This window comes from Zingiber officinale, chromosome 6A (assembly GCF_018446385.1).
Source record: "Zingiber officinale cultivar Zhangliang chromosome 6A, Zo_v1.1, whole genome shotgun sequence".
Lineage (NCBI taxonomy): Eukaryota > Viridiplantae > Streptophyta > Magnoliopsida > Zingiberales > Zingiberaceae > Zingiber > Zingiber officinale.
In genome coordinates this window covers 89,299,412-89,371,500 of record NC_055997.1, presented here as the reverse complement: position 1 = coordinate 89,371,500, position 72,089 = coordinate 89,299,412, and the positions used below count along the sequence as shown (strand labels likewise).

At 40.7% G+C, this 72,089-nt stretch overlaps 2 protein-coding genes across 3 annotated transcripts; both read left to right on the top strand.

Annotated features, from left to right (window-relative positions):
• The first annotated feature begins 21,710 nt into the window (after positions 1 to 21,710).
• On the top strand, positions 21,711 to 38,970 carry LOC121996867 (electron transfer flavoprotein-ubiquinone oxidoreductase, mitochondrial-like). 2 transcript variants are annotated; one of them, XM_042551020.1, is made up of 18 exons: positions 21,711 to 22,212; positions 22,413 to 22,489; positions 23,996 to 24,102; positions 28,073 to 28,154; positions 28,227 to 28,335; positions 30,770 to 30,816; positions 30,922 to 30,996; positions 32,315 to 32,431; positions 33,074 to 33,142; positions 33,852 to 33,944; positions 34,294 to 34,396; positions 36,295 to 36,419; positions 36,568 to 36,617; positions 36,702 to 36,768; positions 36,881 to 36,960; positions 37,684 to 37,812; positions 37,896 to 37,962; positions 38,512 to 38,970. In XM_042551020.1, the coding sequence occupies exons 1-18, from the start codon at positions 21,801 to 21,803 to the stop codon at positions 38,593 to 38,595; spliced, it is 1,893 nt and encodes a 630-aa protein (XP_042406954.1). In that variant the 5' UTR covers positions 21,711 to 21,800; the 3' UTR covers positions 38,596 to 38,970. The 2 variants fall into 2 exon arrangements, with proteins under 2 accessions (XP_042406954.1, XP_042406956.1); XM_042551022.1 differs by having other exon boundaries at positions 22,096 to 22,228.
• An 8,768-nt stretch (positions 38,971 to 47,738) lies between these two features.
• Positions 47,739 to 48,311, top strand: LOC121994169 (calcium-binding protein KIC-like). The gene has a single exon (XM_042548300.1). The coding sequence runs from the start codon at positions 47,791 to 47,793 to the stop codon at positions 48,187 to 48,189; it is 399 nt and encodes a 132-aa protein (XP_042404234.1). The 5' UTR covers positions 47,739 to 47,790; the 3' UTR covers positions 48,190 to 48,311.
• Positions 48,312 to 72,089: the final 23,778 nt, after the last annotated feature.

Genomic DNA, 72,089 nt, shown 5'->3' with positions numbered 1-72,089 from the left:
TGGTCTTTAGGACTATAAAATAAACCACCTTTCGTTCCTTTGGGATATCCTACAAACACACGAACTTCTGTACGGGATTCTAACTTATCAGCATCTGGTTTCAGCACATGTGCTTGACTACCCCAAATTCGAATATGTCTTAGACTGGATTTTCGCCCATTCCACAATTCTATGGGAGTAGAAGAAACTGATTTAGAAGGTACTAAGTTCAGAACATACACTGCTGTTTCCAGAGCATATCCCCAAAACGAATTTGGTAATTCTGAATAACTCATCATCAATCTAACCATCTCCATAAGAGTCCTATTCCTTCGTTCTGCTACACCATTCTGTTGGGGTGTTCCAGGTGCAGACAATTGGGATTGAATCCCGGCCTCTGATAAGTAATTCCTAAACTCTCCTAAGAGGTATTCGCCACTACGATCAGATCGTAGTGTCTTGATACTTTTACCTAATCGTTTCTCCATATCAGTCTTGTATTCTTTGAACTTATCAAAGCACTCAGACTTGCGGCGCATTAGATAAATATATCCGTATCTTGAATAATCATCTATAAAAGAGACAAAATATTCAAAACCACCTCTTTCCTGGACAGACATAGGACCACACAAATCAGAATGAACCAATTCCAACACTTCTTTGGCTCTATACCCCTTGGCCTTGAATGACCTCTTGGTCATTTTACCTTCCAAGCAAGATTCACAAGTTGGAAAATTTTCCAACTCTAATGAACCCAAAAGTCTATCGGCTATTAGCCTCTGAATCCTACTTAAGTTAATATGACCAAGCCTTAGATGCCAAAGATATGCTTGGTTCATTTCCGAAGGTTCTTTTCTTTTATTTGAGTTAGAAGATGAGTTATAAATTTCCATGTTTTGCTTTGTGGAAGAAATTGGATTTAAAGTATACAAATTGCCAACTAATGTACCAGAACAGATAATCACTTTATTTCTCTTAATAACTACATCGTTACTGAAAGAAACTGAATATCCATCTAAAAACAGTTTAGAAACTTAAATTAAATTCTTTCTAAAACTGGGTACATAAAGACAATTTCTTAAAACCAAATTCCTATTTCTACTAAAAGATAAGTAGACGTCTCCCACTGCAACAGCTGCCACCTTAGTAGCATTGCCCATGTAGATGGTAGTTTCTCCTTCAGATAGTCGTCGGGTTTCCTAGAACCCCTGTAAGGAATTGCAGACATGATCAGTGGCTCCCGTATCTACACACCAGGTGCTGGTAGATAACACCGCTAAACATGTTTCAACAACTAGAGCATGAGATATACCTTTGTTTTGGTTCCTACGAGGACAGTCCGCCTTCCAATGTCCTGCCTGCTTGCAGATGAAGCACTTGCCCTTCGACTTCTTCACTCCAGCTTTAAATCCCGTACTCTGAGATTTATTCACTTTCTTTGCTGAATGGACTTGTTTCTTTTTCTTATTTCCTCTCGGTTTAGAAGTAGAACCATTTTCAGCATGGTGAATTTGAGCATTGTGACGAAATAATCCTTCTGCTGCTTGAAGTTTTGTCAGTAGTTCCGCTAATGAATAAGTCCTCTTATTCATATTATAGTTCAGGCGAAACTGCTCAAAACTTTTTGGTAGCGTTTGGAGGATCATATCGATCTGGGTTTCCCCATCAATTTCTCCTCCAAGGATCTGTATCTCGTTCAGATAAGCCATCATCTTTAGGATATGATCCCTCACAGGAGTACCCTCTTGCATGGTGGCTGTCATTATCTTTCTCATGGCTTCTTGCCTAGAAGCCCTATCCTGATGACCAAAGAGTTCTTTGAGATTGTTCATAATATCATAAACTGTCGGTAAATCTTGATGCTGATGTTGCAATACATTTGACATTGAAGCCAAAATGTAACACCGCGGCATCTCATCAGCTTTTACCCATTTCCTATGATATTCAATCTCCTCTTGGGTTGATTCACCAGTAGGTGCTTCAGGGCAAGCCTCAGTCAGTACAAATTTATAGCCCTCAGCAGTAAGAACAATGTCCAGGTTTCTTTTCCAATCTATGTAATTTGGTCCAGTAAGTTTATTCTGTTGAAGTATGATGGACAGTGAGTTGAAAGTCATCCTAAGAATCACAAATAACTTTTGGTCAGAACTCTAAATTTAGAATAATATTGATTCCTCAAACAATACTATTTTAAATTAACCAACACCTCAAAACACCGTGAATTTTGTATGCCACGTTAGTGTGGACGTATACAAATTCAACATTTGTAAAAGGAGGGTTTTAACCCATTAATTTTATTTTCTTGTCAACCTAACTTTTTGACAAATAAAATTAATAGTTGGTGTCTTTTGGTCACACAAATAATAGCAGTGACTCCGATGGGGAGGATACTATTAGATGTGTCTAAGTGTATACCATTACTTGACACTAAGTCCATTAATAAGATTATGCCCCTTCCGTTGGGGAAGATCACACGCTCTTAATTAACTTCCTATAGTCATCCAAAAATGGAAGTCAGTTCTAGTGATCCACAAACAAGCTCATCCGTTATGGAGGAAGGCACTCAGAGCCAACGCGCAAGCTTGTTTGCATCACTTACAAACCAGTAATGGAGACCATGGGATTTACTTAAAAATCCCTCTCCCACTTAGTTATTTATAAATGAGGAATTTTAACTATGCTAGCCTACTAAACATGTAAACTAATATACACACATAGCACAATATAAAAGCAATAAATAGAAAATCTAATTTTCAACTATTATGGCTTTTATCTCTAGTTGTCCTCCGTGTGTTGTCATCCCAAGCTGCTGCCATATTTGGCCACCGCCACCGGGTCTAGCTGTCGCATCCATCTTGCTCCTAGTTCCGCTGTGCCTCTGGTCCTTAGAAGGTTCCACGCTTTGCAAGATTCGATCCGCGACATAAATAGAATTTTACATTTTGATCCTATATTCCATAAAAGGAATGTACATGTATCTAGATCAAAAATAAAATCCTAATAAAACTAAATACAGCTCCTGCTGTATTTTTAATACAATCATGCACACACATATAAATGCCCTTGACATGTCCAAGGGTCCAATCACACACATAATAACTAAAAGCCATAATAGTTGGATCCTGCATCCACAAAGTTAGCACATCCTACTATTATCCTGCCTAAATTATGTATGACATGTGCATAATTAAACTAATACCAAATACACAGAGGCAAAACCCTAGCTCTGATACCAATTGTTGGTTGCTACTCGGAAAACCTAAAGGTTCCACTGTACAAAAATTTTGTACAAAGGTCTGAATCTTTTCCTAGCTACCATGTGTTCTTTTAAATTAAATTTTGGATTGCCTATGGAACTTAACACGTTTGATCCAAAACTTAATCTATTCGTTCTTTTAGGTTTTGACTTGGGTCTCCTGCGGAACTTAACACGTTCGACCCAAATCACCTTAAGTTATTAATTCCATTAAATATTAATTTCCATAATTGGTTCCCAATACTGACGTGGCGAGGCACACGACCTTCTTGGATATGGGAGCAACCACCACCGACTAGACAAAACCTTTTATAGAAATATAATATTTAATTTCCTAAAATAACTTTAGGTTAACCAAAAAGAACAATCAAATCACAAGGGAAAAAAAATAAAAGAACACAACTTCGAAAAACATATTCGAAATACTAGAACGTAAGCCTCTTGTATTTGGTATTATTTCCATAAATAACTAGCATGATGCGGAAAGGAAAAATTACTAGTTATACCTTCTAGAAAGACCTCTTGATCTTCTACCATATTCCTCTTCTAACCTTGGACGTTGTGTGGGCAACGATCTTCCGAGATGAGAAACCACCAACCACCTTCTTCTCCTCCTAGCTAGGTTCGGCCAACAATAAGGAAGCTTCACCAAGGAAGAAGATCAAAACACCAACCAAGCTCCAAGAGATGCTAGCTTTCTCTCCTTCTTCTTCTTCTTCTTCTCCAAGTAGTATCCGGCCACCACAAGAGCTCCAAGGAGAGAGAGAGGTTCGGCCACCACAAGAGGAAGAGAGGGAAAGGATGATGATGGCCGGCCACACCAAGGAACAAAAGAGGGAGAGAAATAATAGAGGTTGTGTCTCATGAAGGCACCCTCACCCCTTCTTTTATATTCCTTGGCCTAAGAAAATTAGGAAATTTAATTACAATAAAATTTCCTTAATTTCCTTGACATGATTTAATTGAGAAAAATAAAATAAAATTTTCCCAATTAAATTCTAATGGCCGGCCACATCATGAAATCAAATTAGACAAGTTTCAATCAACAATTAAAACTTCCTAATTTGTTTCCGGAAATTTTAAAATTAAAATTTCTCTTCAAAATCTCTTCATGGTTGATAAAAAGAAATTTTCATAATTTTAATTTTACAACATGTGAATAATTTTTAAAGAGAAAATAAAATATCTCACCAATCTACAAATAAGGAAAGAGATCTAATCTCTTTCTTTAATCTTTTGTAGATCTTTTACCAGAGAGATAATTTAATTTTAATTCTCTTTAATAAATTATATCTTCCACATAATAAAAATTAAAATTAAAATTCTTTTTTAATTTAATTTGACCGACCCCTCTAGCTTGGGTTCAAGCTAGGGCCGGCCACCATGCTTAGGCCGGCCCTAGCTTGGTTCCCAAGCTAGCTTGGCCGGCCCCCTTTAGGTGGGTATAGAAGGTGGGTATAGTACTCTATAAATAAGAGGCTACGATAGGGACCGAGAGGAGGAATTGATTTTGGTCTCCCGATAAAATTAAGCATCCCGTGTTCGCCCCGAACACACAACTTAATTTTATCAATAATAATTCATTCCACTAGAGAACTATTATTGAACTACCGCACCAATCCCAAATTACATTTTTGGGCTCCTTCTTATTATGAGTGTGTTAGTCTCCCTGTGTTTAAGATATCGAATGTCCACTAATTAAGTGAGTTACTGACAACTCATTTAATTAATATCTTAGTCCAAGAGTAGTACCACTCAACCTTATCATCATGTCGGACTAGGTCCACCTGCAGGGTTTAACATGACAATCCTTATGAGCTCCTCTTGAGGACATTATCAATCTAGTATCTCTAGGACACAGTTTCCTTCTATAATCAACAACACACACTATAAGTGATACCATTTCCCAACTTATCGGGCTTATTGATTCATCGAACTAAATCTCACCCATTGATAAATTAAAGAAATAAATATCAAATATATGTGCTTGTTATTATATTAGGATTAAGAGCACACACTTCCATAATAACCGAGGTCTTTGTTTCTTTATAAAGTCAGTATAAAAGAAACGACCTCAAATAGTCCTACTCAATACACTCTAAGTGTACTAGTGTAATTATACAGTCAAGATAAACTGATACCTAATTATACTACGACCTTCTAATGGTTTGTTCCTTTCCATTTTGGTCGTGAGCTACTGTTTATAATTTATAAGGTACTGATAACATCATCTTCTGCATGTGGCACCACATACTATGTTATCTACAGTATAAATTAATTGAACAACTACAACTAAATGTAGACAATTTGACCAAATGTGATTCTTTATTCATAATAAATGTTTACAAAGCTTAGGCTTTCAGTATACACTCCAACAAGATTATGATTCATTAAGTCAATTTAAACCAATGAATAGAGATTCATTAAATTAAATTGATTTGAATCAAAGGTTAGATTTGATCAACCATGGGAGATAAGAGGTCAAGTTTGACTTGATTTGAGAGGGAAGATGAAGGGTCAAGTTTGACTTGACCAAATGCCACGTCATGGTGACTTGGCATGGGTCGGCCAATGATAGTGTTCCACATCATCAAGGCTACATCTTTGTGTGCCACCTCATGAGGAAGACTAAGAGCCATGACTCTTGGTATTACATGGAGGTTTAAAACCTCTAATAAGTGGCCGACCACATTATGATGGTGTAAGTGTAATTGTGTGCTCATTGATTCTCTCTTCTTCTTCTTCCTCTCATCTCTTATCTCCTTCTCCTCCATTGCCGAGACTTCTCAAGGGTGCTAGTACACTCTAAGTGGTTCTCTCCACCTTTTGTACGTGTGGATACGTGTAGAGAGTGTACACTTGACACTCTACGAGATCCGACAACCGTTTGGACGAGCGCGATAAGCGAAGGGCATCGCTACAAGGGTATACTTCTTTTTCATGTAGATCCAAGGTAGATCTAGTGTAGACAAACATGTACATGTACAATTTTATTTATCTTTGCACAGATCCGTGGCTAGCTTCGGGGTTTTCGCAACGCAAAAAATAATTTTTGCGGCTCGAATTGCTAACAGTGGTATCAGAGCCACGTGCGAAGCATGTACATGTTTGTATTTGATTTTACGAAAAAGGATTTAGATCTGTAAGTTTCTGTAATTTTTCTATTTTTATGGATTTTGTGAGTATTTTTCTTGTAAAGGCGAAGCAACAAGTGCTTGGACACTTGTAGGCTTCAAATACCGAGAAAAACTTTCCGAAACGGCAAGGTCTCGCCCAAACAAAATTATTTTGTTTTGGGACAGCAACTTAAGGCGCTATTAGATTAAGATGGAACACTCGCAATATTTATTTCGCGAGAAGGGGTGCTGCCCCTAACCCCGCAAGGGGCATTGTCTCGCGATCGCGCCTGAAAATCGCTAAACGGGACTGCGGGAGAGATGTGACTCATAAAATTGATAAAATAGTAGTAAAATTATATAAATTTATGTAAAATACATAATTTAGAATTATGTATGATATTGTGATGGTCATGACCCAAAACCCTAATTTGATTGGTTTAAAATTATATTGTAATTCATAATATGGTCTGCGCATCATTTTTAATGTTGTGCGTGTTGTATATGATATGCGACATGCGCGTCGTACCTCCTTTATTTATGTTCCTGTTGTAAATAGACTTTAGACTCGAATGTAACTCGAGTTTCATATTTATAATGTACAAAATGAAGCGGTGGAAGGTCCACTCAAGAAGGAGTTACGAGCAGGATGTTGTCAACACATGACAGTCAAAGGAGGCGCTTAAAGAAGCCGTTATCCCTAGGTTGACAGTCCGATCTTCTCATTGGCTTGAGAAGATCGTAGTAGGGTCATGACCTCATCACAATTTAATTTTCTTGTATGTATGTGATGCATGTTAATGTAGGGTAATTAGTGCCCTAATGCGTATATGATACACATTCATTATTAGATTAGATCTTAATCAAGTCAACTCGAAATGCCTACCAATTTTTGATACACATCACTACCTCGATCATTTGTTGTTGTTGAATCTGCCAAAGCAGAGCAACGCATATTATCTTGGTAGGGTGCGGAGGGACAATCTTGGTCCCGCCTATCAAAGCTTGGGTGAGTACAAACTCAATTAGATTGAGTATAACTAGTTAACTCAATTGGATCGAGTAAAACTATAGGCATTTTCCAACGGTTGGATAAACAAGAGTTGCATAAAGATGCAATTGGTAATTAGTTATCTACCAATTATACTAAATCTTGGGCGATTTAGCCAAAGCTAACTCAAGGCGTAGTATGATGTGAATCTTGTCCCGCGAGAATTATAGCTAATTGGTATGAATCTAGTAGTGTGGTTTGACCACATCCATGACTTGATTCTACAAAAGCCCTATAATTCAGTGGGAGCATCATTTAGTTAAAGACATAATTAAATGATCAGTGGAATATGATATTTACTTTCTGCTTTATTTATGTTGTAGATTGTCATATCGACAAATACGAACACTTTCTCTCTGCGTTCTGTCCTTGACAATGACAAGCTCAATGGAGTTAATTTCCTGGACTGGTATAGGAATCTGAGAATCATTCTCAGACAAGAAAGAAAACTGTACGTTCTAGAGCAGCCCATTCCGGAGGCACCTCCTGCCATTGCCACGCGAGCTGACCGAGATGCTTATAAGAAGCATCAAGATAATGCATTAGATGTGTCATGCCTCATGCTCGCAACCATGAACTCTGAGCTTCAGAAGCAACACGAGTTGATGACTGCTTATGATATCGTTGAACATCTTCGTCAACTATATCAAGGACAAGCAAGGCACGAGAGTTTCGAGATCTCTAAGGCACTGTTTCAGTGCAAGATGCAAGATGGGACTCCCGTAGGTCCATATGTACTCAAGATGATTGGGTACATAGAGAACCTACAGATGTTGGGATTCCCACTTGGCCAAGAACTGGCCACTGACTTGATCTTGCAATCCTTGCCAAAAAAGTTACTGTCAATTTGTCATAAATGAACGAAACTGATAAGCCACTGCCTGAGCTGCTAAGCATGTTGCGAACTGCTGAGCTCAACCTTAAGAAGGTAAAGCTCAACTCCATTTTGATGGTGCAAAAGCATAAAGGCAAGGGCAAGCCTAAAAGCAATGGAAAGTCCCAAGCCAAGGGCAAAGGCAATGTAATGAAACCTAAAGGAGGGGTTGCTAAGGATGTTACTTGCTTCCACTGTGGTCAGACCGGACACTGGAAGAAGAACTGCAAAGGATACCTGGAAGATCTTAAGAAGAAGAGAAATGAGATTTCTACTTCATGTATATATGTTATAGAAGTCAATCTTTCTATTTCTTCATCGTGGGTACTAGATATCGGATGTACTTCTCTCATTTGTATTAATGTGCAGGTACTGAAAAATAGCAGGACATTGACGAAGGGCGAGGTGGACCTACGAGTAGGCAATGGAGCACGAGTTGCTGCTATTGTTGTAGGAATTTACTTTCTATCTCTGCCCTCTGGGCTTGTACTTAGAATTAGATGAATGTTGTTATGTGTCTGCTCTCACAAATAACATCATTTCATTTTCTTGTTTAGACAAGATAGGCTTTTCGTTTATAATAAAGAACAAATGTTGTTCCGTTTATTTAAACGATATGTTCTATTGTAGTGCACCTCTGATGAATGGACTCTACATTCTAGACTTAGAGAACCCCATCTATAACATAAGTACCAAAATGTTCAAGTCAAATGAAATGAATCGAACCTATCTCTGGCATTGTCGCTTAGGTCATATAAATGAGAATTGCTTATCCCAGCTCCATAAAGATGGTTTGCTGGACTCATTTGATTTTGAATCATATAAGACATGCGAGTCATGCCTACTGGGCAAGATGACCAAGACTCCCTTTAGTGGACACAGCGAAAGAGCAACTGACTTATTAGGACTTATACATAGTGATGTATGTGACCCTTTCAATGTCACTGCCAGAGGTGGTTATAGGTACTTCATTACATTTACTGATGACTTTAGTAGATATGGTTATGTGTATCTGATGATACATAAGTCACAATCCTTTGAAAAGTTTAAAGAATTCAAGAATGAAGTACAAACCAGCTTGGCAAGAGTATTAAAATACTTCAATCAGATCGAGGAGGTGAATACCTTAGCCATGAGTTTCGTGACTATCTAGCTGAGTGTGGAATTCTATCCTAATTCACTCCTCCTGGAACACCACAGTGGAATGGTGTATCCGAAAGGAGGAATCATGCCCTATTAGATATGGTACGATCTATGATGAGTCACACAAATCTTCCTATATTTTTTTGGGGATATACTCTAGACACAGGAGCCTTCACACTTAACCGTGTTCCATCCAAAGCTGTGATAAATACACCATATAAGATATGGACTGGGAGAGATGCCCAGATGTCTTTTATAAGGATTTGGGGTTGTGAGGCTTATGTTCGACGTCAAGTCTTGGATAAATTAGAACCCAAATCCGATAAGTGCTATTTTATAGGATATCCCAAGGAAACAAAGAGATATTATTTCTACATTCCCAGTCACCACAAAGTGTTTGTGGCTAAGACTGGGGGTTTTCTAGAAAAAGACTTTGTTTCTAGAAAAACTAGTGGGAGTACGTTCGATCTTGAAAAAGTTCAAGATATGGACCATAACACTGAAGCCTTGATGGAAGTTGAATTGGAACTGCAAAATATTGTGGATGATGAGATTGTTGCACAAGGAGTTGAGCAACAACAACCAGTTCAAGTAGACCTACCTCTTCGCAGGTCTGACAGGGTACGTTGTCAGCCTGAGAGATACTCATTTCTCTTTGTTAGAGTGTATACTAAAAGCCTAGCTTTTGGTATAAACATTTATCTAGAAATAAGAATCACATTGGTCAAATGTCTACATTTGTGATAAATGTAGTTGTTCAATTAATTTATATTGTAGATAACATGGTGTGTGGTGTCACACACAGAGGATCATGTTATCAGTACCTTATAAATTATAAACAGTAGCTCACGACCAAAATGGAAAGGAACAAACCATTAGAAGGTCGTAGTGTAATTAGGTATCAGTTTATTTTGACTGTATAATTACACTAGTACACTTAGAGTGTATTGAGTAGGACCATTTGAGGTCGTTTCTTTTATACTGATTTTATAAAGAAACAAAGACCTCGGTTATTATGGAAGTGTGTGCTCTTAATCCTAATATAATAACAAGCACATATATTTGATATTTATTTCTTTAATTTATCAATGGGTGAGATTTAGTTCGATGAATCAATAAGCCCGATAAGTTGGGAAATAATATCACTTATAGTGTGTGTGTTGTTGATTATAGAAGGAAACTGTGTCCTAGAGATACTAGGTTGATAATGTCCTCAAGAGGAGCTCATAAGGATTGTCATGTTAAACCCTGCAGGTGGACCTAGTCCGACATGATGATAAGGTTGAGTGGTACTACTCTTGGACTTAGATATTAATTAAATGAGTTGTCAGTAACTCACTTAATTAGTGGACATTCGATATCTTAAACACAGGGAGACTAACACACTCATAATAAGAAGGAGCCCAAAAATGTAATTTGGGATTGGTGCGGTAGTTCAATGATAGTTCTCTAGTGGAATGAATTATCATTGATAAAATTAAGTTGTGTGTTCGGGGCGAACATGGGATGCTTAATTTTATCGGGAGACCAAAACCAATTCCTCCTCTCGGTCCCTATCGTAGCCTCTTATTTATAGAGTACTATACCCACATATACCCACCTTCATACCCATGGTGTAGGGGCCGTCCAAGCTAGCTAGGGTTTAAGGTGGCCGGCCCTAGCTTGAACCCAAGCTAGTAGGGCCGGCCATAATTAATTAAAAGAAAATTTAATTTTAATGTTTATTATTATGTGGAAGATTTAATTTAAAAGAGAATTAAAATTAAAATATCTCTCTTGTAAAAGATTTACAAAAGATTAAAGAAAGAGATTAGATCTCTTTCCTTATTTGTAGATTGGAGGTATGTTTTATTTTCTCTTTAAAATTATTCACATGTTAATAAAATTAAAATTATAGATATTTCCTTTTATTAACCATGAAGAGATTTTAAAGAGAAATTTTATTTTTAAAATTTCCGGAAACAAATAAGGAAAGTTTTAATTGTTGATTGAAACTTATCCAATTTGCTTCCTATTGATTTGGCCGACCATCATTGTTTAATTGGGAAATATTATTTTATTTTTCTCAATTAAATCATGTCAAGGAAATTAAGGAAAATTTATTGTAATTAAATTTCCTAATTTACCTAGGCCAAGGAATATAAAAGAAGGGGTGAGGGTGCCTTCACAAGACACAACATCTATTATTCCTCTCCCTCTTTTGTTCCTTGGTGTGGCCGGCCATCATCTCCTTCTCTTCCTCTTGTGGTGGCCGAACCTCTCCCTCTCCTTTGGAGTTCTTGTGGTGGCCGGATACTACTCGGAGAAGAAGAAGAAGAAGGAGAGAAAGCTATCATCTCTTGGAGCTTGGTTAGTATTTTGGTTTTTCTCCTTGGTAAAGCTTTTCTTTTGTGGCCGAACCTTGCTTGGAGGAGAAGAAGGTGGTTGGTGGTTTCTCATCTTGGAAGATCGTTGCCCACACAACGTCCGAGGTTAGAAGAGGAATACGGTAGAAGATCAAGAGGTTTTTCTACAAGGTATAACTAGTAATTTCTATTTCCGCATCATGCTAGTTATTTATGGAAATAATACCAAATACAAGAGGCTTACGTTCTAGTATTTCGAATATGTTTTTTCGAAGTTGTGTTCTTTTGTTTCTTTCTTTTCCTTGTGATTTGATTGTTCTCTTTGGTTAACCTAAAGTTATTTTAGGAAATTAAATATTAGCTTTCTATTAAAGGTTTTGTCTAGTCGGTGGTGGTTGCTCCCATATCCAAGAAGGCCATGCGCCTCGCCACGTCAGTACTGGGAACCTTTTATGGAAATTAATATTTAATGGAATTAATAACTTAAGGAGACTTGGGTCGAACGTGTTAAGTTCCGCAGGAGATCCAAGTCAAAACCTAAAAGAACAAATAGATTAAGTTTTGGATCAAACGTGTTAAGTTCCGCAGGCGATCCAAAATTTAATTTAAAAGAACACATGGTAGCTAGGAAAAGGTTCAGACCTTTGTACAAAATTTTTGTACAGTGGAACCTATAGGTTTTCCGAGTAGCAACCAACACTCTTGTCTGACCATGATGACGTTATGCTCGTTGAGAATGAGTCTACCTCCTATCAGGATGTTGTGATGAGACTAGATTTTGAGAAATTGCTAGAGGCCATGAGATCCGAGATGGAATCCATGTACACCAACCTGTTGGATTTTTCGGGCCGTGAAAACCACTTTTCGCGTCGCGGAAACCCCGAATCACCCATGCCACTGGATCTCGTGCGAAGGATAGATTTCAAAAATACGAGTATGAGTTCCAAACTATGATCTACAGTAGATCTACAAAGGAAAAACATTTTATACCTTCGAAACGAAGCCCTTCGCAATCCCGCAAGTCCAAGGTACGCCGGATCTCGAAGTTGTCAACGTAGACAACTCTCTAGTGATATCCACACGAACAAGAAGTGTTCTCTAACACTCATGGATGGAGAAGAAGAGCACCACAAGTGTGCTAACACTTTCTAGGGCTCTCGGGTAGGATTTAAAAGGGGAGAAAGGAGAGAAAGAAAAGGAATCTCACATACTCCTCTAGGTACCCTCCTTTGTGACCTTCACTTCACCCTTTCTCTTGGAACTCAACACATTCCACTTCACCTTGCTTGAAACTCTCGGCCAAGTAGAGGAGAAGGAGGAGGAAGAGAGCTAAGGAGGAAGCAGCATTCAACACCACTTGAATTTCACAAAATGAAACCTACACACACATTAGTGTGGCCGGCCACATCTTGTAACTCCCCTCATTTAATGTGGCCGGCCACATTAAGTGAATGGAATGTGTAACCTCCATGAGGTGGCACACCATAATGAGGTGGAGATGATGTGGCAAGGTTAGTCATGCCATATAGGATGAGTCAACCTTCATGATGTGGCAATACATCAAGTCAAACTTGATGTTTCAACTTCCATTTGGTCAAGTCAAAATTGACCAATTCTCTTCCTTGTTGAGTTAAAACCAACATTTGGTTCAAGTCAATTTTAATTTAATGAATCTCAATTCATTAATATAAATTGACTCAATGAATCAAATTTAAATTAGACTCATTCAACAATTGAATCTAATTGAGTCTTACTCAATAAGTCTAATTTGAATTAATCCGAATCCAATCTTTGGTGCATCATATGAACCTAATCCAATTGGTTCATCATATGAACCTAATCTCCATCCACTTGTTCTTTGTATGTGACCCAATAGGTTCTTGTAACGTTGGCAATGTTTCTAAACTCCTTTAGAAACATAAGCAATGAGCGGTATCTAGCAATACATCATTGCTACCCAAGTTACAAGAATGCTTAAAAGGCATGACTCGCATGTCTCATATGATTCAAAATCAAATGAGTCCAGCAAACCATCTTTATGGAGCTGGGATAAGCGTTTGTCATTTATATGACCTAAGCAACAGTGCCAGAGATAGGTTTGGTTCATGTCATTTGACTTGAACCTCTTGGTACTTATGTTATAGATAGGGTTCTCAAGGTCTAGAATATATAGTCCGTTCATCAGAGGCACACTACAATAGAACATATCATTTAAATAAACTGAACAACATTTATTCTTTATTATAAATGAAAAACTTTTCTTGTCCAAACAAGAAACTGAAATTATGTTCTTAGTCAAGGCAGACACATAACAACAATCATCTAATTCTAGTACAAGCCCAGAGGGTAGAGATAGATAGTAAGTTCCTACAGCAATAGCAGCAACCCGTGCTCCATTGCCTACTCGTAGGTCTACCTCACCCTTTGTCAATGCCCTGCTATTTCTCAGTGCTTGTACATTAGTACAAATGTGTGAAGTACATCCGGTATCTAATACCCACGATGAAGAAATAGAGAGGTTGACTTCTATAACATATATACTTGAAGTAGAAATCTTATTTCTCTTCTTCGTAAGATCTTCCAGGTATTCTTTGGAGTTCCTCTTCCAGTGCCTTGCTTGTCCTTGATATAGGTGACAAAGATGTTCAACCATATCGTAAGCGCCCATCAACTCATGTTGCTTCTGAAGCAAAGAGTTCATGATCGCGAGCATAAGACAGGACACATCTAATGCGTCATCTTGATGCTTCTTGTAAGCATCTCGGTCTGCTCGCGTGGCAGTGGCAGGAGGAGCCTCCGGAATGGGCTGCTCCAGAACGTACAGTTTACGTTCTTGGGTGAGAACTATTCTCAGGTTCCTATACCAGTCCAGGAAATTTGCTCCGTTGAGCTTGTCCTTCTTAAGGACAGATCGCAGAGAGAAGGTGTTCGTAGTCGACGTCATGGTAATCTACAACAGAAATAAATGCAGAAATAAATATCATATTCTTAATCATTTAATTAGGCCTTTAACTAAATGATGCTCCCACTAAATTCTATAATTTTGTGGGACAATATCCACATCATACTAACCCTTGAGTTAGCTTTAGCTAATACGCCCAAGACTTAGTATGATCGGTAGGTAACAATTACCAATTACATCTCTATGCAACTCTTGTTTATAGGATCAATATCCGCATTTATATTAAAACTCGAGTTAGCTTTGGCTAATACGCCCGAGAGTTAATATATATGTGATTTTGACCTATCTTTCCAACCGTTGGAAGAATGCCTATAGTTATACTCGATCCAACCGAATTAACTAGGAATACTCAATCTAATTGAGTTGTACTCACCCATGCATTGATAGGCGAGACCAAGATTGTCCCTCCGTACCCTACCAAGATAGTATGTGTTGCTCTGCTTTGGCAGATTCAACAACAACATGCGATCGAGGTAGTGGTAGGTATCACGGCATGGTAGGCATTACGAGTTGGCGTGATTTAGATCTAATCTAAACGATGATGCGTATCATATACTCGATAGATCTAATCTAATCGAAGGGTGCATCATGTGCACGACTTAGATCTAATCTAATCGTTAGGCACTAATTAATTACTTAATTAACTAGCATGCATCACATACACACAAAAGCAATTAATTAAATAATTTTATGATTATGTCATGACCCTACTACGATCTTCTCAAGCCAATGAGAAGATCGGATGGTTAACCTAAGGTCAACAGCTTCTCAAGCTCCTTCCTTTGACCACCTCGTGTTGCTCGCGCCCTCCTCGTAACTCCGTCTCGAGTGGACCTTCCATCGCTTCAAAATTTACATTACATTTTGAAACTCGAGTTACATTCGAGTCTAAATCTAATTTACAACAAGAATAAAAGAGAAAGGCACGACGCGCAGGTCGCGAAAAATAAAAATACAACACGCACATCACATCACGGCACGCAAGCCGTATTATGAATTACAACACGAATTATCCAATCAAATTGGGTCTTTGGGCCATGACTTTCATAAAAATAATATATAATTCACAATTATATATTTCTATAATTTTCTGTAATTTTTTCTATAATTTTTATAATTTTTACGAGTACAATTTCCCGACGGTTCCGTTTAGCGGTTTTCGGGCGCAATCGCGGAACGAATCCCCTTGCGGGGCCAGGGGCGCTCGATCTAACCATCGCGAGGGTTCCATTGCGATCTAACAAATATAATGTTTTACTATCATTCCATTCCCTCAATTCCAAACTCATCAACCAAACACCCCTTTACTTATATTGGTGCCAAATAACTACGTATAATAGCGTCCTTGAATGGAAGGTTCTTATCTATATCAATCGATTGGTTGAATTGATAGTGAGATGATATAGAGAACACTACTCTTAATCATTTCTAGTCAAGTATTGACATTCAGGGATAATGTTAATGCGCTGAGACTAGCATGTAGGTCAACTCGATGACTTGATCTCACAAGTCATGGATATTAGATATCAAGTTGACACATGGGTATGTATTGGAGAATGTATACTGAATGACCCGCTATGAGAAAGTATCATGGATCGTTATATGAGTGTCATATACTTTCTCATGTGACTATTAGTATGACTATCAGTCCTTGGACCTGAAGTCACCATGGTTCCCTACATAAGGAGTTGCATATTTTAGCTTCGTCAAACGTCACTCGTAAATGGGTGGATTATAAAGACGACTACTGGATATGTAACAAATTATGCGAAGGGATGTGAGCGATATAGATGGGATCTATCCCTCCTATATGACAGGAGTGATATCATGATTCTTGATAGAGTAAGACCACTAAGTGCATGACCATGCCCAAATAAGTCAATATGAGATATTGAGCTTATTTGATTATAGTGAGTCTACTTGGAGTTCAAGACAAAGATTGATTAGAGGATGACACGGTTTATGCCTCAATTGATCAATTTAGATGTCAAGGATAGAAGGACATTGTCACATATTGTGAGAGTCACAATTAATAGTCACAATGGTGATGTTGGATCTTAACATTCTTGTAACTTGGGTAGTAATAATGTGTTGCTAGATACCGCTCATTACTTATATTTCTAAATGGGTTTAGGAGCATTACCAACATTACAAGAACCTATAGGGTCACACACAAAGGGCAATCAGATGGAGATTGAGTTCATATGATGGACCAAGAGGATTAGGTTCATATGATGAACCAAATTGGATTAAGAGTAATCCAAATTAAACTAATTGAGTTGGACTCAATTTGATTCATATGTCGAATGAGTCTAATTTAGATTATGATTCATTGAGTCAATTTAAACCAATGAATAGAGATTCATTAAATTAAATTGATTTGAATCAAATGTTAGATTTGATCAACCATGGGAGATAAGAGGTCAAGTTTGACTTGACTTGAGAGGGAAGATGATGGGTCAAGTTTGACTTGACCAAATGTCACGTCATGGTGACTTGGCATGGGCCGACCAATGATGGTGTTCCATATCATCAAGGCTACATCATTACGTGCCACCTCATGAGGAAGACCAAGAGTCATGACTCTTGGTATTACATGGAGGTTTGAAACCTCTAATAAGTGGTCGGCCACATTATGATGATGTAAGTGTAATTGTATGCTCATTGATTCTCTCTTCTTCTTCTTCTTCTTCCTCTTATCTCTTCTCTCCTTCTCCTCCATTGCAGAGACTTCTCAAGGGTGCTAGCACACTCTAAGTGGTTCTCTCCACCTTTTGTACGTGTGGATACGTCTAGAGGAGTGTACACTTGACACTCTACGAGACCCGACAACTGTTTGGACGAGCGGGATAAGTGAAGGGCATCACTACAAGGGTATACTTCTTTTTCATGTAGATCTAAGGTAGATCTAGTGTAGACAAACATGTACATGTATAATTTGTTGGTTGCTACTCGGAAAACCTAGAGGTTCCACTGTACAAAACTTTTGTACAAAGGTCTGAACCTTTTCCTAGCTACCATGTGTTCTTTTAAATTAAATTTTGGATCGCCTGCGGAACTTAACACGTTTGATCCAAAACTTAATCTATTCGTTCTTTTAGGTTTTGACTTGGGTCTCCTGCAGAACTTAACACGTTCGACCCAAATCACCTTAAGTTATTAATTCCATTAAATATTAATTTCCATAATTGGTTCCCAGTACTGACGTGGCGAGGCACACGACCTTCTTGGATATGGGAGCAACCACCACCGACTAGACAAAACCTTTTACGGAAAGCTAATATTTAATTTCCTAAAATAACTTTAGGTTAACCGAAAAGAACAATCAAATCACAAGGAAAAATAAATCAAAAGAACACAACATTGAAAAACATATTCGAAATACTAGAATCGTAAGTCTCTTGTATTTGGTATTATTTCTAAAAATAACTAGTATGATGCGGAAAGTAAAATTACTAGTTATACCTTCTAGAAAAACCTCTTGATCTTCTACCGTATTCCTCTTCTAACCTCGGACGTTGTGTGGGCAACGATCTTCCGAGATGAGAAACCACCAATGAACCTTCTTCTCCTCCTAGCTAGGTTCAGCCAACACAAAGAAAGCTTCACCAAGGATGAAAGAAAAACACCAATCAAGCTCCAAGGGATGCAAGCTTTCTCTCCTTCTTCTTCTTCTTCTCCAAGTAGTATCCGGCCATCACAAAAGCTCCAAAGGAAGAGAGAGAGGTTCGGCCACCACAAAGAGGAAGAGGAAAAGAGAGGATGGTCGGCCACACCAAGGAATAAGAGAGGGAGAGAAATAATAGAAGTTGTACCTCATGAAGGCACCCCTACCCCTTCTTTTATATTCCTTGGCTTTGTCAAATAAGGAAATTTATTTATAATAAAATTTCCTTAACTTAATTTGACAATAATTAATTAAGAAAAAATAAATAAAATTTCCTAATTAATTGAATTGTGGCCGGCCACCTCATGGAGAACAAATAAGCCAATTTTTAATCAATAATTAAAACTTCCTTATTTGTTTTTGGAAATTTTAAAAAAATAAAATTTTCCTTTAAAATCCCTTCATGGTTGATAAAAAGAAATTTCTATAATTTTAATTTTCAATCATGTGAATAATTTTTAAAGAGAAAAAATAAAATATCTTTCCAATCTACAAATAAGGAAAGAGATATAATCTCTTTTTTTTAATCTTTTGTAGATCCTTTTACGAGAGATATTTTAATTTTAATTCTCTTTAATAAATTATATCTTCCACAAAATAAAAATTAAAATTAAAAATCCTTTTTAATTTAATTATGGCCAGCCCTCTCTAGCTTGGGTTCAAGCTAGGGCCGACCACCCTAAACCATGCTTAGGCCGGCCCTAGCTTGATTCCAAGCTAGCTTGGCCGGCCCCCTTTAGGTGGGTATAGAAGGTGGGTATAGGTGGGTATAGTACTCTATAAATAAGAGGTTACGATAGGGACCGAGAGGAGGAATTGGTTTTGGTCTCCCGATAAAATTAAGCATCCCGTGTTCGCCCCGAACACACAACTTAATTTTATCAATAATAATTCATTCCACTAGAGAACTATTATTGAACTACCGCACCAATCCCAAATTACATTTTTGGGCTCCTTCTTATTATGAGTGTGTTAGTCTCCCTGTGTTTAAGATATCAAATGTCTACTAATTAAGTGAGTTACTGACAACTCATTTAATTAATATTTTAGTCCAAGAGTAGTACCACTCAACCTTATCATCATGTCGGACTAGGTCCACCTGCAGGATTTAACATGACAATCCTTATGAGCTCCTCTTGAGGACATTATCAATCTAGTATCTCTAGGACACAGTTTCCTTCTATAATCAACAACACACACTATAAGTGATACCATTTCCCAACTTATCGGGCTTATTGATTCATCGAACTAAATCTTACCCATAGATAAATTAAAGAAATAAATATCAAATATATGTGCTTGTTATTATATTAGGATTAAGAGCACACACTTCCATAATAACCGAGGTCTTTGTTTCTTTATAAAGTCAGTATAAAAGAAACGACCTCAAATGGTCCTACTCATTACACTCTAAGTGTACTAGTGTAATTATATAGTCAAGATAAACTAATACCTAATTACACTACGACCTTCTAATGGTTTGTTCCTTTCCATTTTGGTCGTGAGCTACTGTTTATAATTTATAAGGTACTGATAACATCATCTTCTGCATGTGACACCATATACTATGTTATCTACAATATAAATTAATTGAACAACTACAAACAAATGTAGATAAATTGACCAAATGTGATTCTTTATTTAACATAAATGTTTACAAAAGCTTAGGCTTTCAGTATACACTCCAACATAATTTTATTTATCTTCGCACGGATCCGTGACTAGCTTCGGGGTTTCCGCAATACAAAAAGCGATTTTTGCGGCTCGAATTGATAACAGAATGCACTGGTAAAACCCCCTCTTTTAAATTACATTGGAGGTGTCTCGGTTCCTCTGGGCCGCCATCCTGATCTTTGATCTAATCTTCAGAGTTTGGCGTTTATCCTCTTGGAGGAGTCTCCAATCGTCTGAGGGTGCCTCCAACACTTCAACTCGAGGTGCCTCTAGCATTGAACTTTTATCCTCGTAGCTTGTCGGCTCTGGGGCTCCTCTAACCATCCGAGGTGCCTCCAGTCCCTTACTCAGGGCGCCTCCAATTAGTTGAGGTGCTCGAGCATTGTTCATCCAAACTTCAATTTTGCTCTAAGCTCTTGCAAAACATGTTAGTGTAAAATACTTACAAAACAGAGTTAGCACATATAATAATAAAATTATGAATCAAATCCGATCTTACCAAGACCAAGATTTAATCTTGATCTCAACTTAAATTTTTAAAATAGATTTAAGTTGAACCAGCGTCTACAGTCTCACTAGGACTCGCCCCCACTGGATCTCTTTTCTATTTGCTTACCTCCACTTACTATTTATAAACTTTCTCGGCTCTATGATCTCTTAACTAACCAAGTCTTCCTATAAGATACCCCATCTGAACTTTTGTCAGATCTTGTTGATTCAATTGGACTTCCTATCAAATATCATGTCCTCTCTAACCTATCTGGACTTCTTTCCAGTTATCTAGTCTCCCTGACTTAACTGGACTTAAACTTGGTGCCTAGTCCTCTAAACTCATCAAGTCTTTTAGGTTGCACACTTGGTAAACATATTAGAATACATAAAATCTAACTTTAATCTTTTATCATGCATCAAAACCTGAATTTGATTATAATGTTGATTACACCAACAAGGATTGTCTGATCTCGACTTAAAAATCTCTATTGGTTTCTTTAGTCGGATCAACACTTAAGGTTGTTCCAACTGGGATGCATCCTCATTGTCTCCTGAAAGGAAAAATCTCTCTAGGATTTACCTTACTTAGCTATCAAATATTTGACCTAACTGATCTATTTGGACTTCTACTTTTACTCAATGTCTAATCGATCCATCAGGACTTTCCTGACTTGATGTCTTGTCTAATCCTATCAGGTGCTCTCCTAAATCAACTCATCCGATCTTCTACTTAGTGTCTGATCCTTTTGATCCACTAAAACTCCTTATCTAATTTCTAGTCCTACTAATCTACTAGATCTTTTCGATACCTAATGTTTAGTCTACACCCATTAAAATATTTTATATTTAATGACTTACATATTTAACTCACATATTAAATACATAATAAATTTTTTATCATACATCAAAACGCAAGCTGGTGCACCAATATTATTTACTTATTACTTCTTATACTCTGCACCAGGTATGTTTTTTATTTTTTATTTTAGAATTTACGGTTTAACATTTAGGATTTAGATTATAATATTTAAATTTTAAAAAATAAAAAAAAAATTGCGTGCAGTGCTTCGCTTCGTGACCGTCTGCAGATAAGATCGACACGCGTAGCTCGATCTGGTTATTATTTATTGTTATCTTTTTCGATCAATTCGTTCGATAACCTTTTATTTTTCTACTGCGCAAATTGTACGAACACAGCCAAAGCCGTCCGCCGGAGAAACCACCGTTGCACCTCCTCCGCCATGTACCGATCTTTGATCTCCGCTTTCTCCTCCAAATCCCGCCCAATCTCATCCTGCTGTGTTAAACCTTCCTCCATTTCTCGCCTCACTACCTCTCCTCTTCAAGCACCGATCGTCTCCTCAGCACTCCCGACCGCCCGCAGCCTTCTATCTGATGCCCTAGATCCCCCGACACCCGCTGGTTTGACGAGATCGATCATCCGACATCGAGGATTTCTCGGGGACTGTCGCGTCATCGGAAGAAGTAGAGGCTACGCCAGCGGGTCTGGCGACCGGGAGATGATGGAGTACGATGTGGTCATTGTGGGGGCGGGGCCAGCTGGACTTTCTGCTGCCATACGGTTGAAGCAGATGTGCCTTGAGAGGAATGTTGATCTTTCCGTCTGCGTCTTGGAGAAGGGTCCTGAAGTCGGTGAGGTCCTAATCTGGTATTGTTTTTTCTTCTGTATTAGCAATCATCGGGACTTTCTTTTTTCATCTTTAGTTATTCACCTTTTTTTCGAGAATGCCTGAAAACTTACGTCTTGCTGTGCCATTTATTTTTCGTTTTTTGGTAAAATGTGACTTTGCTTATGGTAAGTGTTTCTCGTGACCTATAGATTTTTCTTGCAGGTGCTCATATTATATCAGGGAATGTGTTTGAGCCTCGTGCATTAGATGAACTAATCCCACAATGGAGGCATGAGGGTGTATGTTTACTCTCTATTGGTTCAGATTCCTATTTTAATTTTTTGAAATCATTCACATAGATAATTTTGTTTTCATTTTTTCTAATCATTGTGAGCTGAGGAGGAATATTATAAAAGGGAATCTTAACTTGTTGAACACCTAACGGGTTATGCTTTATTAGTTTCATTCTCCCAATGATGAACAAGGTCGATGAGAAATGTAATAATTAACAAGGAATTTGACACATCTCCTAATATTGTGTTAACTTGTAAGGTCTTTGGCTAATTGCGTATTCTTAACAAATGTGAGGTAAGAATCTCTCTTTTAGGCTGTTGGTATTATAGGTTGTTGCATATAAGGATTCTTAAAGTTGATTCTGTCAATCCCTAAAGTCTAACACTTAGAAAAGTAACCGATATATATGTACTCCCTACCTATATGTGGGTGGGTATATTTGACTAGCCCAAATTCATCACATAAATACATATGATAACATGGTTCTCGTACTGTGCCAAGCAGTACAGTTGAAACATATTGTTCCCACACCGAAACTCGATATTACTCTACAGATAATCTATCATATGTTGTTATGCTAATCATGTTAATGAGTATCATGACATATTGAAATTCGACTCCCCTTGGCATGCTATAAGATGTGTCAAGGTGCATTTAAATAATGTGTTACTTTTTTGTAGCTTTGTTCGTTTAATACATTGTAATTATACCCAAAATCTTGTTATGTATGGATGAGAGATTGTCGGTATCAACATCCATGATGGGTGCAGCTGGTTTGGGATGATCACCCATACCCTTTGTTATTCTTCTCAAGTATCATTCGGAAACTTCCCTTTATAGGAATGACATGTTTTAAGGCTTTGGGTTCTTAAAAATTTAATCACTTTCAATGAGACTAACTTTATGTTCCTGTCATCTAGTGTACATTGGTTGTGAAAATCAAATTAATATCTATCCACATGAAAATTGTGTTACTGAACAGTCAACAAATCTTGATTACATATCTGTTGTTTTTCTTGCTGCTTAAATATGATATAACTTGATGTTTACATCTAGATTTTGTGTATGCCCTAGATACTCTCCAATTATTACCTATAGTAATGACGCATGGATTCTTTGTTTACATTGTTTTGCAGGTGGGGATATTTAGTATACTGTATAATTGCTTGATACATATTGCACAATATTAATCCTTGATAAAATAAGCAAGATCTAACTATGGTAACAGTTCCTGAATTAGAGATACAACACCAGTTTTCTAGCTGAGGTCGCTTCTAAGATCTGATCATCTATAATGGAATTGTCGAAAGACCTACTAGAGTGGTGCTTGATTTAAGCACTACATGGAATTTCAGGGCTTTAGGTCATTTTGAGCGAGATGAGAAACAACAAGGACCTACCTAAAAATTAAAGTTGCTGCTATTTTCACTGAGAACTACAAATACAATGCCAACTTGTATTTTTTTTTTCTTTTACAGTATCTTTGTTGTTTTTGTGTAAATGTTCAACAGGCCCCAGTTGAGGTTCCTGTCTCCTCTGATAAGTTTTGGTTGCTTACGGAAAGTCACTCATTGGCACTTCCTTCTCCTTTTGATAACAAAGGAAATTATGTGATTAGGTGTGTAGCTTTTCATTTCTTACATCACCATAAAGAAGTTTTATGATTTGCTTGTATAATTTTTTAGATTTGAAGCTTCTCCATATTGCTATTATCTGCTGCATTTTGCTTTCTCTTCACCATATGAATTTGGCATATGTGCATCAACACCTTTCGGCAACATGTGAGAAAAAGCTATATTAAAGGCAGTGGCGGATCCCGACAAAATTTAAAGGGGTGCTCAAAGAAGGGACTAAAAAAAATATTTCTTGCTATCAAATAAATATATCAAAAGATAAAAGTACTGAACTGAGAACGATAATGATACAGATATAAAAATATGTGCATACCAATAAAGTAGTTATTTCTTGACACTTGAACTACCAGTACCAAGTTTGGATGTACAAAGAAGAAGAGGCAACGGTGTCCTACGAGTGTTCATATGTTGAAAATGTTGTAAAATTTGTTCATTTTCAATTGTGGCAAAAATATTCTTCTTCATTTATACTACCAAACTGTCATTCATCCACTCATCCCCCATCCTATTATGCAAATCAGTCTTGATAATTTTCATCGTAGAAAAAGTCCTTTCAACAGAAGCGGTTGCAATTGGTAAAATCATTACTAACTCGTCCAAACGATATACCAATGAAAAAAACCGTATTCTTGCAGTTCCAACCATATTTTTAGCCAGACTTCCCAAATCTTCAATCATAGAAAATTCACCTCGTACATTTTGAATGTAAGTCTCAAGTTGGTCCTAAGTATTACATGATCATTCAATGAAAAGTCCTCCGGATAAAGTTCAGCAAGGCGGAGTAGCTTACCAATGTCAAATTGAGAAAGAGAGTCCTTTGGATCTAAGCAAGCAAGGCAAGTAAGTGCCTCCGTACTTGATTATGAAAAATGATTATTCATCTCTTGAACCATCATATCAAGAACCTAATATTGCAACAATAAAAAAGTGAATAAAAAACACTATTAGAAAATTAAAATTCAATAAAATATTTAGAAATAATATCTCACAAAAATTTCAACACGATAGTGATGAAAATTAGTAATCATTTGCCCATTACGTTTGCTACGACCACGAGTTCTCATATTTTCTTCCATATTCAGTACTAAGATCATATGGTTACGATAAAGTTTGTTGACGACATCAAAAAAATTCTCCCATCCTTCCTCTCTCAATTTTGTAATATAACTTTCATTATCTAGATCAAACTGACAGCTAGTACAATGTTTTGATCCGTTTGTTGCAAGGCAAGCGACAATTCATTTGCGATTCCCAATAATGATTTCATCAAATGCATCACAAACACAAATTCATAACTTTCCATCTTATCAATCAAACTAGTGGTGATATCACTATTATCATCATTAGTATCATCATCATACACATTTTCAAGCACTTGTAAAACAGAAGTCCACGTTGACATCAAACGGAGAATAGTCATGTAATGTGAACCCCAACGAGTATCCCCTAGTCGTTTTAAATTGATTTCTTGATTTTTTTCCTTTACCACTAGCAATGCCTCCTTTCTCCAAACATTCTACAAGTTTGTTATGTTCAAGTTGTCTAAACTTGTCTTTTCTTTTATATGAAGCACCAGTAATATTCACAATCATAGTAACATATCGGAAGAAATCACTCACAATTCGATTGCTTTTAGCAATTGCAACAACAACTAGTTGAAGTTGGTGAGCAAAACAATAGACATACCTTGCAGATGAATTTTCCTTCAATATGAGAGCCTTCAGCCCATTATACTTACCTCGCATATTTGAAGCCCGTTGTATCTTTGACCTCTCAATCTTGATAATGACAACTTTTATTTTGCAAACAATTTATCAATAGCCTTCAAAGAAATAGCAGAAGTGTGAGACACACACACAATAGCAAGAAATCTTTCAATAACACATCCATGTTTGTTCACATGTCTTAAAACAACTCCCATTTGCTCTTTGACTGAAATGTCTCGACACGACATTCATCAACCATAAGAGAATATATTGTCTTTTATATTATTAAGAATGACATTTGTGACTTCAGCAGCACAAGCTCATGTTAAATCCTTTTTAACTGTTGGAGACTTCATTTAATTGTTTCCAAGGGCATGCTTATTCATTGTCTTGGCAACCTCGTCATTTCTTTGGGTATACCACTCAATCAATTCAAGAAAGTTACCTTTATTTGAGGAACTCGATGATTCATCATGCCCACGGAAAGACAAACCTTGATTCAAAAGAAAGCGTGTAACATCCAAAGTTGCCATTAATCGAGTGCAATATGCAATCTCCATTCCACGCCCCTGTGCTTTTAGCAAATTGGACACACTTTGTCGTTGATTTTGAAAAGCCTCAAGTTGTGTTCTTGCATCGTGAGCACTAGCTAACACCACCAACATGCGTGTTAAATACTTCCATTGCTTTTCTCCAATTATTCATCCCTGAATTAGTAAATGCCTCATCTCCGACTCGACATCCTTTATGAGAATTTTTAAAGAGATAGCACCTAAAACAAAAAGCTGCATCTTTTGATATGTTGTATGCTAACCATGAAATTTTTTTAAACCAAGCAACTTGAAAACTTCTATGCTCTTTACCAAATTGTTTTTGGGGATAACTATGGACAAATGGTTGCCAAGGTCCTCTAATCAAATATTCTCTTCGAATCTGATTTCTAATAGAAACATCAAATTCATTAATTGGTTTGTGTAGCCCTGGGTCCCTAACAACATCATTTGGGTCGAATTCAATGCAAGAATGTTTTTTCTTACTATTTTCTTCCTTAGAACTCTTAGAAGACTTAACACTTCGTTTTAAAATGTTCTCCATCAGCATAGTAGCTTGGGGGCGGGCGACGGGGCAAGGTTGGGGGCTTCACCGCTTCTGTGTGGGCGGGCGGGCAGGCAAGCCATGCAGAGCAGATGAGGTGTGAATTATTAGGTTATTAATTTTGGAAATTGGGAGTACAACTTGAGAATTCGTTCACAAATCAACACCATCAGATGTGTTTTTATTTTTATTGTTTGGTTTCCTTCTTAAGTACAATGACACCAACGGTGCCTTATTTAAGACAAAAAAAAAACAAAAAAAATAGAAGAATCGTCTTCTTCTGCGACTCTAGAGTCTGCTTTGCTCGAGTTCGTCTTCCTCCTCGCCTCTTGGACTGCAGCATGTAGGCGGAGCGCTGGAAGCTTGGAACTAAGGCAGGGGGTGCGAACAGAGAGCAAGTGAGTCTTTCCGCACACCCCCGTGCCCCCTTACCTCCGCCACTGATTAAAGGTGAGGAATATATTGAGATGGATGGGCAGATTTGTTAGCAGAGCTAAGGTAATAAAATGTTACTATCCTTTCTGGATATCTGGTTTCTCACCATCAAAAACTTTGATGACTGAAGCAAATCTAGCCTTATTTTAAGGGGCATTATTTGAACATATTCATCAATTAAGATGAATCTCCAATTTCTTTTATTTATCTTTTGTTCTTTAACAATGTTTTCTTTTTCTCACATTATTGTTGAGTTGTCAGAAACCAATAAACACTCATGTTTCTTCCTCATTATTATATATTGATGCACCTAACTCTCCTATAAGTTACATCTAGGATATAGATGCATCTTCATATGTGCTCTACACACTAATTATTGAGTAGCTTAATGGCTAGTATTTTGCTAGTGTGGCTTTAATAACTGAGTCTCATGCTAGGTCTGGGTATACAGACAAAATCTTTGCATGATCCTTGGCGAATGAGTGGTGGTCATGAACCTCCGCAAATTCTGGATAGAGGATGGGCACATAGAATACAAATTCTTTACAGAACTAAAACACTTCATATTCATAAATTTGATTTTTTTAGTCTAGTTACTCATAGTAGTTAGGGACATGTGCTTGGGAGTTTTGGTCTTATCTCTAGTTATTTTCTCAAATGATTTAGTTTATTTTGTATTCTGAAGAGAACTCCTCCTTCACACTATTTCCTCTTGTAGCTTGAGCCAGCTAGTCCGTTGGATGGCTTCAAAAGCTGAAGAGATCGGAGTTGAAATATATCCAGGTTTTGCTGCTAGTGAGGTAACATAACTGGTATCTCGAGTGTACAATATATTTAAAAGTATCTTTTTTCTGAGCTTTATAATTGGACAGATTTTATATGATGCAAATGACAGAGTGGTTGGGGTTGCGACTAATGATATGGGAGTTGCTAAAGATGGTTCAAAGAGGGAAACATTTCAACGTGGTGTTGAGCTGAAAGGCATGCATCTTTAACATCTGAAACAGACCACATTACTCTATTCTTTATGTATCTAGCATGATCCTGGACACGATATCCAAATACTAAGCTTGTATTTTTTTCATCTAGTCAGATTAAAATTATAGGATCACGATTGCGAGTAAAGGTGATGCACAACAAACTAATGAAAATAAGAGGAGAGAGGAGGAAGGTTTAGAAAACCAAGAGAATTTTATCGAATTAGCAAATTTTCAGACATATATTAAGCCACTTATATAAACTTTACAACAAAAACATAGTAGACTAATGACTGAGCCTAAAATTTTTGAATCAGCTTTATTTCGCATCATTCTTCCGATTGGGAAAAACTCTATCCATTTAATAGGGTTCTCAATGGAGCAGAGCAGCTTGTGTGATGAATTCTTCATCTCAATCGTCACCTTGCCATACATATTTTGCAAGCGGATTTAGGGTGGGGTAATAAGATTTAAATAAAATATATGATAACATAAACAAAATATGTATTGTTCTTTAAATTTCAATGCAAGGGGGGCCAGGATACAGCATAAATATTAGCACCCCCTCCTCCACCAGCATGCACATTATAATATTTGTATCTTATTCCTGCCTCATTTGCATCTTGAGTTCTCCACCCCATTTATATTATGGGTGGGATGGTGGCTCCAATTAGGTTAGTTGATGAAAGTCATTCATGGAGATACCTATAGATTCTTATGTCTTACCCTTGTTAAGTTTCAAAGAATATATTAGGTATAAATTCTGTAGCTTGTCGTCAGTCCTAAGCAATAGCTATATGTTTTATCCCCTTCATTTGTAAACCAATCTAATATTGACCGGCAGATTGTATGTCAGTATGAGGGGTATTAAGTCGACATCAGTAAAGAGGAACCATGGAGGGAAAGATGGAAATAAGAACAAGAAAAATAGTAGTAGTAGGAAAAATAAGAGGAAGGAAGAGTAGTTGATCCATTGTCATTACCACATATTGAAGAGGAAGATTCTCTTTAAATCAAGGGTAAGGGAAGGTATGCTTGTGTCAAAATTGTTGTAGTGCAATTGTGTCAAAATTGTTGTAGTGCAATTGTGTCAATCTTTTACCCGTTATAGTTGGCCGTTGGAAAAAGAAGTTTTGACCATGTTGACCAAAGTGACATGACATTAAAACCCCCTAATTTACATGGTGCAATTTTTTCCATATTAAAATAGATATCTCATTTGAACAAGTCATAACAGTTGGTATCTAACCATTCTGATCCTAAACATGGAGAGTGATTTGGAGAGGGTCTATGTTGTTATGGTGGTGCTATTATTGAGCCTAGTATGCTCTAGGCTATGGGTAGGACTTCCATTCTTGACGAGGATATCTATCCTTGTGTGAGGAATTTTAGGTACCCTAGTTTAGCCCCTCATGATGACTTATGGATTAACAAAAAGGCTCATAAATTTAGAGGAACTATAATTTACTTGGGCTTGAGCAATGGTCTAATGATTGTGCTAAACCATTGAAAGATTAGTCCTCTATTTGGGTTGCCTTAATAATTACTGTTGGAGTGAACATAATACTAGACATGGTGAGCTATTCAAAAATGGCAGCATGTGTGATGGGGAGCTACACCTGGACCTCACATGTTGGTCATTATGATTCTTTTGGGCTATAAGTTGGATTTTTGGTTTTGATGAGAACAGCAAGGCTTAATTGGACAGAGGTTTAAACTTTATCTCACAACCAGAATCGAGGGCAAATATAGAGGTTGCCTTTAATCAATGAGCATCTATTAACTTGGGTTTGAGTATTTTTGGTGAGTTGTTTGGCATAAAAATTAATAAAATAGTTCCCTCATTTTAACAAGGGTGGCATGACAGAAGGTGTCAAACTGAATATGTGCATTTCAGAAGCTTTAACCATGTCAACCCTGGGCTTGGAATCAAGGTAGGCAAGCAATGGAAATAGTGGAAATAGTGAAACATGGTGGATGGAATATGTATGCATCTTCTTATATCAACCCCTTCTTATTTCTCCTTATCTACTATTTGTATGAAATATACACAAATTACCTTTGCCAACTAGCTCGGCTTTGAGGACAATCTGGCATCTTGCTACCATTTCCATTCAGAAACATGAAACTGCTTCAAAATCCAGTTTTTTAAAACCTTGTTAGGAAAATCACTATCAGTCCTATTTTTCTTTATGCTAGTTTATATGTAGCTTGACTTTCAGTAATGTTTTTTTTACATATTATCTTTTATGAAAAAATGTGGTCCAAATTCCGTGCTTATACAAATTTGTATTATCTTTTGGGCTATAACTTGCATTCATGAAAAATAGAAGGTCATGATTTGAGGAATTCTTTTTCAACGTATGAATCTTTTTTTCCTTTTATGACATAGCAAGTTTTGATTTTGAAAATTACAAGATGTTTGAAATGTGTTGCAGGACGTGTTACACTTCTTGCAGAAGGATGTCGAGGATCACTATCAGAGGTTTGCAGAACTTGTATTCTTTGCCACTATCGCTATTGTGCCATCCCTTTTGTTAGTTTTTAAGATTGTAATTCTCATCTTTACATGTCAAAATTTTCTTGTTAGAAAATTATAAAGGGTCACCATCTGCGGGAAAAAGGACAAGGACAACATCAAACATATGCCTTAGGAATTAAGGAGGTAATTGATATTCTCTACTTGCTTTCTTTAATAATAATTTAGATATATTAATGCCATAGTCTAGTCTTGTATTTTTTTTTTCCTTATCACGAGCAGGGATGTTGTTTGCATATGTAGGTCTTTTGGCACTTCACTAGTACTATTTTTGAGATACAAATATCTGGCAAGCATTGCTGCAGATTTTCAATTCGGCTAAATGCACAAACATGAACTGATTTGCTTTTTCCAAATCAATTGCAGCTTCTGATTTCAATTACCTTATGGCAATATCCCTAGCATATTCCTTGTGTTACTCCTAATAGGAAATACCCCTAGCATAATAGAATCTGTATTTCCTTGTTGCTTTTGAGTGATTTGGAAATCCATCTTCTCTTCAATTTTGTATTCCCAGTTCCAAATTATGAAGCCAACTCAATCTGGCTCTCAAAGTTTTTGATAATTCAACAGCAACGCCAAACATCTCTTAGCACAACCATATAAAAATCTACGTGACATTTAAACTCCAAATGATAAAAAGTTTCCTTTTGGCCTTTCCATTTTGAATGTGAAATGCTGTTTTATTATTCATATTAGTTGGAGAATACTTTACTAATATTTTTCAGAAAAGAGAACTATTACAGAATTAGAATCTTGATATAATAACTTATAACTACTTAATATGGGACCTCTCCATTTCCATTGCTCACTTCTTATCCAATTATGCTATCTTCTTTAATATGATGAATAATAGATTCAAGTCATCTCAAAAACTCACCTATAAGGAATTTCGTTGTTTCCTTGATTATTTTCTTATTGTTGAGCCTACACGTCATATGATAATTTAGTTATATTTTGAACCTATAGTTCTAAAAAATTTCTGCATGGTCAGAGTATCTTTTTCTGCACGATCAAAGTCTCGAGTTTAATCCATTTATACTATCAACATTGGCAAAATAAAATTTGTAAATAATTTACTTCAAGGAGGTTTAGTTTGGATATGTTTGTTGAATTCATGTGGTATTAACATAAAAAAGATGGATTTTAGAGTTGAAATTGGTTGTTATTAGTAACCGTCCTTATAATTTGAAACTTGAATCTTCTTCCAGTAATCCCTATATGATTGTTTTGTGAGTAATTGGTTTGTCATTTTGTTGGAGAACGAGATAATTATTATCCAAATGTTAAAGGAATCTAAATCTTGTTTTTACAAGTGCACATAAGAGTTGCTTTCAGATGTTTTGAACAAAGATTTCTGACCGCATCCTTATTCAAGGTCTTTCTGTTCAATGTTTCATGTGTCAAATATTTAAGTTCTTGACGAGAAGGCATGCATATTCAGGTATGGGAAGTTGAAGAAGAGAAACATAACCCAGGAGCTGTGCTTCACACTATTGGATGGCCACTGGATATGAAGACATATGGAGGTTCTTTTCTGTACCATATGAGCAATAGGCAGGTGAATTAGTATTTCTTTTTCTTTCCATTAAATGACATGATGAGCAGAATAGAGGGTGATATTCTATAGGTTAAAGCAAGTTTAAAATATCGTTTTATGTTATATCACAAACTAATAATGTGGTGTTAGGAGAATGATATTTGTGCATATTAGAATGCCAACAAATGCACCTAGTTTTATTTTGTCATTTTTTTAATCTCCAACTAAAAAATTCTCAAGTCACTGTGATTGCCTGGCCATCTTGTGTGCTGAGATGTACAACTTTCCCAAGATTTAAGAGCCTTGGTGTGTCAGTTTCAGGTTTCTATGTATTAGTAGTTAACCTAGAGAAACCTAACTTTTCAAAAAAAAAAAAAAAAAAAAGAGGGAATCATACACCAATGGACTAATTTTGCGGTTAGTGTAACTATACACAATTTTCACTCCGTTATTTTCCTTCTCAAGTTGCATCTGCTTCTTTAAGCTAACTGCTCCTACTGTTTAATATTTGAAAACAATCCTTGTCACTGGGATATTTATTTGCAGTTAGCATAGCAATGCATTTAATTCTTTCTGTTAAGATTTCATTTTGTTGCTTATTACTTTTAATGTGTATTGTGATTTTTAGGATACTGAGTCCATTGTTTACATGTTTATATGCAGATTGCAATTGGACTAGTTATTGCCTTGAACTATCAGAATCCATATTTGAGTCCGTATGATGAATTCCAGGTAATTTTACCTGGGATACATGGTCTCTATGATATCCCTCAAAATATGGTGTTTGTAATCTTGTAGTTGGAGCATTAATCGGAAACTGTGTGCTTATTGATTGTTTGCATTTTAAAATCAGTTTTAGCTCTTACATAGTCAAAGTCAAAAGAAGACAACCTAATCAGTATGTTTAATTTTCTAATCCTAATAAATTGTTGCAGCACTAACCCTATCAATGCTACCCTATCGTATCTTGGCACCTGTTATATGGTGTGAACTTCAGTTCATTAGTTTTCTTTATCTCTTTACAGTGTTGGCACATAATCCATATTAGTTTGATACTATCTGGATTTTGATGGTATGCGCTTAAATCTAAAGTGTTATCCGTGTATTGATTCTAAAATCTGTCTTCCTCTTATAGAGTGCCACATCTATGAACATAAACACACATCCAAAATTGTTTGTTCAGGTTGGGAGATTTAAAATTCGATTAGAAAGATAGCTAATATCAATCAACAATTTTCATCTAAGAAATACTTTTCATTTAATTATCTTCAAAAGTAGTTGGAAACAATAACTGATTCCTTCTAAACAAATTTTGTTCTGTATTATTCTTTGGTTAATTTGGTAGTCTTTCTACTCAGTTTATTTCTTCCATGCATTTTGATCGACCAAATTAAGCATTTGATTGACTATTCTGTTTTCTGTGTCTCATGCTAAATTTTAGAGATTCAAGCATCATCCTGCAATAAAACCTCTCCTGTCAGGTGGAACAGTTCTTGAATATGGTGCTCGCACACTAAATGAAGGTGGTTTTCAGGTAGGCATGGGGACTTGAGTATTTCATAAAAGCTGATATGGTCCAGACTTTAGGACTCAAAATAGTACTGGAAACAGTTTGAGCTTGGTGCCATGGACTGGAATTGTTCTGTTGTCCATATGCATGCTGATCAGCAAGAGTTGATATCAAGAAAAAATTATAAATGATTAGGAACAGACAAAAATAAGTTATATCTATCAAGACATTAGTTCTTTTCTGTCTTATATGTACAAGCCATATGATTGTGATCTAGGACCATGATATATAACACCTTATGTACTCATCTATACATAAGTATTCCATTTTTAATGTAGAGATACTGACATGGCTATCTTACATCTATTTTCAGTCTATACCGTATCCAGTTTTTCCTGGAGGAGCAATTATTGGATGTTCTGCAGGCTTTTTAGATGTGCCGAAGATAAAGGGCACACATACTGCCATGAAATCAGGTCTTGGATATTTTACTCCATTCTTTCTGAAAGCCTGAGTTGATTCATCACTCCTTTCTATGGCATGCATATATTTATCTGTTTCGAGTTCTTTACTAGCATAATTGAACAGACCACCTATTTACCTCTTCTCTATTCAAAGTAGAATTTTGCTTATTACACATTATAAATATGCATGAGAATATTACAACCATTGTCATCCACATGCGGACATCAAGAGCATAAAATGGATAAAGTCTTTATTTTAAGTGAATCATTTAGAAAGGCTTACCAAGTGCAAAAATAAGTCATCAGGACATTATTGCAGAAGATAAACTAAAAAAACATACCAGAGGCCTCTCAGACAAACTTGCTCTTCTTTGCAGTGAGCTCACTAAGTCACTCACTAGGATCTGGGGGAAAAATTATTTATGCAACTAGGGTCGAGTTCGTTTCTTCCGAGTCAAGGTCAAAGCAATTATATATCAAATGCTAGAGATCAAGTAAAATTATAAGAAAATAAGAGTAAATTTGATGGAATATAATGATGCATTATACAAAACATTACAAGGAAGTGTGAGAGCATAATTCACATAGAAACTTCTGTACTCCCTTGGAAAAGTGGACATACATGTCAAAGTGTGTCATGAGTTCACACAGTGAATTCTATTTTTGTCAATAAATAACCACTATAAAACACAATCTACTAGTATTGATTCCCTATATCAGGGGGCAAAAATTGAGCGTTTGGGTATGTCGTAATAAGAAAGCAATAACAAGTGTAATAAAGAAGATGATATACAAATGAAGGAACAAATTACTAAACGTGATGCATTGTTGGTTCTTTAGAAAATCATATTCATAGGATATAAAATCATATATCCATCTAGCACAATCTAAACTAATTATTAATAATTAGATCTATAGCGTGTCAGAAAATCAAAGAACATTTATAAATTAAGTAGTGAATGGAAGAATTGTATTACACTTGAGGTCTTCAAGAATGAAAAAAGAACACTAAATGAAATTTTGGTAGGTTGTGATTGGATATAATAGCTTCATAATGATCATTTTCCTTACACTACATATATTGATTGATTATTCATTTTCAATTAGAGTAACTTCTAAGTTTAGAGGACAACTTAACTTGCAACTCACTACATATATTAATTAATTATCTAATTGCGCTTAGACTAACTGCAATGTTTAGAAAACAACTTAACTTGCAATTCTATGACATTTTATATAATAGATGAGACCGTTATTGGATTAATCAATCCATTTGCAAAATTATTAATACCACAAATTCATTGAACCTTTTGATAAATTATGCAGTACAATGAGTCGTATGTAATAAAAACTAGTTAAATAAAAAATTATCCAAGAATGGGCTTGAAATTAGTAAGATTATAATAGGGATTTTACATAAATAATCCATTACTATTTATATTCTGGAAAATTGATTTAGTAGCGCTTTTGGTTTCCCACATTGACATTTTGCAATGCATCATACATTTCATTAATATTCATAATAGTAATGCAACATTGTCATGATCAATTATAAGCAAAGATTTCACAAAATTGATGCCAACGATATGTAAAAGCTGATAGAAGAATAAAGGAGATTAAATAACGCACCACCAAAAAGAAGGGTGAAGAACCCTGCTTGAAATTTGAAGTCAACTCTTTGCGCAATATATTTAAGCTCCAAAATTTTAATTTTAAATTCGAAATTTATAGAAATATTAGTAAACATAAAACTCCAGCATTTGAATTTTAGATATAAAATTCGGAACTAAATAAAAAGGAAAATATTTCGTGCATTGGATTTCAAAATTTGAAATAGAGATCCTTGGATGCCCGAGCATCAAATTGTTTTTTTCAAAATAGTTTAACTTGATGAACTTTGTTCTTTCTAGGTATGCTGGCAGGAGAGGCAGCTTTTAAGGTGCTTATTGAAGGAGCAAAAATGGAAATGTACTGGGACAATCTGAAAAAATCTTGGGTGTGGGATGATCTAAAAAGGGCCAGAAATTATAGACCAGTTAGTCATGAATCCATTATCTTGTCATAGCATATTGCCAGACAAAGTCCACAGGATCAACACCATAAGCACATTAGTGAATCTTTTTTCATTTTGGCATATATGTTTTCCTATTTCATTTATGAAGAACATTTTCATTCTCTTGCAGGCATTTAATTATGGCCTTATTTCTGGCTTGGCCTTCTCAGCATTAGAGCGGTAGATTGACTTACATGTCAATGTTATGATTTCTGCATTTTCAACATCAAATTGCCAAGTTATCAGGGTCTTATTTCATTGCAGTTATATATTTAGGGGAAGATTGCCTTTGACACTGAAGCATGGAAAACCAGATCATAAAGCTACGCATGTGAGGACCAGTTGCTTCTGATTGTTAGAATATAAAATTCTATTACATATTGATGATGGGAAATTTGAAAATGAATTATTAATTTCACCTGGAGATTTGGAATTTTCCACAGACCTCCAGTATGCACACTCCAATCCAGTATCCCAAACCTGATGGACAAATTTCTTTTGATGTGCCAACTTCCCTGTACAGGTATGTTGAATGTCAAACTATATATCTGCAATGCTTCCTTTCAATGTTAAAATATTTTTATTAGTAGGCCACGCACTGCAGAACTGTAAGATCAATGAATTCTTCTATTTTTATGGTGCCCTTCAAGCTACGGAGAATTGCTTTCTGTGGCTCTCATCGCATGATATCTCCATCCATAGAAAGTCTTGAGTTCCTTATAGGAGATTAATAAGAATAGATTTAGCAACTTGCAAGGAAAACCAGAAAGAACAATTTAAATGTAAATTCCTTCATCAAGGACAGAATTTGATTATGGGTTTAGTTTTGTTTAATATGAATTTGAATTAAGCATTTCCACACTTTGCAAGCTCGCTGACTGTTTGCTTATGCCTTTATTTGGATGACACTTGCCTGTCATATAACCTTTAATTGCCATTCTATTAATGGTTATTGCACTGATTGTCTTTATCTTCACATTTGTCAAAGTTCAGTCCACTAGTACATAATTTAGATCAATTATGGGTGTTTTAGTTTTACGTAATTATAACTACACTGATTGGAGAATAAGAACTTCCCCTTTTGTTTTAAGTAGTTAATCTTAGTTTTTAATCATAGAGAACTGGTGCTTACTTTGACAACCAGATCCTTTGATAGAATTTTACTAGAACAGTAGCATCTGTTATCTTTTTCTCCTACACTATTGCTCTATACTTGAATAATTTGATTTGATCTATGCTACTGCAGAAGTAGCACAAATCATGAACATGACCAGCCTGCTCATCTACATTTGAAGGATCCAACATTACCTGAATCAGTAAATCTTCCACTATATGGTGGACCGGAATCAAGATATTGCCCAGCCCGTGTATATGAGTAAGTCAATTCTATGGTCATATTGTGGCAGAAAAGACTCAACACATTTGTGATTAATCTTGTTTATTGTTGTGTTTGTGAAGGTATGTTCCAGATGAGAATCAAGTCATGAAGCTTCAAATCAATGCACAAAATTGCCTTCATTGTAAGGTACTAAATTCTCGCTCAGATCTCCCTTCTTTGTTACTCTAGTAAAAGGGTAAGGTACCTACATAACTGATTTTAATAATGAAGTTGTTCTATTGTCATGGATTGTCTTGGCCATACATACTAAGTGATGATACATTTATACAAGGTCCTTGATACCACAAATAAACTTTTTTTTTTATCGTAATTATTGTGGCTAGGTGACAAGGCTTTCCTGGTTAAATGCACCTCCTAATCATACTACAGGAACATTACTAATCTAATGAACAGGTTTTATCTTTCTTAGCTTGATGGTTGAATGATTTCATGCTATTAGATGTTTAGCATTAGCCTTGGAATTTCAACATTTTAAGGATGCCTTTGGAACCAAATTATCGCATTTCTTTATAGAAGTGTTTACTAGTTCCTCGACAGTTGCCATTGAGTGGGTGTTTTAGGTGAAAAATTAACTGCTGTATTACTTGTTTTAGAAATCCTTGGTTACTATGGTGCTTTTAATGAAATATCTGAATTGCTCTCACGGTAATGTTGTTTTTGTTAATCATGTCGTAGGCCTGTGACATTAAAGATCCGAGGCAAAACATTGAGTGGACGGTACCTGAAGGTGGTGGTGGACCTGGATACACAGTTATGTGATATCATCCCACACAAAAAAGAGGCCACCACTCGCAGTCGAATGCAACGATCAGCAATATGATTGATGGCTTGCCTCTTCCTGGACACATTCTGTCATACTAGTTTTCTCTCTCAAATGGGAAGTACTTGCTCGTGGTCTGTAGATTCTTGTCATCTAGGAACACAGGAAAACGATAAATTATTGCAATAGGAATAAAGGAGGTGAAGTTTCTGCTGTTCATAAGAGGACAAAGTTGGTTCAGTGGGGAAATGTGATCATCCTCTGTTTCCGTATTACCCTCTTTTTCTATTTCTGGAACTCATTATTGTTCCTGTAAGCAACCTTATTCCAAACAATCAATTCTAATCAAATCTGTAGGCCTATTTTACAACACAGTGATTGGTTAGCAAGATTGTTTAATTAGCGCGAATTTGAATGTTAACCTTGCTACCATCCTTTAGAACCATCCGTGTTGATGTTGGTGGGCACTACATCTCTTGTATAATGATCGATTTTTAGCAATTGGCGATCTGGTATTTACTCGCATAATGGTCGAGTTTTAGCAATTGACGGTTTGAGATTTATTTTATCATGTGTTTAATGTTTGTGTACCTATATATATATATATCTCTATATCCATGTGTTGATAGGGGATATAGCGAATTTATTTTTATTCTTTTATTGTTTATTTTAAAACCATCAGTGCTAAGAGGCATATAAGGAATCACAGTCAAGAGCTAATGGTGTGAATATATTTTTAAAGCACTATGAATATTATAGTGCTCTCATTGTTATTATTATTATTTTTATCAGAAGTGTATATGTTGATGGTCAATTATTTATAGAACTTTTAAATTCCTGTTTATGATCAAATTCGAAGATTTTTTTTTAAAAGAAGAAATAAATGGGAATTAATTCCTTACCATCAAAGATTGTGACAAATCAGAAGATTGCTGTATACGCAAATGGAAGTGCATTAACTGCATCCGTTTCTAGGGTTCCCCTCCCCCATCCCTCCCCTCCATCCTCGATCCACCGTCCAGTAATATCCCAACGGCGGATCTAAAGCTATTAGTTCCACTAATATAACAACACCTCACTCACGCCCAAAATTGCACCAGTCGTCTATTTTCTTCTTCTCCACATCGCTCCGTTCTATCTCATCGAAGTGCAAAACGATCATATTTCATGGACGACGCAATACGAGGAGAAGAAGAAGAAGAAAGCAAAGTGGGAGCTTTTTCTTTAATTTGAGGCGAATGTTGTCTGGCTCGAGGTTTCACCAATTCTCCCCGATAAGTCTCACTTTGATATTTATATCTGCAAACGAAGAATTGAAGAGACCTCGGACCAGGCTTCATTCCCCCCAATCACAGCTTCCATCACCACCATTTCTCTTCCTTCAATACATAAATTATATCTATATGATATATGTGTGTGTTTTCCTTCTTACGATTTCTCTCTTTTTGGATTAAAGTGGTGAGAGAAATTGATTTCTCTTGGTATTCTGCAATATTAAGTCCTCCATCTAGAGATGTTCTTTGCCATCTTTAATTGTCTCTGAAATCTAACTGCATTAATATTACTGCATGATACTTTACTGATGCAGGATTGATTAGCTACTGTATGTATTGTATTGTTTCATTGACAGCTACGTACAACTACATTGGCAATCTTTTATTTTGCTCTTCAACTATTTGTTTCTCAGAATTTAGATGATCTTAATTATGTCTGGGACGCATGTAGTTTTTTGGAGTTATAGCAGCTTGTACGTAACTCAATAAGGGCAAGCATGCATGACGTCGTCGATGAGACCGAGCCGGTTGCCGACACGGCGGCCGTCATGGACGCAGGAGTTGAGAATAATCCGTACGGGAGCTGGAGGTCCTGGCCATGATGAACGTCATCTCCGGCGATAATTCGTGGAACTGCTCCAGCCGTCTCTAAACGATAGGGTTTCATTGAATAGAAGCGGAAGTGAAGGAATTCTCCCCCCTGCACTGTTTACTTGGAGGATGGATTTAAAAATTAAGAAAAGTTGTTCGTAAAGAAAATTTTCTATTGTTTATTTCGTTAGAAGGACGAATTAGTTATTCTTTTTGTTGTTTACTTCTAATCAAATAATGGATGGATAGATTCTTGAATCCATCAGCAGATTACTTTGTTTTTTTTTTTTAGCTTTTTTTACCCATCTAAAATTGGACGGAAGCCACGTCTCTCCTTACACTGTGCACCTCTAACAATCCGAACGCTTCTTCTGGTTCAAGCAGAAGAGGTACGGATCCATGCCGATAGTAGTGTTCCTCTCAATCTTTCCTGTGTTACTGGTATCCTTTGTTTTTCTCGCATTTAACTTTTGTTATTTTTTTTTTCCTTTTTCTTTTTTTTTTTAGTTGGCGCCATCTATCTAACTTATACTAATTAATCTTAAGGATGATCAATCTTTATACGATGATAAAAATGGACTCCTAAGAACAAGTCTAAATGGAGAAAATCGACTGAAGTGACGATCAAAATCAAGAAGTCAAAGATATTAGCAATATTAATGATGCATCTAAGCTGGCTGGCGTGAGTGCTAGCTCGGGCATCCCACTCGAACAGACCTCCTATTTTGACTCAGTTGATCAGCCATCGTTCCCAACGAGTAGACAAGGTTTCGCTCGGCCTACCGCCCATGCGATCGGATCCAGGGGTCGATCAGACATATGACTTCACGATAAAACGATGGGCCGAGTGAAGAACGATCATCTGACCGCATCCCGTAAGGCTGAGTTGGCGATCCACCGGCTGAGTGGCTATCGATTAGCTCATGGGCCCACGTTGCCAAATTCTTTTGGAAGTTTGTGCCACCGACAATAGAGAATGTCTTGCAGGCAAATCTACTTTAAAAGCTTTTAGCCTATCACATTACAGAGATTTATGTGATCGCTTAAGGAAAGGTGTGAGAGATACTTTTCGACTTGTCTTTTCTTAGGAAAGCTTTGGAAAAAGTGCAAATATTTTGGGATGCATGCATAGGCGCTACAGTGACACTATAAAAGGGGGTCTCCATCTACATGCGAAAGTATGCAATGCTCCATTATTCTACACGCTCTTCGCTACTATTTGCTCCCACTATTCTTCTCTTGAGTACTGACTTGAGCGTTGGAGGGTCAACATTGAGGATCCCTTCCCTGACCTGGCACTAATGCTCCTTGTGTTGCAGGACAGTTCGGAGTCTTCATCTCGTCAATAGCAGAATCATGTTCCCAGCCAGCTGTCTTCTCAGCTTTCGGATAGAATTATATTTGGTGACGTTTGTGGGAATCTCATCTGCATCTGAGACGTGAAGATGGAGGAAGCTGGACGACTTGTAGGATCGAAAGCACTAGAGGGGGGGGTGAATAGTGCTTGTGTCTAATTCGTTCGTTAGAGTAAAACACGCAGCGAAAAATAAAACAACACACGAACACCAAGGATTTACTTGGTTCGGAGCCTGTGGCAACTCCTACTCCAAGGTCCACACTCGTTGAGTGTTTACTTTGGACAATCACTATCAATTCGGAAATATTACAAAATAATACAAATTAAAGCACTATCAAATGTTATACCGACAACAAGGAAATCTGAAATTGCAAGCTTCTAGTCATCGGAGTAGAGTTAGAACTTCGTCGGATCGTCTTGTTAGCAGCACCCGGAAGAAGGATTGCCAGATTCTTGCACCTTGTGTTGCAGGACAGTTCGGAGTCTTCATCTCGTCAATAGCAGAATCACGTTCCCAGCCAACCGTCTTCTCAGCTTTCGGATAGAATTATATTTGGTGACGTTTGTGGGAATCTCACCTGCATCCGAGACATGAAGATGGAGGAAGTTGGACGACTTGTAGGATCGAAAGCACTAGAGGGGGGGATAGGCTTGTGTCTAATTCGTTCGTTAGAGTAAAACACGCAGCGGAAAAATAAAACAACACACGAACGCCAAGGATTTACTTAGTTCGGAGCCTGTGACAACTCCTACTCCAAGGTCCAGACTCATTGAGTGTTTACTTTGGGCAATCACTATCAATTCGGAAATATTACAAAATAATACAAATTAAAACACTATCAAATGTTATACCGACAACAAGGAAATCTGAAATTGCAAGCTTTTAGTCATCGGAGTAGAGTTAGAACTTTGTCGGATCGTCTTGTTAGCAGCACATGGAAGAAGGATTGCCAGATTCTTGCTCCTTGTTTTGCAGGACAGTTTGGAGTCTTCATCTCGTTAATAGTAGAATCACGTTCCCAGCCAACCGTCTTCTCAGCTTTCGGATAGAATTATATTTGGTGGCGTTTGTGGGAATCTCACGTGCATCCGAGACATGAAGATGGAGGAAGTTGGATGACTTGTAGGATCGAAAGCACTAGAGGGGGGGTGAATAGTGCTTGTGCCTAATTCGTTCGTTAGAGTAAAACACGTAGCGGAAAAATAAAACAACACACGAACACCAAGGATTTACTTGGTTCGGAGCCTGTGGCAACTCCTACTCCAAGGCCCACACTCGTTGAGTATTTACTTTGGGCAATCACTATCGATTCGGAAATATTACAAAATAATACAAATTAAAGCACTATCAAATGTTATACCGACAACAAGGAAATCTGAAATTGCAAGCTTCTAGTCATCGGAGTAGAGTTAGAACTTCGTCGAATCGTCTTGTTAGCAGCACACGGAAGAAGGATTTCCAGATTCTTGATATCCTCAGTTGCTGCTCGAACCAGCCGTAAGTAGCCTATTGAGGGCCCCTCCAACCTTCATGGAGGGGCCCTCAGCCCGCCGAGTCAGCCGTGTTGATAAGCTCCGCAACGTTCACTGCTTATCTGCCCGAGGGCGCCTCCACACTCCATGGAGGGTGCCCTCCATCCAGCGTCCAGGGCGCCCTCAAGCTCCATGGAGGGTGCCCTCGCGCCTTGCTATGAGGTTGTCGACTAGGACATCCGAGCCGCCTCCAAGCTCCATGGAGGGTGCCTCGGGACTGTTCATCCGAGGCTTTTCTTGTGTGATTTCCGTCCTGCAAGGCATGTTAGCTTACAAAAAAAGTATACCCTACAAAACAAGATTAGTACAATAAAATAGAATAAATAGAAAGTTATTTTGACAGTCTCCGGACTGTCCGGTTCTGACTTCGGATTTCATGTCCGGAAACTCTAGATCAAACCGACGTCTACTGTTCCCTCACCGGGGAACGCGTCATCACTTACTCCACTCAGGAAAGTTTACTTGTTTGCCAGATTGATCATCCAAACCAACTGGACTTTTGCTTAGCGTCCGAATCTCCAGGACTTTCTGTTGGACGTTCGATCCACGACCCATCCAGTCTTCCACACGGTTCGCGATACCAGGATTTCAACCCAGAGTCCTCGACTCTAGGGTTTTTGCTCGAATCCTTCGACCCATCAAGACTTTCTACCTAGGGTTACCACCCCTAGGACCTAGGGTTATCGTCCCCTAGGATTTTCCACCTGCCAACCACAGCTAGGACTTTTGTCCAAGTACACTTAGGATTTTCCTGCAATCTCATTCAAACTCGTTAGATCACAAATAACCTTAACTTTGAACTCTTTGCCATTATCAAAACTCAAATTCGATCGTCGGATGCTTCCAGCACCAACAATCTCTCCCTTTTTTATTATAACAACAAAATTCAAAGTTAAGTAAACCATAATTTGATAAAATCATAGTTAAAAAGATATAACATCAAAATTCAAGAAATCAAGTGCATTTAAAAATATTTAAATGACAACAAGTTGCAAGTTGTGTCTCCCCCTTAATCACTTATACACAAGTTGCGTCTCCCCCTTAATCACTTATTCACTTTTTCCTCCCCTTTTGTCATACATCAAAAACAAATAGAGAGAAGGTTTTAAAATGACTTAGCTTTGAAAAATGACTTACCAAAAGTTTAAAATAATTAAAGAATTAAAATTTAACTAAGTACTTTAGTTTTAAAAGATGTAGATAAAAACTGAGTGAAGTACATAAAATTTTTTATAGAAAACTTAGTTAAAGTAAAATTTTTATAAAAATACTTATCTTTAAACATTATTTTGTTTAAATATTTTTTAAAAAAACTTTGTTTAAACACTAAGCTTTAAAAGTATGATTTTTGTTTAAACACTAAGTTTTAAAACTAATTTTTGTTTAAACATTAAGCTCAAAAAATAATTTTTATTAAACATTAAGCTTAAAAGATTGCTTAAAAGTAATTTTTGTTTGAACACCAAAAAATATTTTGTTTAAAACTAAGCATAAAAATAATTTTTATTTAAACATTAAGCTTAAAAAATAATTTTTAAAACTAAGCTTAAAAATAAAAAATAAAAACTAGACACTCACCCCTTCCATCCCATACAAAAAATTTAGAAATTTAAACCCCTTGGGTCAATCAATGAATTTTGATCAAAATCTATTGACGGACCTAGAGGAACTCGATCGGATCCATTCCAAGTCCTGTAGGTTCACATGACTCACAGGAGTCCAAATATGCCCCCATTTACTCTTTTTAGACCTTCTTAGCTTTTGTCCAAACTATTTGAATCTTTTTGTATATTATGGTGCTGGTATGAGAAGATCAGCACCACCTTGGTGCTGATCCTTGGAAACCAACACCATGCTTTGTGATAAAAATCCAAGGCCATATTGGTGCTTGTTTTACAAGACTAATACCAACGCGGTGTTGTTCTTGAAAAAACAGCACCACGATAGTATTGGATTTACAAGACCAACATCAATGTTCATGTCACTTGGCACACGACCATAACTTCTTATGGGAGTCTCAGAACCATGGTTGAAGATCGTTGCCCACACAACGTCCGAGGTTAGAAGAGGAATACGGTAGAAGATCAAGAGGTTATTTGCTTACAAAGAAAGGTATAACTAGTAATTATTTTCCGCATCATACTAGTTTTCTTTGTATAGTTATTTTTGGAAATACCAAATACAAGAGGCATATGATTCTAGAGTTTTTGGATTTGTTTCGAATTTGTGTTTCTTTTATTTTATTTTTCAAATTTGTGATTCGATTGTTCTTTTTTGGTTAAACCTAGAGTTATTTAAGGAAATTAAATATTAGCTTTCCTTAAAAGGCTTTGTCTAGGCGGTGGTGGTTGCTCCCATATCCAAGAAGGTCATGTGCCTCGCCATGCAGTTCTGGAAGCCAATTTTAGAAATTAATATTTAATGGAATTAATAACATAGGTGGATTTGAATCAATAGTGTTAAGTTCCGCTTGTGATTCAAATCTAAACCATTAAGAACAGATAAGTTAAATTTGGAATCAATGATGTTAAATTCCGTCTGCGATTCCTAATTTAACTTCTAAAGAACACAATAGGTTATTTAAGGAAAGGTTCGACACTTGTACAAAATTTTTGTATAGTGGAACCGGTACGATTTTCCTAGGACTAACCAACATATATAGGTTGAGGGGTAGAGAAGAAATTAGGGGGGGAGAGGGCATTTCAGTCTTTTCGCAGGGTAAGGCTTTAAAGGGGAAAAGGAGCCACTGTAGCAAGGGGTTCGGGGGTTCCCGGGGGGGGGGGGGCTTTGCTGCTTCGTGGTTTCCTGCTTCCGCCGCCAACAGGAACAAGGGAAGGGCTTCTTCTCCCTCTCGCCACCACCCTCGACTACTCTCCCTTTCTTCCTCCAGCCGCCACCACAGCCACGAGACACACGCAACCATCCCCGTTTAGCGCCGCCTCGCCGGATGCTCTCGCCGCCGCCACAGGGAAGGAGACGCCGCCTTCATCATCAGCTTCTCCCTTGCCTTCGCCGTCGGCAAGCCTCCCCTGTTTTCCCTCTCTTGATGCCAGCAGGTCTCTCCGTCTCATGCCTGCCTTGTGACCCCGCCAAAAACGTCGTTGTTTCCTCTTTATGCCACCGTGAGCAGCCTCTCCTCCTCCCTTTAGTGCACGTCGCCGCTCTTAGCTCAGGCCTCCGACGCCCTCTAGAATGTCGTCACTACCCGTCAACCGCCCTTGTTGCCGACTGCTAGCTCCGCAGCCGCTCGAGTAGCCTATAGCAATTGTCATCGCATCCGTGTGTCCGAGCGCTGCTTTCCTTTTCCCCCACGTCCATTACAGCAGTTCCCTGCACCGATTCAGTCCCAACGCCTCCCGCACAGATTCGGCTGCTGCCGTCGCTGTAGACGATCTAACTATGTTCCGCTTCCTATGTGTTTCAGCCTCTGAGCTCTCACTGCCAGGGGGCTCTGATTTGATCGTGCTCTGTCTGTGCTATGTTTTGGATTGGTTGTGTGTCATGTCTTGATTTATGTGTCGATTTCATGTCCCGACCTATATGTCAATCTCATGTCTCGGCCTACGTGCCACTAGTACTTCTCAGTCCGTGTGTCGGTATTTTATCTCGATCTGCGTGCAGTTATTATCTCCGGACCTGCAGCTCCTCGTCCGGTGCATTCATATACTCTTCCGGGTCATGACAACTCGAGCAGCGTCCCATCCGAAGGTGCCCTTGGGCCAGGGTACGTTATCGTACTCACTCTCCATTTATTTTATTATTTCAGTATTAGTTTGTTACTTATATGTTCGTTGGATCCGCCTTGAGCCTCGGGGTACCAGGGACCGGGGGGGACCCGGTTGCTGGTGCAGGTAGCATTGACCAGAGGACTTCTGAAGACTTGGTCAATATAGAAGTAGCATACCCCTCTCTGGAACATCATAATCAACATTTTCATCATCTCATTCGACAGTTTGTCTGACTCATATTCCGGAGACGATCATATGTAATATAATTAGAGTTCACGATTCATTGTCATCCTCTACTCCCTTTCTAATTTTAGTGTCAAATGTCTGCTTCCGGTTATTGATATTTTCTTCTCCCTTTATTCTTCTTTTACTGGCAGGCTTGTTGCGGTGCCAGGTCTCTCTACTCAGAATACGAGCACAGTCAACTTCTAATTATATATATAAAATACAAGATTAAACAAGTAAGCCGGAGAACATAAAAATAATTGGTTGGAATAAATTAACCGGACGCGGACGCATTCGTTGACGATCATTCTCTGCCAGCTCTCTTTAATATTCCCGATTGAACCTGTCTCAGAACACGCTCGAGGAAGCTTCTCGGAAGCCGCGCGACGAACACCGTCCGCCACACACCTTCGCAGAAACTGTTCCATCACCCCACAATTAAATACCAATTCGATCGAGATTGAACTGCCAGCCGAGCGGTCGAACATGGCGGAGGAGGGAAAGGCGAGAGGGGAGGCGACGGCGGCGGCGGAGGAGGAATACGAGGACCTGCTGCCGGTGATGGCAGAGCGGATGGAGGAGGAGCAGTTTATGCGGGAGCTGTGCGCGGGGTTCCGGCTGCTGGCGGAGGCGAAGAGCAGTCTGATTACGCCGGCGAGCCTGAGGCGGAACGCAGCAGCGGCGCTGGGAGTGGAAGGTATGACGGCGGCGGAGGCGGAGGCGATGGTGAGGGAGGGGGACATGGACGGCGACGGCGCGCTCAACGAGCGGGAGTTCTGCGTGCTAATGGTCCGGCTCAGCCCCGAGATGATGGCGGACACCGAGGCGTGGATAGAGAGCCTGCTGCTGACACCGCCGCCGCCGCCAGCGGCCGATGCTAATTGACCATTAAGTAATTGATAAATTTGTGACTCTGTCAAGAAAGATCAGACGATGAATCATGATGATCTTGTTGGATTGTAAGCTGTCAAAATTTTGGTATACAAATCTCCTCTGCCTTACTATTAGTTGAATTGCATGGAATCTAAAAATGCTAATTATTTTGTCATTACGCTATCTGAAATAATTAGTTGATTTCAAAAAAGAAAAACAAAAATGAAATGAGTATCACGTGTAGCTCATTTATTGGTCGGGCTCAATTGATAAATAAGTGGGATAATAATTGTACTACTTGGGGATCAAAATTTAACAGGAGTAATCCGGTGATAAGGTCGGGCTCCGCTCCGCTGGATGTCAACGTCACATGGAAGGTCAAAGTCAAGACGATCAACGCCCCTAGGCTAGCGTCTGATCGGGCGATCCCATCAACCGATCGGACTAAGAAATGGCTGGTCTGATGTTACCACAGCTCGGTCTCGCACCGAGCTTCCGACGCTCAAAGGCCCAGTATCACCAAGGCAGGCGTCGACCGGCGGGACATGTGTCAGGCGGACATCCCGATCGGTCAAAGATCATATCATAGCCAACGAAACGGAAACACGACCCAGCAAGCCTAGACAGTGGAAGTAGCCGAGCGGCCGACCCGCTCGACCCAGACAGCGGAAGTAGCCGAGCGGCCTCCCCGCTCGGCCCAAACAACAAAATTAGCCGAGCGGCCCACCCACTCGGCCCACTAGCAGACAAGGGCAGGATCGACTTATATCCTCCTCGAGACCCGTGTCGTAGACAGACAGCATGGTCGACGACATGATCAGACAGAGAATCGTACGACAGAAGCTTCCATTGTCTTGTCTGGATATGCTCGGGTTGTTGAGGTATGATGTCAGGTACACTTTTCTGATAGGTCCTATCAGGGAAAGCTTTGAGATGCATGGATGCCTCGAGGAGCGTGCACACGCACCCTGGGAGCCCTATATAAATGACCCCAAGCTTCGATGAAGGTATGTTTATTCTACTGTAGCTACAATTACACTGCCACTTTCGTTTCTTTGCTTGCTTGCTGCTTTCGCCGGAGATCTGACTTGAGCGTCGGAGGGTCATCGGCGGGGAACCACTCCCTGGCTCGGCACTGACGCTTTTGTGCTTGCAGGCTAGTCTCAACAGAGGTCCACGCGTGGTCAACAGGAGCGTCACATCCCTAGCGTCCGTCACCTCGACTCTCTGACATGATCGAATTTGGCGCCGTTTGTGGGAATGCACCTGCATCAGAGCCGAGAGGATGGAAGAAGCTGGACGACTTCACATGGTGACGCTCACTCAAGAGGAGCTCGACACACTTGTACATTCGAGAGTGGCAAAATTAGTCGAGCACCACCAGCAAAGAGCACTGGCCGATCGGCTGGCTCAACAAGCAACATCGGCCTTGGGAGGTCGAGCGACCCATGAAGACCAACCGGAGCAATTGTCCATCTGGGGGCAGAATAAAGGGTCGACCGACACTCACGGGGAGGCTCCACCCGTGCCTATTCCATTCCACCGGGCCTTGTTTCAAACACCCTCTGAGATTACTCAAGCCAATCAAGGAAGGGACTTTTCTTCAGATGAAGCACCCGTGCGGGACGCAAGGAAAGGCAAGGCGCCCCGAGCTGATTCGTCGCCCGAGCGGATCAACCGCCAGTTCTCCGAGGCAATCTTACAAGATCCGCTGCCAAGGCACTACGCTCCCTTGACAATTGGAGAATATAACGGGTCGACCGACCCGGACGACCATCTTGGTAAGTTCGATAACGCTGCTACTCTTTATCAGTATACAGAGGGAGTCAAATGCCGAGTCTTCCTCACCACACTCTCTGGCTCGACACAACGATGGTTCAGAAGGTTGACGGATGGGTCCATCCAAAGCTTCAAAGACTTCCGAACGACCTTCCTACATCATTTTGCTAGCAGCAGGTGCTACCAAAAGACGAGCGTCAACCTATTCTCCATGAAGCAAGGTCCCAGAGAGTCCCTCCGGGCATATATCCAACGCTTCAACCAGGTGGCCATGGACATCCCCTCAATCTCCTCGGAGACCATGATGAACGCCTTCACCCAGGGGCTCGTGGACAGGGACTTCTTCCGGTCGCTCATCCGAAAGCCGCCTTGGGACTACAACCACATGTTGAAAAAGACCAATGAATACATAAACGTGGAAGAGGCCCAGGTGGCAAGAAGAAAGGAAACGCCATTCGAGCCATCAGCGTCGACCGAATGAAGGTCGCCGATCAGCCATCAACCACCGCGCGGGCCCCGGGCCGAAGGAGCATGGCCATCTCAAGAAGCAAGGTCACACACCGTTTAGCATGTGGCCTCCGGGCACCCAAAACCAAAAGGAAAGGTATGGACCCCCCCATGTTCTGTTCCTTCCATCAGTCAACAACCCACAATACCCGCAACTGTCGCGGATTCAACTTAGTCGCCCAACCAGCGCCCAGAAGTTATCACTACCGGTCTCCCTCTCCTGACCGACGACACGGGCACCACGGTGATGAACGACGAGAGGAAGTAAGGAGATCATCGTAGCAGCCCCATCGAAGAAGCACCAAGCCCGACCGAGCCACACGCGAGCGAAGTAGATCGTCCGCTCGAGAGGAGGAGAACAGGAGCAATGCGGCGCGAGACGAAATCAACATTATAGCTGGCGGACCGACAAGCGGAGACTCCAACCGAGCCCCAAAATCATACGCTCGGTGGCTGGAGATCCACGACGTTGGCTGCAGCAGGGAGAATGCGTGCGGGCCTGAGATAAGCTTCGGCCCAGGGATCTTGAAGGAGTTAAAGTGCCGCACGATGACGCCCTCATTATCCGAGCGGTAATTGCAAACTATACCATTCACCGTGTATTCGTTGACACAGGCATCTCGATCAATATCATCTTCAAGAAGGCGTTTGATCAACTACAAATCGATCGGGGTGAGTTGCTACCGATGACAACCCCACTGTACGGGTTCACCGGCAATGAGGTCCAGTCGATCGGCCAAATCAAGCTGGTCATATCACTTGGAGAGGAGCCTCTCCGAAGGATGAGGGCCACGAACTTCATCGTGGTAGACGCCTCCTCAGCCTACAACGACATTTTGGGCCGACTGACTCTCAGTGAATTTCGAGCGATCGTCTCAACCTTCTGCCAGAAGATCAAGTTCCCGATGGAAGATCGGATAGGAGAGATAAAGGGTGATCTGTTGGCCACTCGACGTTGCTATGTCGAGATAGTCAAGACGGAGGTGAAGTTCGCACGGAAAGCACCCCGGCTGGAAGTAAACGTCATAACTGAAAAGCCCCTACTTTGGTTTATGAGGAGAAGGAAGAAGTAGAGATCCACCCGAGCCGAGCGGAAGTAACTACCTTCATTGCCGCCGATCTGGAGGCCGAGCAGAAAGCTGAGCTGATTGCATGTCTCCAGCAGAACCACGACGTGTTCGCATGGTCGACGTATGAACTGCCCGACATCTCCTCGAATGTTGCCCAGCACGAGTTGCACGTCCTACCAGAGGCTCGGCAGGTAAAGCAGAGGAAGAGAGACTTCAATGCTGAGCAGAATTTGATCATCCGAGCAGAGATAGAAAAGCTCCTAGAGGCTGGCCACATACGTGAAGTGTTAGAGTGTATACTGAAAGCCTAAGCTTTTGTAAACATTTATTATGAATAAAGAATCACATTTGGTCAAATTATCTACATTTGTTTGTAGTTGTTCAATTAATTTATATTGTAGATAACATAGTATGTGGTGTCACATACAGAAGATAATGTTATCAGTACCTTATAAATTATAAACAGTAGCTCACGACCAAAATGGAAAGGAACAAACCATTGGAAGGTCGTAGTGTAATTAGGAATTAGTTTATCTTAACTAAATAATTACACTAGTACACTTAGAGTGTATTGAGTAGGACCATTAGAGGTCGTTTCTTTTATACTGACTTTATAAAGGAACAAAGACCTCAGTTATTATGGAAGTGTGTGCTCTTAATCCTAATATAATAACAAGCACATATATTTGATATTTATTTCTTTAATTTATCAATGGGTGAGATTTAGTTCGATAAATCAATAAGCCCGATAAGTTGGGAAATGATATCACTTATAATGTGTGTTGTTGATTATAGAAGGAAACTGTGTCCTAGAAATCTAGGTTGATAATGTCCCCAAGATGAGCTCATAAGGATTGTCATGTTAAACCCTGCAGGTGGACTGAGTCTGACATGATGATAAGGTTGAGTGGTACTATTCTTGGATTAAGATATTAATTAAATGAGTTGTCAGTAACTCACTTAATTAGTGGACATTCGACATCTTAAACACAGGGAGACTAACACACTCATAATAAGAAGGAGCCCAAAAATGTAATTTGGGATTGGTGCGGTAGTTCAATAATAGTTCTCTAGTAGAATGAATTATTATTGATAAAATTAAGTTGTGTGTTCGGGGCGAATACGGGATGCTTAATTTTATCGGGAGACCAAAACCAATTCTTCCTCTCGGTCCCTATCGTAGCCTCTTATTTATAGAGTACTATACCCACCTATACCCACCTTCGTACCCATGATGTAGGGGCCGGCCAAGCTAGCTTGTGGTTCAAGCTAGGGCCGGCCAAGCCTTGGTTCATGGGTGGCCGACCCTAGCTTGAACCCAAGCTTAGGTGGCCGACCCCCATTAAATTAAAAATAATTTTAATTTTAAAATTTTCTTATGTGAAAGATATAATTTATTGGAGAGATTTAAAATTAAAATATCTTTTTTAAAATGATCTACAAAAGATTAAAGAAAGAGATTAGATCTCTTTTCTTATTTGTAGATTGGAAAGATATTTTATTTTTCTTCTTTATAAATTATTCACATGTAGAAAAATTAAAATTATAGAATTTTCTTTTTATCAACCATGAAGAGATTTTAAAGGGAAATTTTATTTTTTAAAATTTCCAAAGACAAATAAGGAATTTTAATTGTTGATTGAAATTGTCTTGTTTGCTCTTGTTGATGTGGCCGGCCAAGACATGAATGTTTAGGAAATTTTGTTTAATTTTTCTTAATTAATTCATGTCAAGGAAAATTAAGGAAATTTTATTGTAATTAAATTTCCTTATTTACCAAAGCTAAGGAATATAAAAGAGGGGGTTGGGGTGCCTTCATGAGATACAACCTCTATTATTCTCTCCCTCTTTTTCCTTGGTGTTGTGGCCGGCCATCTTCTCTCCCTCTCTTCCTCTTTGTGGTGGCCGAAACTCTTCCTTGCTTGGAGCTTTTGTGGTGGCCGAATACTACTTGGAGAAGAAGAAGAAGAAGGAGAGAAAGCTTGCATCCCTTAGAGCTTAGTTGGTGGAAAAAGTTCTTCATCCTTGGATTTTGGTGCTTGGCCGAAACTTGAAGGAAGAAGAAGAAGGTGCTAGGTGGTCCTCATCTTGGAAGATCGTTGCCCACACAACGTCCAAGGTTAGAAGAGGAATACGGTAGAAGATCAAGAGGTCTTTCTAAAAGGTATAACTAGTATTTTTTCTTTTCCACATCATACTAGTTATTTTTGGAAATAATACCAAATACAAGAGGCATGCAATTCTAGTATTTCAAATTTATTTTTGATGTTATGTTCTTTTGTTTTTCTTTTTCCTTGTGATTTGATTGTTCTTTTCGGTTGACCTAAAGTTATTTAAGGAAATTAAATATTAGTTTTCCTTAAAAGGCTTTGTCTAGTCGGTGGTGGTTGCTCCCATATCCAAGAAGGCCATGTGCCTCGCCATGTCAGTACTGGAAGCCAATTTTGGAAATTAATATTTAATAGAATTAATAACCTAGGTGATTTGGATCGAAAGTGTTAAGTTCCGCAAGAGATCCAAGTCTAAACCTAAAAGAACAAATAGATTAAACTTTGGATCAAACGTGTTAAGTTCCGCAGGCGATCCAAGTTTAATTTAAAAGAACACATGGTAGCTAGGAATAGGTTCAGACCTTTGTACAAAATTTTTGTACAGTGGAACCATTAGGTTTTTCGAGTAGCAACCAACACGGTACCACATGGTACCTTCATTGCCGCCGATCTGGAGGCCGAGCAGAAAGCTGAGCTGATTGCATGACTCCAGAAGAACCACGACGTGTTCGCATGGTCGACGTATGAACTGCCCGGCATTTCCCCGAATGTTGCCCAACACGAGTTGCACGTCCTACCAGAGGCTCGGTAGGTAAAGCAGAGGAAGAGAGACTTCAATGCTGAGCAGAATTTGATCATCCGAGCAAAGATAGAAAAGCTCCTAGAGGCTGGCCACATACGTGAAGTTCAGTTCCCAAGCTGGCTTGTCAATGTGGTGCTGGTCTCCAAGCCTGAGGATAAGTGGAGGGTCTGCATCAACTTCCGGGACCTCAATAAGGCTTGCCCAAAGGACTTCTACCCCTACCTCGGATCGACTAGATGGTGGACTCCACTACCGGATGCGAGTTGATATGCATGTTGGACGCGTATCAAGGATACCATCAAGTGTCGCTCGCCCTGGAAGATCAAGAGAAGGCCAACTTCATCACAGCCGATGGTACGTACTGCTACAATGTTATGCCATTTGGATTGAAGAATGTTGGGGCCACATATCAAAGACTGATGAACAAAGTGTTTCGGCGGCAGACCGGTCGCAATATGGAGGTATACGTGGACGATATACTAATCAAGTCCCTCTGAGCTGCTGATCTATGTGCAGATGTCACGGAGACGTGCCAGACGCTGAGGACATACAGGATCAAGCTAAATCCGAACAAGTGTTTGTTTGGCGCAAAGAGCTAGCAATTTCTGGGCTACATTGTTACCGAATGGGGAATCAAAGCAAACCCTAGCAAGGTGAAGGCGCTACAGGATATGTAGCCCCCCAGAAACCTGAAGGAAGCCCAACGTCTCACCAGTCGGATAACTGCATTGTCTCGGTTCATTTCCAAATTATCCGACCGGAGCTTGCCCTTCTTCAAGATATTGCGCTGAGCCACCAAATTTCAGTGGGATGAGGAGTGCGACCAGGCATTCGAGGAACTCAAGGCGTATCTGAACTCGTTGCCTGTACTGGCTAAGCCAACTGCCGGTGAGCCACTTCGAATCTATCTGTCCTCGACCAAGCATGCTGTCAGCTCGACACTAGTCCGTCAGAACGGCAAAGAACAACCAGTACATTTCCTAAGTCATATATTAAAAGACGCTGAGTCCTGCTACACTGGTCTCGAGAAGCTTGCTTTCGCATTAGTACTCGCCGCTAGGAGGCTCCGCCCATATTTCCTCGTGCACACTATCATTGTGATGACCAATAGTCCTTTGGGGAGAGTCCTCCTCAATCCTGAGGCTTCCGGACGACTGATCAAGTGGACAACAGAGCTCAGCGAGTTCGACATCCAGTATCAGCCTCGAGCGGCCATCAAGGCACAGTCCTTCGCGGATTTTTTCATGGAGGTACAAAATCCTGAGCCCGACTCAATTTGGAAAATATATATGGATTGGTCATCCACTAGGTAGGGGAGCAGGATCGGCATACTGCTCATCTCCCCTCAGGACGAATGGATGCAACTGCCCGTCAGGGCAACAAATAATGAAGCTGAATACGAGACGCTGATAGCATGTCTGCAAGCTGCCCAGCACGTTGGAGCCATTAAGGTTCTCATTCACTCAAATTCTCAATTAGCCGCTCAGCAGCTTACTGGGACATTCGAGATAAGTAACACAAGGCTCAAGCTCTACGCTGAAGCTTTTGAAAAGCTGAAGGCCAATTTTCGGTAGGTCACTATACAAAAGATCCCCCGCACGGAGAACCAAGCTGCAGACGAATTGTCCAAACTAGCCAGCTCTCTATTCCCGATCGTCATATCACAGTCGATCGAGCAGGTGTCCCTGGTGGTCCACATTGATCGGATGGAGGGGCTCACCTTCCCAAGCGACTGGAGAACAACGCTTGTAGAGTTTTTGCGATCGGGAGCTACATTCTCCGATCGGGAAGAGGCAAACTTATTGAGAAAAAGAGTTGGGCGGTTCACTCTGATCGGGGGTCAATTTTACAAAAAATCCTTCACCAGGCCTCTGCTCAAGTGCGTCGGATCGGAAGACGCCGATTACATACTACGAGAGGTGCATCAAGGATCCCATGGCGAATACCTGGGCGACCGCTCATTAGCAAGGAAGATCCTCCTGGCCGGATACTTCTGGCTGACTCTCCAGGAGGGCGCAGCTTGGACGGTCGCTACCTACTTTTCCTGCCAGAAATACCATAACTTCTCGCATCGGCCGACCAAGGAAATGAATGCGTCTATTGTGTCTTGCCCGTTCGATCAATGAGGCATGGATATCGTGGGACCCTTCCCAATGGCGACAGGTCAACGAAAGTTCCTGCTTGTCGCGGTTGACTATTTCTCCAAGTGGGTTGAAGCCAAGCCGCTGGCCAGGATAACCGAACAGATGGTTAAGAAGTTCATCTAGCAGCACATCATTTGCCGATTCAGCATCCTTCCTCGGCTCGTCTCGGAAAACGGGAGACAGTTCGTTGATCAAGAACTTAAAGAATGGTGCAAGGGGTATGACATCGAGCAGGCTTTCACCTCGGTAGCATATCCTCAAAGTAATGGACAGGCAAAAGTCGCCAATCGGGAGATCTTGCGGATCCTACACATGCGACTCGACCATATGGGAGGGAGCTGGGTGGACGAACTCCCCAGTGTGCTGTGGGTGATCCGCACGACCCCCAAAGAAGGAACGGGAGCAACCCCCTTTCAATTGGTGTACGACGACGAAGCGGTCGCCCCCGTTGAAGTTGGAGTAGAGTCCGACCGGATACAACACTATGACAAGGACAACGTCGAGCGGAGACTCTTAGAGCTGGACTTGGTGGACGAGGCACGTGCTAAAGCCGTCGTCCGGCTAATGGCCTACCGACAAAGGATGATACAAAACTACAATCGAAGGGTGATCCCAAGATAATTTCAGGTTGGCGACTTTGTGTGGAAGAAGGTAAAGCCGGTCGGCGACGTCACCGAGTTGGAAGCTCCATGGGTCGGACCCTTCAGGATCATGGAAAAGCTCCGCTCGGGCGCCTACTACCTAGAGGATAAGGACGGACGGTGATTAGAACGTCCATGGAGCGCGAACCATCTCCAGCCATACCGAGCCGGGTGAGAGGTGCGCTGATGTAATCGATGTATTTTCTTTATCCCTGCGCCCTTTGAGTGCAAGACTGAAATTAAAAGAAAAAGGTTGCCAAATTTCGTGTCGAATGACAAGTCAAATCGTCCAGCAGCGATGTTAAACCCAGGTCTCCACCGACAGTCGAGCGGCAACCTTAAACCCGAGTCTTCATCAAATCGTCGAGCGGCGACGTTAAATCCAGTTCTCCACCGACGGTCGAGCGGCGACCTTAAACCCGAGTCTTTATCAAATCGTCGAGCGATGATGTTAAACCTAGGTCTCCACCGACGGTCGAGCGGCGACCTTAAACCCGGGTCTTCCTCAAATCGTCGAGCGACAACGTTAAACCCAGGTCTCCACCGACAGTCGAGCGGTGACCATAAACCTGAGTCTTCATCAAATCGTCGAGCAACGACATTAAACCCAGGTCTCCACCGACGGTCGAGCGACGACCTTAAACTCGAGTCTTTATCAAATCTTCGAGCAACAACGTTAAACCTAGGTCTCCACTGACGGTCGAGTGGCGACCTTAAACTCGAGTCTTCATCAAATTGTCGAGTGACGACGTTAAACCCAGGTCTCCACCGATGGTTGAGCGGCGACCTTAAACCCAAGTTTTCATCAAATCATCGAGCGGCGACGTTAAACCCAGGTCTCCACCGACGGTCGAACGACGACCTTAAACCCGAGTCTTCATCAAATCGTCGAGCGGCGATGTTAAACCCAGGTCTCCACCGACGGTCGAGCGGCGACCTTAAACCCGAGACTTCATCAAATTGTGCAGTGGTGACATTAAACCCGGGTCTCCATCGACGATCGAGCGACGACCTTAAACTCCGGCCTTCATCAAATCGTTGAGCGACGACGTTAAATCCCAGAGTCGAGTGGTGACTACAAACCTTAGGGTCGAGCGGCGACCTTAAAACCCAAAGGTATGACCCTGATGAATTTATCAATGATTAAAATGCGAGCATGATGCCTGTTCGGGGCTATATAGTCAAAAGCTTTGTGATAGACAAGCAAACATGTTAGGAAGAACTGCAAAATGACTTCATTGATAACAAGCCAAAAGCTGTCGAGCGGCAGTCAAACATTCAAAGGTTACAAGATCCCTCCTCACTCAAGATAGTCGAAGACTTCATCCGACATCGAGTCGTTCGGCTGAACCCTGTCGATGATGCCATCAGTCAAAGAGCCGGAGATATGCTCGTTCGCTTGCAACTGGTTGAACGTCCCGGTTCTGGCCAGCTCGAAACTCCGGATGACCCGATTAACAACTTTGTCAGTAAATTTCTCTGAGTGGAGGTATTCTTGCTTCATGGTCTCGAAGCAGTTCGGTTCGGCATCCTGGTAAGTCTTCAGGGTTGCACGGGAGGACTCCAGAGTACCTTCAAGGGTCTTCACTTGCCCTTAAAGATTAGCCTCCCTAACCAAACGACTGTCTCGTTCGACGATCAGCAAGTTATCCGCCTCCTTGAGCTTCTCGGCTAACTCCCGGGCTTGCTGGTTCTTCAACTCCAGGTCAGCTATGGCTCGATTCTTCCTGTTGGCAGCCTGCTCGATCTTCTTGTCATAGGTTTTCACCTGAGTCTCGAGTCGACCCAGCATGATGGCCTGATCGGCAGACTTCTTCCGCTCGGCCTCTAGGAGTTTATTGGCCTTCTCCAGATCGACCTGCAATTGGGCAATGGATGGCCCCTGGGAGGAAGAGGCTCCTCCAGAAATCTTGATTTTCTTCAGTTCATCCTCCACAAACGCCAAGCGGTTGCACATCGCCACATTCTCCACCCAGTACTGCGAGCGGCCAGATGGATGTCAGCACTGATCGGAGGTAATTGGTAAATTAATTTCTAAAAGTTTAAATACATACCCCGGTGGACATCTCCAGATGACTGTTGGCGAGCGCCCCCGAAGGCATCACCGCTGCTCCTGCTCTGGCCTCCTCCCAAATACGAGCGAGCCGTCCACGAATGAATATTTGATGTTCGGGAGAAGACGGCTGAGCGCTCGGGTTAAGGAGATCTTCGGTAAGCAGGTGGAGGATTGCTGTTACGGAGCGCCGACCGATTGGCGCTGACTGGGAAGAAGCCACATGACCAGAAGCTTGGGAGGTCGAGGCTAGAAGAATGCTGGATCGCAGAATCTTGTGCCGAGCTGGAGGGAGAAACGCGATCGGCTGGGCTGCGATCAGGTCCGATGGCAGATCGGCCAGCGAGGGGGCTGGTGTTGGCCGATTTGCATGTCACGTGGCACATCAAATTAATTAAGATTGGAAACTCACATAAGCTAAAGATAAATGTTGTAGCAATGAGTCCCAAGTCGTATTTTTTCCCAAGGATAACTAATAAGTGTGGAATTGCTCTAGAATTGATTCAAATGAAATTATTACATCAACAAAGTCAATTAAGCTTTTCCATTCGATTCACATTGCAAATTGTATTCTTCTACAATCAAAAGTAAGATCAAGGAAGGTTCATTCTCATCTAAACCTAGTTAAACTCCCTTTCATCAAGTTAACAACAATTAAATTTGGATTCTTAAGTATCATCTAATCAAATGAATTAATTAAATTCCCTTCCATTCAAGTTCACAGAAATTAAGCTTTCAAGCATTCAACATTCACATTCTCAGTAGCCATGACTCACACTCAAGTTCTCATCACAATTACAAGAACCAAAAATGACATTCCATTCACTATCACAATCAAATTCACATTCAACTCATTAACCAAGTCTTAAATTCAAAACCTCAATCAAGAATATTAATAGAGGTAAACAATTAGAAGGTTAAGTGATTCATTCAACAATCAAGCACATTAACAGCCACAACAAAATCCAATGAATCAAACAAAGGTCTTCTAAATTCATGAATTGAAACTAACTTTAACTTATAGAAACTGAAACATGAAATTCAAAACTAGAAATGGATTACAAACCAAGTGAGTAGCTAATCATGGTTGGAATTGCAGAAATCTTAAGGAAAACAGATTTGCAAGTAAGAAATCTGAAATAGAATTGCAAAAGTAAACTTAAACAGAAAATGAGAAGGAAATGCTAAACAAAGAATAAAATATGATCTACCTATTAGATCTTTAGATATGAGCAAGTTCAATAACAATTCGAAGACTAAGATAAGGAAAACAAAACCCTAAAACATTCCACAATCGAAACCCAGCTCAAACTCCTCCTCTCTGCTGTTAAACAGAGGTGCTATCGGAAACCTCCCCTCAAACATCCAACGAACAATAAACAAGCTTCCAACTATTACTAGATGATACTCACAGCTCCAAGAAACCTCCCTCGAAGCTCACACCCAACTAGAAACCTCATCAGCCGAAGAACAAAGCTCAAATTCTGAAAATTGGAATCCAGATCGATTGATCAAATTGATCCAATTTCGCTGTGGAACGAAAATCGGAAGAGGATCAGTAACTCCAAGAAAACTCCCTTGAAGCTCTGTTGAATGTGAAGATCGCTACTGAGAATGAACAGTGCCAATATCGCGAACGCTCGAGCCCAGGGAAGCACTATAGCTTCTCGCGGGTTTTAAACTCTCCCAAATCTTATCAGACGGTCCAGATTAATTTAGGACTCGATCAACGGCTGGATGAACTCAGATCTGGATCAAAGCTTCTAGATCTTCATCAATGGTTGTGTTGTGCTTCCCCTTGGCTTGGATGGGTCGAATCTTCAATGGATGACTCAGATCTACTTGATCTTGGATGAAAGGCCCATAATGCTCCAAAGCTTGATCGACTTGTTTAGCCTTAGATTTGAGCCTAAATATGGTCTGATCTGATCGGGTGCATGACCCTTTTGATGTCTACAAAATAATAATCAAATATTAGCATCAAATACCATGAAAATAAACCAATTTGTAATTAAGTCCAAGATCAATACAATGCATACAAATGTGATGTAAATATGAGTTTCATCCATGAGTAGACCATTAAAAACTAAAAATAATACATGTTAAGAAAACTAAAAAATCATCCCACACTTAGTCTTGAACGTCCCGTGAAAGTTAAGAAAACTAAAAATCATCTCCACACAAATTCTCTAGCAATACCTAGAAGATAGTAAAAGGAATTTAACTAAGACCATCTAAAGATCACTAACAATCATGAATACAATCCAAACAATAATCAGTAAGTATGATAGTTTCAATTCAATTGAAAAATTAAGCAAGTTGCAATCTCACAAGGTTTTTACCTATTCTAACTCTCACACTCAAAATTGCATATAAGTGGAGCTCACTCAATGTCACTTACAACATTTCACTACCATAAGCTTGCTTATTTTCTAATTCTCCACCACTATAAAATATAGCATACATGAATCAAAAAGATTTTATCAACAAGAATTGAAATGGAATCAAGAAGAACAAGTGAAAGTGGATAAAATAGGCAAAAGGAAAGAATTCAATGAAAAAAGTGAGAAAATGAGAGTATTGGAGGAATATACTTGATGAGTTGACCAATTTAATGTGAAAAGAGATGAATACTATTTGTTGTTACCAATTCAAAAGATCAAGCTAACCTCTCCTTCAATTTGATGGCAATCCACCATTCTTGATACATTATCTCCACACTTGATACTTGATCCTGTCCGAATGCTGAATCGATGGACGCTGGGCATGTGGCGCTCTCCCAACCGATGACGTGGCTATCTGACTGACCGTATGGAGCTCCGGTGAACCTGCAAAGAAGTCGAGCCGGGAAAGGGTTCCCGGCGACGACCCTCAGACGCTCAAGTCAGATGAGGGAAAAACAAGAAAGTGGCTCCAAGGATTGAAGATTTCATCCCTCCGGTGAGGTCTAAGGGCTCTTATATAAAGCTATGGGAGCTTGGTGCACACAAACCGAGGTGTACACGTGTCCTATACCATACCGCAGCATGGGCTTGTCAGAAGAGTCTGTCTGACGCCATACTGCTACAGTCTGAGCGTCTCCTTGATGGGACAGCCGAACCCTTTTGTCATACGATACTGAGTATGGCCTGATCCTCGGACATGCATGTTGTCAGCAACAGGAGTTACTAAGATGACGTCCCCACTGTCCCACACTTTTTGACTTCCTCTTCCCGGATCACCCATCAAGCCGCTCAGCCAGAACATTCGCCTTTGATCTGGCGTAGATGGTCGTCTGTCCGGGAAGGTTCAGGGTCGTCGCCTGATCGGCTTTCGTAGCCTGACACCCTGGCCGAGCGGGCAGACTGCTCGGCCTTTACCGCGACCGAGCGGGCAGACTGCTCGGCCTTTACTCTTACATTGCACCACGGCCATCCTCTCGGCCATATGATCTTCTTCATTGAAAATCTGGGCTCACGGCCAGCTGGTTGTTCTCTCGGATGAAGGTCATTGCCTAGTGATTGGCATGTCTCGCCCGCTCGTCGAGCCCATGGGGTTGATCCCCCTTTGACTGTTGACCTCCACGTGTTGTTGACCTTTCCCTCATGAGGGCCCCTCGGCCTTACCACCGGATCACTTGCCTCCCCCTCAAGTCTAGTCAAAGGAGGCGTCAAAGTCCGACTAACTGGACTGCTGGTCTGATTGAGTAACGACCGCTAGGCCGACCCCGGGAATGCTCATCCGCTCGGCACACACTCTTCATTATGGCCGTTCGGCTCTACCAATGGACGGATGGTCAATGCTGATGCTTTCGGTATCCCCTCAGAATTCGTGCCAAACCTTCTCCATTAACGCCAAGCACGCACGCTGCGCGCGGTAATGGGCGTTCATTAAATGCGCCCTGTGTCCTGCTGACACGTGGCGCTCCCGCTGTCGTCAGCGTACGGTGATGGTGTTACCTCCGATGGGACAACCGCCGTTTGAAATGAACGGTTCGATGACAGCTTCATTTCTTGCGACCTGAATCTGACGGCTGAGGCCATTAGGGGCCAACACTATAAAGCTTTCGATTCTTCTCTCCGCCGCATTTATGCTCCCTCGCGTTCAGGAACCTTGCTGTTTTCTTTGCCCCGGCGACTTCATCTTTCGGCTCTCCGGCGACTTCGCAGCCCCTTCGATCATTCTCTTGTTCGTAAACCTCCCTCATCCTTCACTTCATCTTTTTGTTGCATTTTTCGTTAGCTGTCTTTTTCATCTCGTCATCATCCTTCCCCGCTTGCTCTCTCTTCCCTTTTCCGTCTTCGATATCCTCTTCAATCCCGACCATGGCGAGCACTTCCCAGCCGGCCACCGGCGCTCCTGGTCTTTGGTATATGGCCATGGAGAGCCGGTTTGATGAGGAAGATGCTCTTCGCCTCGTTCGCACTTATGAGTTCCCCACTAACCTTGAAATAATATTAGCCACTCCTTCCGACCGGCCCAATAACCCGCCGCCCGGCACTGTTTGCTTTTTTTGGGATCAATTTTTGGCCGGCCTGCGGTTTCCTATACATCACTTCATCTTGGAAGTATGTAATTACTTCCGCCACCCGCTCGGCCAACTTGTTCCGAACTCCATTAGGCTGCTGTGCGGGGTGGTAATTCTTTTCAAGCTGAACGACATCCCTCTGGACCCCAAAACCTTCCATTACTTCTACTATCCGAAACAATCTGAGTGGGGCACCTTCATTTTCCAAACTAGGATTGGTTTTGTTCTTTTTAGCAATATGCCGAGCTCCAACAAGCATGGGAAGGAATACTTTTTCTATGTGTGTTTCCCCGAGCCGCCGCTTTTCCGAACCATGTGGCAGACCGCGGTGCCGGCCCAACCAGAGTTCGGCAAATACAAGAGCGATCCAGCCTACCTCCATGCAGCTAACCGTCTGGTCGGCCAACGATACAACATTGATAAGTTACTCCTTAAGGGAGTAATGTACTTGTTCGGCCTATCTCCCGTTCGGGCTGGCATTCCCTGCAGCATGGGTAAGGATTAATCTTTATCTTTCTCCTTTGCTCTAACTGATTTATTTTTCTTTTTTGCAGTTGAGATCATGTGGCGCGCTAAGGCTACCGAACGTCTGAAGCTGAGAGCCGTAGAGATTGAGGCGGCTACTGAAAAGGAGGTCGCTGTGCGGGGGCTTGTCCCAGCCAGCTCGGGGGTTGAAGGGACACAGTCCGCCCCCGAGGTATCAGCCGCTCGAGCACCCGTACATGAAGCCGCAGTTGACGCTACTTCCTCCGCCCCAGTCGGGGAGGAGATTCTCCCTATTGATGACGCCCCACTAAGGACCCGGAAGAGACGCCGGGTGGACCCCATGCCACCGTTGGTCCCCTCTGGTGAGCAGCTTTCTGAACAGGGTGGTATTCCTCCCGATCGAGAAGAAGGAGCTCCGGCTACCATCGAGGAGCTCTCTTCGGATCGAACACCCACCCAGCTTGGCTTGCCTGAGGCGCTCCCCGAAGGGGAGCCGACTGATTCTCGCCCCCGCACTCACCGTCGCCTCAGGCGCTTAGGCGACCTTTCTACTATTGGGGGACCTTCTGATCAAGCAGCTGAGGCCCAGGATGATCCGAGCGGCCCTTGGGTGATCAAGACCATACTGCGCTTTCCGTCCGAGGAACAACTTTTGGAGGTCGATCGGCCCACGAGCCCCGAGCAGCAAATTACCCTAACAGGGCCTCTTGCCAAAGTTTGGGAGGATGCCCGAATTCATGTCGCGCTCATGACTCCCAGTCAGTTGGGGGATAGCAATCTGCAGCAGGCCACCGGGGTATGTTCTTTCTCCCCTGGTGTTCCTTTTTAATTATCCCTTGACATCTCTCCTTCTATGTAGACCTAGGTGGAACAGATTGTAATTAGCAATCGCCTGGTTGAGCTGGAAAATGAGCTGAAAAAGCTCAAACTATCAGGGGAACGTCAGGGGCATTCATCCGCCGAGCTGGAGAAAAGTAAAAAGCTTTTGGAATCCGAGTGGCGAAAGTCCTCCGAGTTGACAGCTGAGGTGACTCGTCTTGAAGCTGTGGTCAAGAAGCGTGACCATGATATAAAGCTTGCGACTAACCGGAAGCTTCAGGCCATCTCAGACCTGGATATTATGAAAGTGGAGAATCGGGGACTAGATCAACGCGTCAAAGAATTGGGCACCCTCTTGTCCATCGAACGGGAGAGCTGCTCGGCTGATCGGGCTAAATTTGAAGGGGATTTGAAAGGTCTCCAGGCTGCCCTTGACGCTTCCCGAGCCACGTTCAAAGAATATCAAGACGAGGAACCTGGCCGCTCGGCTGAAGTGCGAAAAGCTTTCGTCCGCTCGGACGAGTTTGGTGAAAAGTTCAGCGACAAGCTGTCCCTAACCTTAGAAGAGGCTATCAAGGTGGCAGTTAATTATTTGAAGACTAAGGGCCACCTACCATCCGAGCTGTCCGTCCCCCCCCGAAGATCTGGCTGTAATGATGGGCTCTATCCCTGACGCCCTTTTTAATTTTTATGAGTGAGGAGTATTTGAACCTCTTTTTGTATGCCCGTTGTTCGGGGTGAACATTCTTGTTATTACTACTTTTGTCTGGCCGCCGTTCGGCGTAAATGAACTCTGTTTTTGCTTGCTAGACCAATATTCATCCGTAGCCTTTACTTCGATCATAATAATTTTTTCACGCTAAGTATTCTTTATAAGGGGGGGGCCGCTCAGCGGTACGATGTCCTTATTCTTGCCTTAGTAGTAGGACCGGTTATGGGTCGGCGCTTACGATCGGGTTGTACCATGCGAACTGCTATCCGTCCGGAGGCTTAATAAACGGCGGGTTATCGCTCGATTTTTAATGTCGGAGCTCGACGGTCTGCCGGCCGGGAGGTTTATAGACGCCGGTTCGTCTCTTGATTTTTAACGTCGGAGCTCGACGGTCTTCCGGCTGGAGGGTTTATAGACGCCGGTTCGTCTCTCGATTTTTAACGTCGGAGCTCGACGGTCTTCCGCTCGGGGTATTTACTCGTCCCTCGATTTTTAACGCCGGAGCTCGACGTCTTCCGCCGAGGGGTTTATAGACGCCGGCTCGTCGATTTTTAACGTCGGCTCGACGGTCTTCCGCCGGGGTCTATAGACGCCGGTCTCTCGATTTTTAACGTCCGAGCTCGACGGTCTTCCGCCGTCTATAGACGCCGGCTCGCCTCTCAATTTTAACGCCGGAGCTCGACGGTCTTCCGCCGGGGGGTTTATAGACGCCACTGCCTCGATTTTGACGTCTTGAGCTCGACGGTCTTCCGCTCGGGGGTTTATAGACGCCGGCTCGTCTCTCGATTTTTAACGTCGGAGCTCGACGGTCTTCCGCTCGGGGGGTTTATAGACGTCGGCTCGTCTCTCAATTTTTAACGTCGGAGCTCGACGGTCTTCCGCTCGGGGAGTTTATAGACGCCGACTCATCTCTCGATTTTTAACGTTGGAGCTCGACGACCTTCCGCTCGGGGGGTTTAGCATCGCCGAGCTGCCAGTTGATCTCCTCGTACTTCTCCCACTTTGTCTTCGACCGGGAACTTGATCTTTTGGTGGAAAGTGGAGACGACCGCTCGGAATTCATTGAGAGCCGGTCGTCCCAATATTAGGTTGTATGCCGACGGAGAGTCCACCACGACGAAGTTTGTTGTCCGCGTCCTTCTGAGCGGCTCCTCTCCCAGCGAAATGGCCAGCCGGATCTGTTCGACCGGCAGAACTTCGTTGCCCGTAAACCCATAGAGGGGGGTTGTCATGGGCAGCAGCTCGGCTTGATCAATTTGCAATTGGTCGAAGGCCTTTTTGAATATAATATTGACCGAGCTTCCTGTGTCAATGAAAACGTGGTGAATAGTGTAGTTGGCTATTACCACTTTGATGAGGAGAGCGTCGTCATGTGGCACTTCGACTCCCTCCAAGTCCTTGGGCCCGAAACTGATTTCGGGTCCGCTCGCCCTTTCCTGGCTGCAGCCGACTGCATGGATCTGCAGCTGTCTGACGCTCGCCTTCCTTGCCCTGTTGGAGTCGCCTCCGGTCGGCCCGCCAGCAATAATGTTAATTTCGCCTCGGGAGGTGTTGTTTCTATTTTCTTCTTCCCTAGCCGACGGCCTAGGCTGCTCCCTAGACCTCCGGGGATTGTCCTCACGCCTCGGAGTATGGTGCCGCTCAGGAGTCTGTCTTTGTCGCCTATCAGATATCATCCGATCGGCTTCACGAGGGCGTTGTCGCCTGTCGGATGATGGCGATCGATGGCCACCACTCCTGGGAACAGGGTGAGCGATCAGGGGGAGGCTTCGGCAATCTCTTGTATTGTGCATGTCCGTCCGGTGGAATGAGCAGAACATAGGCGTCCAATTCTTTTTAGGCTTGGGCCGCTCGGCAGACACTTCTTGAATAGCGTGGGATCTTACATGTTGCAGGGGGTGAGCTGCTTCAGCTCGCGGTCCTCTGGGTGGCTAATGAGCCGTGTGCGGCTTCTGCTCGGCAATGGTAGCCCGCTCGGTTGGAGTTTCCTTCCTTCGGGCTGCTTGAGCTTCCTCCACATTGATGTATTCGTTGGCCCAGTGCAGCATATGGTCGTAGTCTCGGGGCGGCTTCCGAATGAGCGAGCGGAAGAAGTCCCCGTCCACGAGGCCTTGCGTAAATGCGTTCATCATTGTCTCGAAGGTGGCCGTTGGAATGTCCATGGCCACCTGGTTGAATCGTTGGATATAAGCTCTTGGCGACTCTCTGGGCTCTTGCTTGATGGTGAATAAGCTCACGCTAGTCTTCTGGTAGCGCCGACTGCTTGCAAAATGGTGGAGGAAGGCCGTTCGGAAGTCTTTGAAACTTGAGATAGATCCGTCCGGCAGTTTCCGAAACCACCGTTGAGCCGATCCCGAGAGGGTGGTTAGAAAAACCCGACACTTCACCCCATCTGTGTATTGATGAAGGGTAGTCGTGTTGTCGAACTTACCCAAATGATCATCCGGGTCGGTGGTTCAATTGTATTCACCGATCGCCGGGGGCACATAGTGCTTTGGCAGAGGGTCTCGTAGAATGGCCTCCGAAAATTACCGATTGATCCGCTCGGGAGAAGCGTCCGCTCGGGGGGCCTTGCCTTTTCTGTTGTCCCGTATTGGTATTTCATCTGACGAAGATCCTCGACCACGATTCACTGCTGCGACTTCAGGGGGCGTGCGGAATAAGGCCCGATGAAATGGAACCGTGGCATAAGGTGCTTCCGCTCGGCCCCCTGATGCTGATGTTGCTTGCTGTTCAACCCGCTCGGCTTGCGACTTTTGTCTCTGTTCCACAAGCTTAGCGGCTCTTGTCTCGATCAAAGCGTCGAGCTCCTCTGTGGAGAGCATCACCGAGTGCGGTCGTCCAACCTCGTCCATTGCTTCCGATCGGATACAGGAGCGTTCCCACAGACAGCGCCAAATTGATCCTGTCCGAATGCTGAATCGATGGACGCTGGGCACGTGGCGCTCTCCCAACCGATGACGTGGCTATCTAACTGACCGTATGGAGCTCCGGTGAACCTACAAAGAAGTCAAGCCGGGAAAGGGTTTCCGGCGATGACCCTCAGACGCTCAAGTCAGATGAGGGAAAAACAAGAAAGTGGCTCCAAGGATTGAAGAATTCATCCCTCCGGTGAGGTCTAAGGGCTCTTATATAGAGCTATGGGAGGTTAGTGCACACAAACCGAGGTGTTCACATGTCCTATACCATACCGCAGCATGGGCTTGTCAGAAGAGCCTGTCTGACGCCATACTGCTACAGTCTGAGCGTCTCCTTGATGGGACAGCCGAACCCTTTTGTCGTACGATACTGAGTATGGCCTGGTCCTCGGACATGCCTGTTGTCAGCAACAGGAGTTACTAAGATGACGTTCCCACTGTCCCACACTTTTTGACTTCCTCTTCCCGGATCACCCATCAAGCCGCTCAGCCAGAACATTCACCTTTGATCTTGCGTAGATGATCGTTTGTCCGGGAAGGTTCAGGGTCGTCGCCTGCTCGGCTCTCGTAGCCTGACACCCTGGCCGAGCGGGCAGACTGCTCGGCCTTTACCGCGGCCGAGCGGGCAGACTGCTCGGCCTTTACTCTTGCATTGCACCGCGGCCATCCGCTCGGCCATATGATCTTCTTCATTGGAAATCTGGGCTCACGGCCAGCTGGTTGTTCTCTCGGATGAAGGTCATTGCCTAGTGATCGGCATGTCCCGCCCGCTCGTCGAGCCCATGGGGTTGACCCCCCTTTGACTGTTGACCTCCACATGTCGTTGACCTTTCTCTCATGAGGGCCCCTCGGCCTTACCACCGGATCAATACTAAAAAAAATTTTCTTCGCTGTTTTACACTCAATTCCATCACTTGGAACTAAAAACAATCTCACATCAATTTGAAAAAGAATTCCCTCCCCCACACTTAAAGTAATGGTCGTCTCGGACAATGCAACACAACATGCTCTCCAATTACTTAACAACTTTAACCACTGTGTTCATTCTTTAATCTGTATATTCTGTCCCTTTACTCCCTATGTTTCTGTGGTGCTTTTTGTGTTATAATCACAAGAAGTTGAAATCTAATCAAATTGATTAGAAATAGCTTAGTAATTGACACAAAAACAGAATCTGTAGTTGGTAAATTCCAGAATTCAGCCACTCCTCAATCTCCTGCAGCTATCAATTGAAACTGGGCATTCTAAAGCTTCATTTGATACTCACATTTATGCTATTGAACTTAGAAATCAAATACCCAGTAACAATTTTAGAAAATAGCAAAACCGTCTAACAATTCTGCAATTCTATGATGTGCTGCTATTTCTGTAAATGAATTCTGGTTCTGTAATATGCAAATTCAGCCAATCTCCTTGCATACCCATTGAAACCAAAATTTCATCATCTCCACATTTTGTTTTTTTTCGTGTAAGTCAAATTGAACTTCTTAGATCAATTTTGCATCAGATATTAGCTTCTTCATTCCAACAGATTCAAAATTCTAGATTAATTTCAGAAATTAGTTTCTAGAAAATTTTTAGGTCTTCATCACAAGGAACCTCTGGAGAAAAGAATACCAAATGACAATGAGATAATTGACTTCTGAATTTCTGAACCTTAGTTCGAGAGTCTTCAAAACCTTCAGCAATCTTCACTACTACAACTACCAGCTGAAACTCTAAAAACCCAAAACCTATATTCGAATCTATTCCTGGAAATAACCTCAGGTTTCAATCACCTCTCTTACTCTTCCAAAATCTTATTACCTGATAAGAATCCCAACTGCTTAAACATTTCAACATTTATAAACTTCAGAAATCATTGCCAATAAGCATTTCAGCAGCAATAGATTTCAGTTTTTTGAACTCTGTTTCAGACACAGATTTATCACCCAACTCCGTTTAAGACTTCCTTAAAATTGAAAATTTGCACAGAACTTGGCTTAATCAGATGAGGTTGCTACAAACTCCTTGTTTTAATTGGTCGGAACTTTAAGTATAGAATTTTCCAAGCTGAAGTTTCAATGAATTGAGCTGAAGTTACATTGATAAGCAAGAAGTCTGGAAATGTTTATATTTTCCATTAATCAATGAAGGACCAATTCCAGACATGCTATTTATTGTAATTGAGTTGTAGTTTCTGCATCTTCAGCTTCAAACCCTCACTGATATACTTCCGTTTCCATATCAAGCTACTGGAAATTTTCTAGAATTGAGGCTTGGGTTTCTGCTGTTTGCAGTTTCTCCTTTTACACTTCTGATTTGCTAAATTCTGAGTTGAATTACTGCTGCTAACAGAACAGTAGGTTCTACTCTGATTGTTGCAAGTGCAGAAGTATAACCATGATATAAGAATTGTAACATTCCATATTAGGCTGATAAGGTCTTAATTTAAAGTTGCATCTTACATTAACAGTTTTCAGTTCAACATTTCAGAAATATGCTTTTAATTCTGATTTTGACCAATAACAACATGAAATCATTTCCCTGTCAATTTCAAAATTGGCATAATGCATGAGTGTTAAGGTAAATGAAAACTCATACCAACTTCTTGAATTCTCCACTGCAATCTCCAGCAGATCTGGATCTGATTTCAGAGTTCCAAGCATCACTGTAGTTTCGGCAATAAAAACCAAATATGCTTTACTCTTACTGAAATCTAGAATGAAAACTCACAATAATACCAACTCAAGCTCCAAAGATTTCATCTTCCAACAAATATCATTAGGCGTTGCAGCCTAGTTTTCTTGTTTCTGATCAGAGCAACTTCAGTTATTCAGCAAATTTGCATTGATTCAGCGTATTAAGTTTAAATGTGCCATTCAGATCTTAACGTAAGGCTTCAGCTTCAATAAATTGCAGAAGCTACACATCAAGATCCCATATTTGAATCTCATTCTAAGCATTTCAACTCACTGAATGCAGCTGGCCAATTCTAAAAATCAGCAACTTATGCATTATGCAAGTTCTCTTTAATTTTAATTTGTTTCTGTGTCTTCTTGCTGTTTAATTTCCAGTAATAAGCCAGCTTGAGATTCCTTCACTTCAATTCTATAGTAATAGAAGCATATTTCTGTTTAATTTGGATAGAGTTTCAGAAACCACTTCTCTGCATTTTCAATTCCAACATCCCCTGATTTCATTGTCTCACACATGCTAGCTTTCCAGAAGAAAACATAACAAATAACATTGAATTGATAGGAGTTTCAATTGAAGGAGTTGCTAATCAAAAACAGCAGTAAGCTTTTGCACATAAACTGATTAGAATTATAGACCAAGGAATTTCATATTTAACATCTTGATAGAATAGAAAATGTTATCACACTCTCACTGCTGTAAAACTTCAGAAACTGTATACTCAGTTTCCAGCTTCAAAAATGTCCA

What these genes read in the sequence shown, in the direction of transcription:
- LOC121996867 (XM_042551020.1), top strand. Translation starts at nt 21,801, where the DNA reads ATGTACCGATCTTTGATCTCCGCTTTCTCCTCCAAATCCCGCCCAATC. An exon ending in GCCTTCTCAGCATTAGAGCG is followed by an intron (nt 36,618 to 36,701) that starts GTAGATTGACTT and finishes ATTTCATTGCAG; the next exon opens with TTATATATTTAGGGGAAGAT. An exon ending in GTGCCAACTTCCCTGTACAG is followed by an intron (nt 36,961 to 37,683) that starts GTATGTTGAATG and finishes ATGCTACTGCAG; the next exon opens with AAGTAGCACAAATCATGAAC.
- LOC121994169 (XM_042548300.1), top strand. Translation starts at nt 47,791, where the DNA reads ATGGCGGAGGAGGGAAAGGCGAGAGGGGAGGCGACGGCGGCGGCGGAG.